Below are 72,089 nucleotides of genomic sequence, written 5' to 3'. Positions count from 1 at the left end.
AAATAAATTCAATATTATATAATTATTCATTTTTACTTATATATAAATCTATTTTTTTAAAAATCAAATTAATCTATTTTATAAAAATAACTAGGCAATTAAACTAATTTTGTAAAATGAATCAGTTAAGATTTTTTTTTTTTAAATGAATCAAACTTTTAGATACAAATCAGATTGATTATGAATCCAGAATTTTTACACACTCCTAACACCGACGACGTGACGGGAAGAGGAAGAAAGAAGCAACGAAAAGGAATGCATGAATAATATGACAAGAACTCTGGAAGAAGGCAACAAATGTTCCAGCTCACACACATCTAAACTACTCTTCTTTTCTTCTCCCATTCCCTTTCCCTTACCCTCTTTTTCAACAATAATCTCACCATCAATCGTCAATTGTTCCTTTTAACATCATATGATTTACAACACGTTTCAATAAAGTCTAGAAAGGTTTTTTTTTTTTTTTTTTAATGTTATCTATTTAAAAAAATTGTTTTCGGTAAAACAAATAACTTTGTATATGATTATTAAGAATTTTATCCAACTCTAATAAGATTGAATAAAAATAAATAAATGTAATTGAAGAAGAAAATCAAATCAAATCATGTGATTTCCTTTAGTAAAATATGATTTACTTGACTATTATTTTTCTTTAACCAAATTTTATGATGTTAAATGGAAGTTTTATAGACCAGTTTAATTTATATATTTGAGGGAAAAAATCAAATTAATCAAATTTAATTAGTGTAGTCTGGTTCGAATTTATCAATTTTTTTAATTTAAACTAAACTAAATTGACTAAAATTAGTTGGTTTAGTTCAAATTAATTAATTCCTTTTAAGAAAAAATGATAGATTTCAATTATTTCAACTAATTACAATTTAATTTATTTGATTTGGATCAAATTTTTTATAAAAAAAAACTTATCAATTTAATTAATTTAATTAATAACATTAATTTTATCTAATTATTGAAATTAATGACACCCTTAAATAAACTTTGGGTAGGATGGTGGTTGTTGGAATAGAAAAGGGGATCATGGTGCTGTTTGCAGACTACCTAATTTGGAGGATTTTTCTTTTATATATACATATATATATATATATATATATATATATATATATATATATATATATATATATATTCCACGAAAAGTAATACTACTATTCAAGTATTTAATATTATATGCTCATAATTAAACCTCGAGATTATGAATTAAGTTCATTTAATCACATTAATTAATTCGCGATTCACTAATGTACGGAGTTAAACCGGTTAAAAAGTCATTGTAATTTGATAATTTCACTATGATTAACGGCTTTATTTTAACGCCTAATTAATTAACATATACGTCAATAGTAATAAACAAATGCATTAATTTAGATTTTAATCCTCATTTTAAATATAAAATAAATATGTCAAGAAAAATATATTTATCTTTTATGTATTTATAGTTTTCAACAGAGATTAATATTATAATAATAACAATTTTGTATTAAAAAAATCTTTAATTCATTTTTTATAAAAATAAAACAGGGAGAATTTCGTGGTCACAGGTAATATATAATTCTTCATCTAGAAAAAGAGGGAAATCAGTGATCATAGCCACCGTCAAACTATAATTTATATTTTTCCTATTCTTCATCTTATTGGTAACAAAATAGTTGCGCACATGCTTCAAACAAGTTGAATATAATATATAGTAGTAAAGGAGCATATATAATTATATATGCTAAAGTGTATATAATAACCTGGTAACAAGGTAGTCGACTCGTGGGAATCTATATCACTTGAGAGTTAAGAATCTTCAGATTTATTTATGTAACATGTTAGAATAGTGGATTAAACCTAACTTAACCTTATAAAATTGGCTTATAAGGTGAGGGTTGCTTTCCACTTATATACTATTCAATTGTCTAATCTCTAGTTGACGTGGGACTTGAGTTTTTCTCAATAACTTTTACGTCGGAGGTTAGCACCTTTTAAAGGAATATATAATACGAACTTTCTTTTTTCTTCCCAAGAAATAAATATCTCTTTGATAGCAATTTCTTACACTGACTGGTACAGCAGAAACGTCGAAGAAATAATTTGGAGAGGTGTGAAATAAGTAAGAAACAAAAATTAAAACTTGTTTGGAAGGTAAAAACTTTGTCAGAAAAAGATAACAATAAAAAAGTGTCACAAATCAGCATGAAAATGAATATACTCTTCAAAATTTATTCATATTTTAATAAATCATTACTGATTTATAATTATTTTATTAATTAATTGAACAAACATATTATTCGATTACGTTTTCTTTCGAAAATGTTTATTTGAATTTTTCAATTGAATAAAAATTATTTTATTCAATTGAAAGTTGAAAATTTTATATACTATTATTTTTTAATTTTTATATTACTTTAAGTTTATTTACTTAATTTAAATGTATTATTTTAATTACTTTTTAATCTAATAAATATTAATTTAAAACGAAATTGTTCTACTTTCTACTCAAGGGTCAGAACAGGGCTTGAGACAAGAAAAAAGGCCTAGTCGATCTAGGCCCACCCAAGTAAAAGACCGCCATAACCCTAGACCTAAAGGGAATGTACAACTACATGTAGGGTTGTTAACGGTTGAAGTTGACCCACAAATCTAACACAACTTAATTATATTCCAGCGGAAAACTGAATCATCCAATTAAGTTGGAAATTTTTTATTTGTTCAATTACAATCGGGTTGAATATCACATCAAGAAGTTTGTAATCTAAATAATTTGACCTAAATTTAATCTTAAAGTATTAATTATCTAACATATATGAAACAAAACACATAGAATCGAAGACATATATAATACATTAATTAAAATTAACATTAATAATTTAATAATCAAATAAGAATAATTAGATATTTCATAATTATCTCTTTAATTTTAGTTTATTAAATTTTATTTTGTGATTCAAATAATTGTTAGTGAATTAGTATTGCATGTTTGAAACTTTATGGTGTTTTTTCTGTTAATGTTGTGTGAGACATGTATTATGTTATATGTCATAATTGCTATTGTTGTTTAAGACATAAAAAAATATGCATTTCTTTGTCTTATTTTTTATTTTTAAAATTTTAGAACGTATTAATATTTTAATCGATCATAATTATGGACCAAACCTTGAGAAATAACTCATAATTAAGAACATTTTTATTAAAATAAATAAATAAAAAGCACTGAAAATTAATTTTCGTAAAAAAGACTTTAATAAAATCTCTAATTTGGCTATTACTAAAAGGAGAAAGGGTACGTAGACTTAGTGACAGAAAGTACTACATGTTTGTCTCAATTCTTGGAATGCAGATGCAGGTGATTTACATAAACAACTTCATTTAACGTGAATTAGTTTTATGGAATCTAGTTTGATATCAAAGCTTATACAACACCTATTGGCAGTATCCAATCTATTGGGCAACATAAATCAAAGGATTCATTTATGAAGGCAACACCACTACACATAACATTAACACAGCAGTGGATTGTTTAGCTCTCTTACCTGGAAAAGAATGCTATAAATAATGAGTAGACATACTTAAAGGCAAATCAACAGAGTAATTAAGCAGCCAAGTCATGCATAGATGCATAGACTTGGTGGAAACAGTTAAAAGCAGATGAACAGAACCCTCTATTGAAAAGTTACATAAGGTACTCTGTTGATTGTAGGAATCTATCCATTATGACCTGCCAAGATAAGGCCAACACTTAGGAAGGAGATGGACCTTTCCAAAGTGCTTAAAAACATTTTCAGAAATGTGACATGTCAGAGGAGATTCCTACCAGTTTTCTACTATTCATAACCAGACTTACGAGCCAGAACTATCACGGGTCCAAATCCACTCGATCCAAGGAAAAATTAAAGAAACTCCTTAGGTCTTACCCTTCAGTAGACCAAATAATTGTAAAAAAACGTGTGTTACATTTATGAGGATTTAACATATATTGTTTTTATACAGGAAACAGCATTCCAATTTCCAAAAGTATGATAAGCTTTTTTTGTAAAAGTTTTTATTTCTTTTAAAATATAAAACTGAATTTCATTAAAGTGAAGGATCAAAATTACTGCACAAGATGTGCCAGTAAAATGACCTCACAATAGGTACATAAAATCTGCTGTAAATCATCATAAAACAATAGATACAATTCAAATAGCATTAACTCTCCCTAAACTTTCACTAAAATTATGAAATAACATAACAGTACAAAAATCACATACGCGTCCTGCATCCAATTGGAGATCATCTTGTGCCTTAATGCATGGACAAGGATTATTGAACAAGTTTTGAAGCTTCACATCCAAAATTGTCTAACATAATACAACTGGTCTCAGTAGATTGTGAAACTGTTCTGGACAAGAAGAACTGAAAAGCTACAGCTAGTTGGTACAAAATTTCTTGGTCACGTTCATGAGGCTCTTCTTCAGGGATAGTTGCTAAGCGAGGAGGATATGAAACCCTTTTGTGTGGAATGACAGGGGCAGGGGCACTCTCAACAAAGGGTACCACGAACTTGTTGCCTTTTGCCATGGCACTGACTGATTTTTCTTTCACCTTGCGTCTACCGCTTCCTATTTCTCAGCTCCAATAAGCGCAAGTTGAGTTCCTATATTAACTTGAGTATAGAAAAATTGTTTGATGATATAAGTGCGTGTGTTTGAAACTGGAGTAGAAGTTGCCTTTTATAGGAGGATTGAAGTATGGTTGCATTGTTAGTTTATGTTGCCTTTTATAGGAGGACACATGAAAAATATTATTTGTTGTTTGTATTTGCTTTGCCAGACGTACGTGCATTGCAATTCAGCAATACCTAATTTCACAACCCCATTACTTCATGCGTATTAAGTCCACATCACCACCCACCGACATGGCAACACCACAAGAAATTATGTATAATTTTTTAAAGGATAAAAAATATATGCTATCTTCATTATTTCGTTATACATTTTTTAACTTGCAAGTTTTACATGTTTAAGAGGTGTGTATGCTTTTAAAGGAAAAAAATTAAAGTATACTTGCACGTCCTTAGTTTTTACGGCTAAAGAGATAAAAAAAAAAAAAATATATATATATATATATATATATATATATATATATATATATAATTAATAACGTGATATGACAAAAAAAAAAAAGACATGAGAAGTAATAATAATGAAATGTTTACACTTATTATGTGTTAAAAAGTCATCGCTCTTTTTAAATTTGATTTTGTTAATATTAATTTTTAGAATTGTCTTGATTTTATAATTCCTTCAAAATAAAATTACGTAGTATTTGATGTAATAATTTTTATTTATATAAACAAATAATAATATTATTTGTTACAGTAAATATTTTCTTGGATTAGAAACGAAAAGAGAATAAATAAAAAGTAAAGAAATAGGAATGATAGAAATAACAAAGAAATAGAATGAAAACGATATATTGTTTAACGAATAGAAATATAAAGTAAAGAATATAATGGAGAAAATTTTCCTTGCTTGTTTGGATGAAAGAAAAATAAAGTGAAAATAGATAAAAGAAATATAAAATAGTTTTATAAAAATGGAACTGAAAATAGTAATTGATGTTATTTTAAATTAAAAATTTTAAATAAAATATATTTTCTCTTCAAGTAACGAACAGGAAAAAAAAACATGAATTAAAATAAATTTTGATTATTAACAGATGCAAAGCGTGTCTGTAAGAGGAGGGCCAAATCGGTAGAGCAATGATTTCGGTCGAAATCATTGAATTTTCTGGTTCATGTGATTTTCTGCTTAATCCACTCACCCACGTGGCAAATCACAAAATAAGCCAAATGGCCATCTGATCAGCGACACAGAGAGAAGATGATATCAGGAACAACCAAGCAACGCCAACTGGAGGAACAGCAGGTTCTGTTCAATAAATATCTTTTCTATTTATTCTATTATTATACTTTTCAAAAAAATAATATATATTTTTAATTATGTATGATATATCTATTTCAACCAAACACGTATCCTTTTAGGCTTCAACAATAATTAGATGCAACAAACTCCCTTCTTCGATTCTACCCTTTAATCACCAACCTTTACACACAGTTTGAGTAAATGGAATTAACACTTATATCATATCCAAGAACTGTTGTCTATAAACCACAATGAATACGGCCTCAATGTCAAACTCATAAAACAACTTAATTATGATTAATATGTACCTTGATTAACTTTTAATAATCGTTCCAAATTTTTTCTCTCGAAAAGATTTTCCAACTTCAAAATCATATAAGTGTAGAATAAGGATTATCTACATTGAATAACAATTGTATATAATTTGAGCTTTAAATCTGTTTAACTGGTCTACTGTGAATAGTTAAGCTTTGAAATTTTATTTTGCTTATGTCTCGAGTAGGTTTTTTTTATTTTATTTTATTTTATTTTATTTTTACAGGATGTTTTGATTGGTTAAGAATATGTTTTTAACTTTTTTTATTACCTCTACATTATTATGATGATTAAATTCTTATCATTGATTAAATTCTTATCTACATGCATGTTTTCTTATTAGTGATTAGGTTTTAAATATTAATTGTGGTTTTTGCTTAATATTAAACTTTTTTACTTCAAATGATTTAAATTAGTCATTATTTTGTCTATATTGTATATATTTATGACAATTTTCATTATGTATTACTTTAATTTAATGTACAGTTCCATTTTATCTCAAACTAAGCGTTGTGATGACCTTCAACCCTATCTATCCAAGTCAAGAGGTTTTGATGAGTAAGTCTTCCACAAAAGTTGAAAACCACACAATACTGACCAGAAATTACTTTGGCTTCAACAATTATTGAAGGAACTTTAGATTCAGCCTGATTCTTCTCCAACGATGCGCTTTGATAACGTGGGTGCAACATATATCTATGAGCAAATCTAGTCTTACACTTGTGTATGATGATTAACTATCACTTTGTGCGTGATCTAGCGGTAAGCAAATATATATATAACTTTGTGCTTCACATGATCGCTTAAATATTCCTCATCAACTGGTTCATCTTCTTCCCATTGCTTATGCTCTTTTCGTCAGGGCCCACTCTCAATTTTTAAGGCGTACTAAAATATATGGTGCTCTTAAACTCAATTATTTAAATATTATTCTTATATTTTTTTATTACAAAATTCTTAAAATATCAAAATTATTTTTAGGATATATCTAATTTAATACTAATTTATTTTATAAATTATTTTTAAGATTATTTCATATTATTAGATTATAAATATTTAATGAGTTATATTGACTAAATTGTCTAACGTGAATATATTAATTTTTATCATTAAAATATTAAGTTTTATCATGATAATCATCTTTATTTTTACTATTTTTAATTAAATTTTCAAGTTCTTCATTTTCAAAACTTTTAGCTTTAAAGTCTAAATTATCAATATTTCCATCATTTTAAAGGAAAAACATAAAATGTTTAAAAAAAATTTATCAAAAGTGCTCTTTTGAGAATCAATATCAATTTTAAATTTTTTTTTTCATTTTAGATGATCAATTTTCATTTTAAAGGAAAAACATAGAATGTTGTTTCTATGTAACATGTTCAAAACTTAAACAATTAGACAAGACAAAAAACTAAATTATAATCTATAATTCAATTAAAAATCTTTAATGAGTAAATGACAATGAAATAAAATAATATTAATAATTTCTTACTTTTAATCTTTTACTTTAAACTCTAAATTTGTTGTAATGGAAGGAAAAAAAAATTAACAGTCATGCCATCAAGAAAGTTGCAGTGGTCATCAAGAAAGTTGCAGTGACTAATAAATAGAAGTTTTTAATTTTATTTTAAGATTCTAATAAAGCATGAAAGTTAAAAATTAAGAAAATAAAATATAATCAATAATATATATATATATATATTATAATATAACACCTTTCTCTTTATATTTATCCTTATCAATTTATTTTTCTAAAACTACAAGTAACTTTTTTACTGACAAATAAAAATATTACATATAATTGATTCATTACGTTTGATTAATTTATTTTTTATAATAATATTATTTATGTAATTTAATTATGTTTATATTTATATAAATTTTATATAAAAAAAATTGATGTCTTCTAAAAATAGAGCTCTAGACGGTTGCCCACCTTAAACGCACTCAGCAGCCATTGCTTCATTCATCATAAATTTTTGATTAAGAAAATTGGGGTTGTATCCACCATCTTGTAGAGGTGTATTCCACTGTGACTAGTTATATCTTTTAGTTATTTTATTTTATTTTTTATGTAAGTTTAATTTACATTTTAGACAGTATTTCACATGTTGTCTAATAGCTGAATAATACATATTCCATACAGTTTTCTTCATTATGCAGAAATACTATTGTTAATATATTTATTTTAAAAATATTTATAAAAGAAATTTATTTAAAAAATTCCTAAGCCAAGGTTGTGTGAATTAAAGAGCGACATTTAAAAATTAAAATATACCCGCGAAGAAAAGAATAATAAAAAAAATTGCACAGAAAACTATATTAGAAAAACTATAGATATATTATATATATATATATATATATATATATATATTGTGAGAAATAAAGTGCATAATAATATTTACAAATGTACAAAGTTGTTGCGAACTCGTGATGAAGCCCACAACTAGATTCTCTTCATAAAACTAGAGCCTTCAGTAGATATTGTTTGGCTTGAACATGTTTAGAGACAAAATCTTGCCACATTAATTAATTTATTAAGAACTTCAGGCATTCCTGCAAACACAAAATCCCCGAGCGGTTGGACGCCAGATGCGGGTACCACCGACGAAGTACATCCATGGCACGTACGTGTCTTCATGATGGATACCCGATCCACGTCACAAACCCTAAACAACTTAATTACATTAAAGAGAATGTGGCTTATTATAGCTGATGATGATCATCATCATTTTCCTCAGCAACATCTTCGGTGATTGTTTCCAACGCGGGTATATTAGAAGGTTTCGTAGGGAATATTATAGGTGCCGGGGCAACCTCAATCCAGGAACTTAGGTTTCTGATTCCCTTAGCCATTGGCATGTTTTGATGACAACACTTGATATATAATATTGCTCTTCTACCTCATCCAGTCAAGGCAAAATCAAAATACTTTCTCTCCTCCTCCTATGTATAGAAAGAAGAGAGATAGATATTTGTTTCCTTTGTTTATGAGAGAGAATCAAAATAAGAATATTCAGTATTTTTATTTTCGTTGCTGTTGCCTATTGTTAAAGCCCTTACGTGGGCATATATATAGTAGTGGAACTTACGAATATAAGGAGCTCATATCATTAGACGAAGTTAGCGTTGGAGATATTTGGAGAGGACATTAATAGGAGGCATGTATACCTGGACGGTTTTAAGGATATACACGTGGAGGAATATAACACTATTTGGAAGCTTCGTTTATGGCACCATTAAATTAAAAATCTACGAGAATAAAATATCCATGAATAGCGGGGTGAATATTCTAACCACAAACGTGTCCTAAAATTATTTCATTGTCGGTTGCTAAAGCCCTACTACTCCCAAACGAATTGCCTGTTTGAGAGGCAAAAGAAAATGTCAGCAACTCCTCATTTTTCTCTCCTCCGTTGAATATTCGTCTTTTCTTAGCTCATTTGTTGGGCATGGCTTCTGGAATAAACTGGAATAACAAAGAAACAGAGAGGATTTAATGGAATTAAAATTAACATTTCCTTCAGATAATGAGAAGCGATTGCAACATTTTACCAATATTATTTTGGTCCATCCACCGTGTATGGGCAAACTCACATAGTCAACGTAACGTTGTCCACAAAGCCATTAAAAAATAAAAATCCTAGGCCACTTGAGATTGGATCAAGGCCTTTGGTTTTCTTGTGGTCTCCTCTTGGGCTCTGTCAAATTATTTGTGCCTAGGCCCGATTATATGAGTCCATAAATTTGTTTGAGAAAAAACTATTTTTGACTGATGACTATATCCTAATTACTAACTAGCGAGTCTATTTTCCAATACTCTACAGTCTACAAGCACCATATACAATTCAGTTGACCCAAGACAAAAAAAGAAGTTCTATTCATATTAATTCACCAACCCATAATACCCCTCCTTAAAAAAAAGTAATTCAGCTAACTAAATTGATTTTATAAGAATATATTTATTAAGAGAAATATTATATCTTGTTATCACACGAGTATGATATTGTCTATTTTAATTCTAAATTTGTATAAATTTATTTGTAGTTATTGTCTAAAAAAAAATTATATTAATAGAATATATACGTGCTTTATAAAATATTATTTGTTCTCTTGTTATAATGATGTGGAAACCTTTTTTTATATCCGATCACTAAAATCTATCTTTTAGATACTTTCTACCTGTGACCGAAAGTGAAGAGCGAAAGGAAAAAAAAAAAAAAAAAAAGTCACAAGTTTGGTTGGAATTAGTTTTTTCAAACTAGAATAATTTGTCTGTGATAATTTATGAGTAAAAAAGAAGTGGTAATTAAGGCACCATGTTCAAGAAGTGAAATAAACAGTAGCAACTGTTGAGTTCACCAATCATATCAAATTCGTTAACCAATTGAGTTACTACTGTTGCAAACATCTTTAATTAGTGAAGGTGCATTTTCAAATGATTTAAGATCCAAAGAATCTCATCCTTATCCACACAACAATAAAAGAAAATCGTACGATAATGATAATCTTTTGATAGAACACTGTTTGCGTATCAAATTCTAACCTAACGAAATTGACAAGACCGTAGGGTGTCTAGGAGATGTGCGCATGCGAACAGCAACTTGTTTTTTTTATCTTATAAGTCGCCTCATAATGTTGCATTATATAAGAACCTTATGACAGGTTGGAACGTGTTAATTAGTCGGGTAGAGGAGATATAACTTGCTCTCAAACACATGATGCAGGTGATTAATATATATACATCAGTGAAGGGGACAATATATATATAGGCATTCATTACTAGGCCTGGTTCACTTTTCTAAGCTCTTTCGTTCATGGATTAATGATTTGAAATTAACAAATAATGATCTATTGAGGAAGGTTGTGTTTAGGGAAAGAGATTAGATAAAATATAGTTCAAATTAATATCTAATATTTGAGACTACATGAAATAATATTGCCTCCAAAGAAAGATATCATATTATATGGGAAAAAACGTATATTATCTTCATAATTTCCAAGCAACTTTTTTTTCTTGCTTTTCTAATGAGGAACTAGGAGTGGACCACAGTTTTACCTCCCTCAAGTAAGTGCAATCAATTTTTTTCTTTAAAAAAAAAGGATATTGATGAAGGAAATGTGGACGAAGATTAACATTTTACATTGACTGAATAATTAACACCCAATATTTGAGAATTTTGTTGTAGGGATCAATACGTTAATGTTGTTTATTAAGACCTCGAGGTAGAGGCATATTCCAAAAATGCTTCTTAAATCCGGAGAAATAAATAACATTAATTTTTGGTTCCATGCTTTGAAAAATTTTGTCGTAGGGATCAATATTGCTTCTTAAATCAAAAAAGCCGGTCCTTAAACTGCAATAAATTTATTTGGAGAGAAATGTCTACCAAACAAAATTGTGAATAACCTCCAAAGAATTCAAAGCTGTAACTTGAGAAGGTCAAAGTTTTCATCTGGATTTTTAACTATTGTGTCAAACCACGTTTCCATTGATGCAAAACCTAACAATTCGACTGCATGGTGAGTCATTTTGAGCTTAATTAATTTGGCCCCTCGATTTTGATTTTTTTGTTTCCTATTGCACTTAAAGCAACTTATTTTGCGTATCAAAACCCTTCTTCACGAATCACGCCTTGAGGATATGAATGGGCACTTCTTAACTAATTATTTGAGTTCACAACGTTATTTATAATCATATTGTTTATTACTTTTTGAGACACCTATAAAAGCAATACAAATCACCATTATCCTTTTCGCATCTTTCATTATTACAATAATACTATAATTTTGGGAATAGCTTAGTTCACATCATACTATTTCAAAGCAAATGTGTTAAATTTAACAGAATGCTAGCTCTTTTTAAAATTAATATAAATCTTCTGTTGTAAACCTTATCTTTGAACAGTTAAATGGACACCTAAACCGGTGAATGTGGTTGGGGTCCTTTGCATGAACAAAATTGATGTAGTCACGTCCAATGGGATATCAAATTTTCCTTTTTACGTACAACTAAGTAATAGTAGTGACTGCGTCGTGACAAAAGTCTATGATAACGTGTCAAGATATCGACATCTTCATCATCATTGAACGGTCATGAGGGGAATCCATACCTTTAACTCACACAAATCATTTTTTTTAAATAAATTTATCCGATCAACTCTTATATATTAATATGAATAATTATTTTTATATAAAACATTTTTTAAAAAATCTGTAGAATTTTTTTTTACCTTCATATAAAAGTTTATTTTATTTATTATAATTATTTATAAATTGAATATTATTATTTTAAAATAAATTATCAATAAATAAACAAAAAAAATTTATCATATTAATTATTTACCATAAGTTTAAATATAATTTATATATTTAAACATAATATATGTATATGCATTGTATTTACAAATTACCATATATATATATACTTTATTATAAATTTTATTTATATATAATAAATATATACATTGCACAGTTCAAAATATTAATTTTTATAATAAAAGAGGGATAAAAGGTTTAAAATCAGATGAAATGAATAATTTATAAGAAAAATAAAAAATATTAGAAAAGTATTAAAAAAAATAGTAAAATAATGTTTAATCAATAAAAATCATATCTAACAAGTATAATTAGTCTTTAATTATCAGCTTTACGATATTATATGTGAATCATGCTCATAAATTTTTTTTTTCAATATTAATTGGTAATAGGGCGATTATTCTTTTGGTTTCATAAATAAGTAATGGACTTATATTGTTTATTTTTTATAGATAATCATTTTTTAATGCTGCATCATTTATTTATAATAATAATAATAATAATAATAATAATATTATTATTATTATTATTATTATTATGATATTCATAAATAGATAATGGAATAATAATAATAATAATATTATTATTACTTTATTTAATTGTTTAAATTCTTCGTAACTAAACGGATCCTTGTAGTTTGTATTATTATAATTGTATAATGATATGAATTTTGAATGAAATAAATGTAAATTTTTGAATTATATTGATAAATAGTCGTGGTTCTGGTTGATCCTCGTCGCACCTCTGTTATTTTCTTAAAAGAAAAAAAATAATAACCGTGGTTCTTTGGGTAAGAAAAATACATTAGACAGAGCAGGTAGGAAGAGAAAACGTGTGGTTTCCTCTTAACCTTTATTAAAGGGCATCACAAATGTTTTATTATTTTATAATTTCATTCAGCCGAACAAATATCCCATTGGTTCAAGTGTCTGACTCATGGAAATCGGATAACTCTCTCTGCCCCTCTCTGTCTCTATGTTTTCTCCAATCCAGACTTTTATAAATAATATATAAAAAATAAGAATAGGTAACGAGAGGAGAAACTTCTAGGATATTTTTATGCTGTCTCAATATATCACGTGAATGGGAAAATTATTTTAAAAAGAAGAAATTAAGTAAATCATTTTTTCATTTCTAAATTTAATGAGGAAAAAGATTAGGATATATTCTTTAAGTTAAAATGTTCAGGCATGAGAATGCTTCAGTTTTGAATGTTACATTGCATAGCGATTTTTGTAACTCCATCTCATGTCATGTGTAGAATGTGAATTTTCTTTTATGTGCATGTATCACACTCCCTATTGTCTAACGTGTAGGGAGGAAATTAAATTTCTTGATGTGCAAGGAATTTTAGATTGAATGGGAAGCTGCATGCCTTCACGAGGTAAATATTGAATCCGAATCATGACCAACGGTGCATCCCCATAATCCTTAACATACGTGACCAAATTAAGGAGGCTTCATGGTAAAGCACGTGAGGCCCCCTTGGATTCAACCCTTACAAATAATTATTATAGTTATTATTAATTAATTGTAACGCGTATAGTGAGTATAGAAAAAGCAGATTGGCTTTATCCACAACAACCAAAAACCAATTATATAAGCAGTGACAAGAAGAAGAAGGAATAGTCAAGAGTGGGAAAATCTCCAACATAGACACATCAATTAGTGAGATCATCTCAAAGCTTCGTTCAATGGCATCTAGGAAGAGCTTCCTTTCGAAAGTGAGTTCCATCTTTGCATCATCAAGCACCGATTTGGAGCCGAAATTCTCAGAGGGTGACTTGGAATTGGATGAAGCTGAAGTCTTGTGGAACTTGTCCAACAGCAACAACAACACAGGGATAGAGGCCAAGAAGGGGTTACGATCTGGTAAGAAGAAAGGTAAAAAATTGGAGGGTGGTGGTGGGAGAGTGAACCCTTTGGGGTCCTCATCATTGCCAGTGAATATTCCTGATTGGTCCAAGATTTTGAAGGAGGATTATAACAAGAAGAAAGAAAGTGATGAAAGGGTTGTTAGTGATGATGATGATGAGAACAACGATCGAGTACCTCCTCATGAGTATCTTGCTAGGACAAGAGGGGCTTCTCACTCTGTGCATGAAGGGAGAGGAAGGACCCTCAAAGGTAGGGACTTGCGCAGTGTCAGAAATGCAATTTGGAAGAAAATGGGGATTGAAGATTAACTAGTATAGACTATAGAGTTGCTACTGTCACAAAGATTTATGATCTGATTCCTTAACCTTTTAATTTTTGGAAATTTTGGTTTAGGTGATTCAGTCAATGAGCTACCTAGATATGTTACGTTAGGAAAGGTTTATGTAATCATATCTCATATATATGCTCTGCCTCTGCTCTTTATGGACCTTTTAGAATGAGTGGATCATGACTCTTGATTGTTGAGTTATAAGGATATGATAAGGCTCCTTCATTTGGGAAAGGATCACTCTTGCTTGTAAGTTGTAATTAACCGTTTTCAACTGCTTAAATTTATGTATATTTGTAGTTTCATGGCTATCTTATCTATACTCCTTGTTTTTTAGCGTGACATTGTTTTTTTTCCATTTATTAAAAACAAGCTTTTGGGTTTGAATGATGAAAAAGGAGTATGGTGTTGAAGAGATAAAAAGGCAAGGCACGTAATGAATGGTGCGAAGTTTTGATGGTATAATTGGGAGGTTGGGAAAGAAACGAAGTATTTGTAACGGATAATACGATGTCAGAAATGGAAGACATACGCGGGTACTAGGATGTTTGTTGCTTGTTGGTGATGCTTAACGCACCAGTTGGTGAAAAATTTATGTCTAGCAACGGTTCATAAAGAAGAAACGTTATTTACAAGTTACTTTTCTAATGAAATAAAAATGACATTTTCTATATCTTTTATATGTTTGTTATTGAAATAAAAAGTGTATCAAAATTTTAAATATTAGTTTTTGCGTATATCGATCCCTTTGTTTAAATTTTAAAAAAAAATTAAGTAAATTCTTTTAAAAAATGTATAATTCTTTTAAAAAAATAGATAAGAATTGTTTCTTTAAAAAATTTAAAAAAAAACTTATTTTAAGAAAGAAATTTAGACAAATGTATAAAAAAAATTAACAAGACCTTAACTCGGTTCTTATTGACACATGCTCCTTGTCAGATTATAACATAAATAGTGATATGCACACAATATTTTTATCATACTTCAATAATAATAATAATAATAATAATAATAAAACAAAGTGTATTAAAATGTGTGTGTACGTATGAGAATGATGAATCCTCTAACGACTTTATCAATGGCTGAGATTTTAGACTTTCAATAAGTTTTATTAATATAACGTTTTTATTATAAAGTGGGGTTTAAAAGAATGAGCGATAAAATTATTATTCTTGACCATTTCAATAGATAAAAAATTAACAGGATAGGATCTATGTGTATGTATATATTCTAAGATGTAAACAAAAATCTCTTTCTTTAGCTTTTTTATCAAATAAAAAATGTATAAGATTATACATTTAGAGCATTCTATTAGAAAATTAATAAAAGTAAGAGTTTTATAACTTAATTTCAAAAGAAATAATTATTTATTTTTATCATTCTAATAATTTTACTGTAAAAAAATGATGAATTTTCTGAAAACAAATGATTCCCAAAATTGTATTGACGTAGGGCGTAAAAATATGTTCAAAAGTAATTATAAGATTTGTCATAGAATAGTTAACAGCAGGGAGTGTTCTTAACAGAATCAATCCAAAAGAAAACTTGTAAATCGATTTAAATAAATTGAAAATTAATGAAAAATCATGTGGTTGGATTTGTTTTTTAAATTTCTTAAATTTCATGATTCAATTTGATTTTTCAATTAAAATGTCAAATCGTTCTAAATTGAATCAAATCATATATATATATATATATATATATATATATATATATATATATATATATATATATATATATCGGCATATAATATAAAAGGTGTTTTATAAATTATAAATTACTTAAAAAGTGTTATTCTCTTTAAATATATGTAATACTATTTAACAGATATCTTATAAAATTGTAAATTATTAAGTTAAATTTTAGAATAAAAAATTATAAATTATTTAAAATGTTCAAAAAATATATATAATATGATAACTAAAATTGTATTAAAAAAATATTTTACTAGAATAATAAGATAAGAATTAATGTTAAATATATTAAGTGATTAAAATATTTTAATATTTGTATATTTTTAAATTTATTTTGATGTAAGATTTTAAACAACTAACATAATTTTACATATTTTTAATTGATTTTCAAATGACAAATTTTAAAAACTAAAAAATTGAAGCAAATTAAACCGTTAAAAGATTGATTTGGTTTGGTTTTATTTTATAATTCATTCAAACTAAATCAAACTAAATTGTATTTAATTTTGTTTTTGTTTGATTTGAATTATTTTTAAAATAAAAACTAAACTATATTCATCATGAACACCTCTAATTAAGAGTAATGATAAATATTTATTTAATTTTAAGAAGAAAAAAAAAAATATATATATATATATATATATATATATAGAGAGAGAGAGAAAGAGAGAGAGGGTGAAAAACAAGTAAATGAATGCATTATTTTTTCTACGGATGACCTGTTGATGAGTATGATCTAAATTTTTGTATACTGGAAAAAGTCATATAAGGATCAATATAACATTTTCCATGCAGTCATTCCTACGTCACTTGTTTTCCGTATTTCTAAGTGACACTGTTTTTAATTGTACTATTTCATAGTTTTTTAATATAATAAAATCGCAAAAAAAAATAAAAAATAAACACGCATTCTGTCTCCTTTAAAATAAAGAAAATGTGAAAGGAAAAACTGAAAAGGTAGTGTGGAAGAAATGATTTTTATTCGCAAAGGACACAACTTTTACCTTTGCTTGTTGAAGTAGCTCATCGCACACAAGTCATGAGCGACTCGATATCACAAGAAATTTGTCAGTGTCGGAGGGAATAATTTAAACGCGTTTTTGTGGAGAAAATGGCACAACTGAGTACGTGTTTCTGTTCACGTCCAAAATGTGAAAAATTAGGTTTAACGTGACACGTTGTAGCTTCTACGTTAAACATAGATTTTCATGTTTCGGACATGAATGCAAACACGCATGCAAACACGCTCTGAATCCCAAATATTCACAAGATGAATATTATCCAACTTTAATTAATTTTATATCACTTTCACAAATTACTTAAATCCATTCTTCATTTAACAATATTAACGATCGGAGATATCATATATATGGAGACCAAACGAAAGTAAAATATATGAACAAAATCAATACTCATCTTCCGAATTAATTTTGTAAAGTTTAATTATATACTTAAATTCACATTTTATAATTATATCTTTATTATCAAATCACTTACACATATTCAAAAATTTATATCGACTACTAATTAATATTTCCAAAATATAATATATGTGAAAGACAACTTTATATTTGTTAAAGATTCTATATTGATTAGTAATAAGGTCTTAATATTGGATATAAGAAAAGGGTTATTACAATCTTTCAAACTAATTTTATAAAGTTGAGTTAAACTTATAATTCACTTTCTTAAAATAATATTAGAATCTATCATAATAATTATTATTGTAAGACTTATAAGTTCACCTACTATTAAGCCATTATTAAACTACTTACAAGTTTTAGTCCTACAAATTTTAAGAAATTTAGTTCTCAACGTGAATGGAAGCGTTCAAATCTCACATCATTTAATAATAAGACCTTAATAGTATTTATAAATAAAGAACAATTATCATTTTACAAGTCACTTAGACTTATAATCCACTTTTTTTTAGCATTTAAACTCAAACTCACATTTTAATACACTTAAAATAATTGAATGAAAAAAAAAATACTAGCAAAATATGTTCAAAAAGTATTGTTAATATTTTTATATTAAAATTAATAAAGAGAAAAAAATAATATTCATTTTCATGTTAAATTTAAAAACAAAATTTCTTGATCTAATGATCGTAAGATACGTCTTAAGATATGAAGTTAACTTGATGCTTTTATGATTGATTTCCATCAACATTAAAATAATATTTGATTAGAAGAAGTGACATCTTATAAATTTGTATTAGTTTTTAATTGTCAATTTTAAATATTATATTGTCTATAAAATAAATATATTAAAATTTAATCCGATAAAAAAAAATCAGTAGAATTCTTTTAGGCCGATAACAGAGCACTTTTTAATTTGCTCCTACATTTAAGTCATTTTAAAAGTGATTGATGATGTTTCAATGTAAGTCCGATATTGATGACGTTTAAAAAGGAATTACTAATAAAAAGTGTTGAAAAATGTTTTTAGCATATTTACATTAAGGATGATCGGAGGGAAAATTCATTATTCATTAACATATTTAAGTTAAATCGGAGAAGAAATCGATCATAGATTTATGGTTGGTAATAGATCACTTTTTAATTTGCTCCTACATTTAAGTCTTTTAAAAGTGATTGATGATGTATCAATGTAAGTTCGATATTGATTTTGCAGTCAAGTGGTAGAATAGCTTGTAAATATCAAAGTCTAACATATATAGTTTGGAAGATTATCGTGTTTCTAAATTAGAATCTAATTCCTCATTGCATGTGCAAAAAAACAACTCATTTTCGGAGGCATTATTATTCCCAAGTAAACCAAAAAAGAAAGACATCTAAAGTCTGATAATCAATACGAATTAATTATATCCCTTAACAAACAATAAATCGATCAAAGTCAAGTTTTTATTAAATGTTGACATGATCCTGGTGCCAAATAGATAAATAATTCTTGACTTGTTCATAAATGTTTGCTAAGTGGAATACTAAATCAATTTAATACTTTTAAAATAATTTTTCCCATGATTATCACATGTCTTCAAACTCTAGTTTCACACTCATCATCGTTTGCTTGGTGCTTTCCCATGTTATTACAACTATGCTAATGAGTCTCTTTCATTTTCCACTAGCGTTGGGAAGATGTAAGTTATCATATATGTGACCTAGCTAGTTTATTATCACTTTCGTAGGTAGTTTGGACCCAAACGTTCGAGTGCATATATAAGTGGCGGGTTCAGTAAGTATAGTGGCTAAGGTGGAAAAGTGGCTTAGATGATGACCAGTTTTGATAGTGAAATATGAAATGAGTATGAGAACGTGAATTTGAACATAATATAATACTATAAAATCAATTTTTAAGATGAAAATTATTTCTCATTCATATGTTTTATTTATCTTATTTTTAGTTAATATAGAATTTCATTTATTTTTAATACATACATATTTTTATGTTTTATATTATTAGAATCGATATTTAGATAATTGGCGAGTGACAATTTTTTGATAAATTTATAAAATTTATTTTTCAAATAAAGATTATTTTTTACTAATATGTTTTATTTCTTCTACTTTATCTCTAACTAATGTGCAATTAATTTTTTTTTCTAATAACGGGCTATTTTTTTTTTTCTTGGATGGTGCAGTAGGGATTTTAATTTATTAAGAAGATTTAACAAATGATGGGTTGATTGCTCCTTTTGCCCTAGTTGTTAATGTAAGAGTGGTGAGAGTTAGCCGTTCAAATTTGAATAAGTTATATGTAGACCTAATTTCTGTTATTGTATTGAATTAATTTTTTTAAGTGAAGTATTGTAATTCCAACAATTGCTCAAATAGATTCTTACGAGGAATTGTGATAGATAAAGTTCTCAGTTGCCTATATTTAGGACTTGCAAATTACATTTTCTCAAAAAAATCAAACAAGTTCAGGATAAGTTCTGAGATGACTTTAAGCAATGTTAAAACTATTAAACTGCCCACAAAGACAAACTTTCAGTCGATAAAATATGAAGAACATTGGATTTATCAACAACTCAATACAACACAAATGGTATTTAGTAATATTTAAAAAATATTACTTAATTATGTATAAATGTTGTTAATTTGTTTTAGCAAATTATTATCAAATGTTGTATATAGTTTATGTCACTAAAGACTTCTAATAATATTTTTGCATAATTAGGTAACATTTTTTAAATGTTATCAAAGTAGTATTTTTGTAACATTTTAATAATTTTTTGGTAACATTTTAATGATGTTGCCAATATTTTGTTGACTTTATAAAATAATAATTAATTTTAATTTAAATATTACTATCAATTATTATATTTTTATGTCTCCTAAACTTATAGGAATTCCTTAATTAGTTTTTAGGGAAAGACATTTTTAGTTAGTCACTACTAGTTATATATAGAATATCAAATTTTATGTATCTTAAATATAACTATATGAGTATATATACTCTTTATGAGTCGTTAATCTATTTGATGTGAGACTTTAATTATGAGTTACAATTAGATATAAGAGAAATATACTTTTTTTGACTCGATATGGGACTTTGATTTTAAAAGTGATTATAGTAACATTTTTAAAAAAAATGTTGCAAAATAGCTTATGTAATTTTTTTTTACTCGATATGAGACTTTGATTTTGAAAACAATTAGAAAGAATAATATTGAAATAAAAAATGTTACTCTATCTATAATGACATTTTTCAAAAAAGTATTACAAAATAACATATTTATGAATATATAGTAATATTTTAACAAATGTAAACAATAAAATGTTGCTGAAGGACTAGAATCTAGTAGTGACTACTATAACATATTAATGAATAATGTAAACCAAATAATGCTTCTTAAGACATTTATAAATCAAAAGATTATAGAAAATATCAAGATTTTAATGCCTTACAAGTTTAGAGCAAAGATTTAAGTATTTGAAAAGTCTTATGACTCGAAAAATATCACAATTGTTCGTAGAATTAAGAGTAAATTATATAAAATTTTATGGCATTATACATGTTAGAGTTTAAGTGTGAAGTGAGTTTTATATTGATTAAAGTTGAACATGTTGAGTTATATATGAAAAAGACTCGCATACCTAATATCTTAAGGTTTTAGATTATGTTGTGATATCAAACTCATTTATGTGATTTACTCATTATCCATTTGTGCATATAATGCCCCATTGTAAAACTCTTCAATAGTAATGGTTTGACCAAGCGACTAATGATCGACTCAAACAAGTATTGGTTAATAAAATTAGTGATGGATCCAAGAGTGAGATCCTAGATAATGAATTTGGCAGGAGATCCAAAAGTAAAATCATCTCTTGTATCGAAGTCTCTCTAGAGGTGTGGAGGAAATATCATATGTTATTGTATAACAATAGTGTAAATAGGCCATCATTAAATATTTATGGATGAAAATACTTCCGCTTAAGGAGAGAGCATGACCATATGAAAGAGATTCACACTTGAAGAGAAGTGTTGAAGTTTAAATATAAAGTGAATCTTACATCTATTAGAGTTTGACATGTTACAATAATTCATACACTTCTATTTTTTTTTATCCAACCTCTCAATTATTTGCAAAATATTATCATGTCATTTTATAAACATTACATTGACCTCCTTAATTGTTTAAAAACATTTCAATGTGACCCTCTTTTAAGGAAAATTATTATAAACATTAAAAAAAATAAAGAAGTGTGTGCACGATTTCATGAAACCTTAAAAGAATCTTATACTCTAAAGTTAATTAGTAAAATGCATGCATGAATTATACTCTTGACTTTTAAAATCCTTACTTTTCGTCATACATTCTGTAAATAATCAAACTTTCCTCCCAACTTTGCGTATTACAGATGAAATTTTGGGTATTTAAAAAATATAAGGATGAAAAACGAAGGGTTTAAAGGTTAATTAAGGACAAAAACCAAATATTGCCAACATTAATAAAAAATAAAAATAAAAAACAGTATCAACCTTACTAAAAGGGTACGATTAATTGTTTTGATAAAAATAATAATAATTTATGAAGAGTTAGTTACTTGTAGAGGAAGTAGTTAGATGTTTTAAAAAAGAAATAACATAAACAAAACAAAAGGACAAAATTTTAAATTAAAAGATAGAATTATATATAATTAGATAAAAAAATAATGCATATTATGATTTCATTAAATACCTTCCAAATTGAAAAGAATACAATGTGAACTTTAAATGAAATGGGATGAAATTTATTCCATCTTTTTTCCCATTTAATTATAATTTAAATAAAAAATTAATTCATTTACTCCCCCAAAAAAATAATCGATATTAATTTGTTTCTTTTCCAAATTCTTAGTTTTGCGTCATATTTAATCAAAATCGTTAATGGAGTAGTTAGTATATATGCAAAGCCAAAGGTATGGTCATCAAATGTTTGAAATTTGGAAAACTATGAGTGCAAAATTGATAATAAAAAAATAGCTTAATAGATAAAAATATCAACTAATAATTTATGATGAGTTATTTACTAGTAGAGCAATTAGGTGGATTTTTTTATATAAAATAATACATAATATTAGACTAAGCAAATGTATAATCAACAAGATCGGCATAGGAGTAAGGATTAAGATAGTATACAAGATATTAAATTTGAATTTTGTTGTTATTCTTATAATTTCTACTGATAAAAAACTAAACAAATGTATGAAAATTTAAATTAAAAGAGATAAAACTGGTATTAAATAGCAGTAAAAAAAATTTTGTTATGATTCCAGAAAATTCTTCCCAAATAGGAAAAAAAAATAGAAATAAGAGTTTTAAATGAAATACAATGAAATCCATTCCATCAATATGATTCAATTTCACTGTAATATAAATAATTCAGATAACTAAATTACATCAAATTTTATTGTACTCGTCCCATTTCAACATATTCCATTGTGTGATGATTCTCGAGAATGTTTTAACTGCTTAATTTGTCAACAAACGTTTGTCATAAATTTTTATGAAATTCAAATTTGAATGTTGAGATATTTATTTGTTTCGCACATATGATTGATTCACGTTGGGAAATTCATAACTTTTATTTTATTATATTTTTGTCCCCAATGGTGAAGTGCAAATTAATTGCGCTTACCCAATACAAGCAAACTTGTAAATTGCTGCAAGCCATTCAACAATGAAGGAATTTTCGTTTTTCTGGATTATCGCTAATTTGGGCCGGCTCGGCCTACTCAGAAGTTAGGGTGGCCTGATCCAGTAACAACAGCAAGCTGGGCCGTACGGTAATCGCAACACATGGTTAGTGTTAACCATACTCCCTTTTGCTTCTTCTTCTTATAGGTATCTCTTTTACAACTTTAAAGATATTAGAAGTCGAACAAATTTTTTTTTTTGCCAAAACTGGATGTGGATTGATTGATAATTGTAAAAAATGTTTGTTATTGTTGTTGTTGGTTAAAGGTCTATAACTTTTGTTCAATCATTTCCATTTTAGGGTTTTAGCCATTCGCTGTTCATTCTCCTTGTATTTGTGCATTTTTCCTTGTAATTAGAGGATTTTTCGCACTCCTCTATATATCTTTTTTTTTTTTTTTATATATAGAAAACATTCTAAATTTAATAAATTATTACTTTCATTTGAATAAAATAATAAAGAAAAAAATCATGCAGAAATGTCATTAATTTAACAAGAAAATAACGTTAAAAAGTAAACTGTCATTAATTTAATAAAAAATAATGTTAAAAAGTGAAGTATCACATTAGTCAAAATGATGTTTATAAAGCCAAAATATTATATTAATAATATATATATATATATATATATATATATATATATATATATATGAGGTATTTAATTCATATTTTTTTATTAAATTTTAATAATTTAATCATTTAATTAAAAAAAATTAATATATATATTAAGTTTGTAAATTTTTTAAAAATTTACATATATAATTTATATATTAAATTTTTCTAATTTAATAGTTAAATCGTTAAAATTTGATGTAAAATATGAATTATTAAGTAAAATAAGTTTAAATAGACTTGTTCTTGAAATAAATATAAAAAGTCTTTTCGGATCAAGTTGGATTGGTGATACAAGACAAGTCATAAACATTCCTATTTAATGATATAAAATTTAATACCATTTAAATTAGCAATTTGTTAATATTAAATTTGATATATATATATTATTCAATTTGATTGTTAATATATATTAGGAGAGATTTTTTTTTAAAACACTTATAATTTGTTTGGTTTAAGAAGGAAAGTGAAAAAAAACAGAAAAAAAAAGATATGAATAAAAAGTGAAATAAATTTTAGTCGTTTAGTTGAAGGTTTTTTTCTCTCGACAATCTATATGTAAATAAATGATTTAAGGATTAATGTTTAAATTTTTTTTGCCTTAATTGCGTTTATGATCCCTCGAGTATTGTAATTGTGCAGTTTTGATCTCCAAAGTTTTAATTGGGTAATTTTAGTCCTTAAAGGATTGCAATTGTGCGATTTTGGTCTTTTAATTTTTATTTAAACAATTTTAGTCCTTCAAATATCATAATTGTGCGATTTTAGTCTCTCTCGTTAAAAATTTAATAATTTTAATATATATATATATATATATATATAATGTTTTAAAATTATACAATTATTTGTCTCTTCAAGTTAACGCATATTAATATATCAAATGATATATATTTATTTTTAATAAATAAATAAATTTATATATTATTATTTTCATAATATTACTCGTAAATTAATATCAATAATATTATTAGTATATTTATAGATAAACTAATAATTTGATAAATATAATTTATTATATATTAATATACTTTTACAAAAATATAAATATATTAATTATAAATATACATATCTTTTCTTATATATTTATATTTTTTTGTAAAAATATATTAATATATACTAAGTCATATTTATCAAATTATTAGTTTATCTATAAATATACTAAAAATATTATTGATATTAATTTATCAATAATATTAAAATACTAATAATATATAAAATTTATTTATTTATTAATAAATATATATATATATAATATTTTAAAATTATATAATTATTTACTTATTTAAGTTATATATATATATAAATTCTAAAATTACTAAATTTTTAATAAAAAAGACTAAAATCGCACAATTATAATAGTTGGGAACTAAAAATGTTCAATTAAAAATTAAGGGACTAAAATTACACAATTACAATTTTTTAAAGATTAAAAGTATTTCATTAAAATCTTGACGATCAAAATTGCACAATTACAACACTTGAAGATAAAAACACAATTAAGCCAATTCCTTTTCATTCTTTGTTTGTGATTCCTTCATCTTTTCATTGTTCCAAACACATTGTTAGTAATTGTAAAAAAATAAAATTATAAATCTGAGTCATGCAATCTCATATTGATAGTCAACAACCTAATATTATAAGATACTTAGGGGCTTATATATAATTTTTTTTATTAACGATCATTGAAGTATAATTTAATATCCGTATTTACAATTTTTATTTTTTTTACAGTAATCAAATCTTACAATTTTTGTACGTTCAGTGGATATATATAATTTAAAAAATAAAATTTGTTTACTTATCTTGAGAAATAGTCACATAATGCGAAAAAAACAAAAGCATGGTAAATATTTATTTTAACGAGGAATAATAGAGAAGTCGTGGTAATGGGAGGCGGTTATAGGTTATAGAGCGTGTGGGGGCCACCGCACGAGGCTGTGCCTGTAACTGTAACTGTACCGAATCTCTGTCCTTTTGGATCACATTTTCCTTTTAAATAATAAATAAATAAACACGGACTTCATGATACCATATTCAGAAACTATTTTAGATTTTTAATTCATCGTTTTTGGATTTTTTGTGTTGCATAAGATTTTAGAAATCTTTTTATTTTTATTCTAATAAAAATATTTAACTTTGAATTCTTAATTCATCTTATATAAATTACTCTTGCACAATAAATTTTATATTTTTATTATTTTAAAAAGTAGTCTTTACTTTTTCTTTTTTTTAATATAAAAACGATTCTTATGTCTTAACTTTTTTGGATTTCACTGCTATAAAGGTCAACCTTTAAAACCAACTTGCCTTCACTGCTATAAGGGTACAAATCTCGCTATGATTAATATTTTCAACAAAAACCATAAAAGACAATTTTACATAATTATAATTTGAAGCTTTTTCAACCAGAATCCTTGGTATACATTATAGAACACCCCAAAGTCCAAACAAGTAAAAAAATGTGTGTTTGGAAGCTGACATTTTCGTGATGTCAGCCATGCATATATAGGTTTGAATTTAACTAGGCAAGATATTAGAGGGCCATGCATTCTACATATCCCGTGAGGTGTCCTTTATTTGTAGATAGAAAGTAGAAAGCATGCCATATTTGTTGGAAACTGCGTCCTCAAAGCATAGTAATTTTCATTTGAGGTCAATTTAAAACGGAACAATTCAAATTGAAGACAGCTTTGGAAACCGTTATTGTCACCTCTGTGCTCTCACTTCCTACTTTCATCATTCAATGTTCTTTTATATTATTGTTTTTATCATTTGTTTTTTTCTTTTTAATTTAAATCGAGGTATAGGTATAGGATTTTGGTGGAAACTCAACACTAATTTATTAACTACGTAAAAGCTAATAGAAAGACTAGGTATTCTCTCATTAACTCTCCTGTTAATCCTCTTAACACAGAACTCTTTAAATATATGTGTAAGAAAAAAATTCTTAATTTTTTTAAATATAAGTAAATTTTAACTAGTTTAAATGTATTCAATAATCTAAAGACTTTCTACAACAATAAATATAATCTAAAGACTTTCTACAACAATAAATAAGAATATTATCTGTGTTCAATGATATTTTAATAAATATACTGAATATTTTTTATAAAATTATAAAATTAAGTTCTAGCATTAAATACATAATAGACTTTGAAAAAAAAAATATTTATCTTATGTATATTCACTTTTTTTAAAAAAATTAATCATTATTTTTGATAGTGTATAATATATATATATATATATATATACACATTAAATTATGAGTTAATCACCTATACATTGTTAATGTAAAAATTTTTTATACTAGCAACCAATTATATTTTTTAATTGTACCATGTCACTTTAAAAGTAAATATTTTTATAATAACATGACACAATTAATAGATATAATTAATTATTAATATAAAAAAATTTTATACCGATAGTATATAGGTGATTAAGTCTTAAAATATTTATTTGAAATATATAAGATTCACATTTACGTGTTAACACTTTGCGTTGGCAGACGAGTCAAAACGGAACATGTTCTCCTTTTTACCATCTCCCACTTGTTACTGTGTTGTACTGTGTTTGTTGCTTTGTTTTTGGTACTAACAACAGACAACAGTAACATATTATGAGGGTCACACTCCCAATCTAACCCATTATTGACTTTGTGTTTGACAACTGTGTTTCGCAATCCCGATAACTCCATCATCATTAATTAATTTCATTAACCAAACTGTTTAGTTTCCCCCACAGTTGACGGTATCATGATGGCAACTGCTTTTGGTTGAATTCTGGTTTCGATTAGAGGGAGGAAGTTGATGTCTGGAAGCCATAATAAGTTTGAATATTATTATATATTATTTCTTCCACTATGATACTTGTGATTATCTTACATGTGGCACCTTATCACTTGCTCGCAGTTCTGGTTCGCCATCTGTGAAATCTGTTGCCGTGTGTGAAACATCTGATATGATATGACTATACTGCTGATCATGTCAACTCTACCCATGTTTCTATCTGCTGATTAGACTTTCAACAATATTAATCTTCTTGTCTTTTTAATTTACGACCAAAATTTGCGTCCAACTACTTCTAGAAAAACATAACATGTCTCTGCTACTAGTTCACACTTGTTTCTGTTGGCTCATTGTTAATGTCCCCTTGCTAATGTCACATTACATTTGGAAGTGAATTTCAAGTCCGAGTCCATCCAAAGAATGATGCAACTACCAACCTATTTCTTGCCCACCAAAATAGAAACGGAAATCCCATTGAATTTTTTTGGGACATGAGCCAATTTCATAAGTGACTCCAAATAAAATATGAGCCTTAGAATTTCCATTTATTCAAATAAATAGTGATTGCAAATAAATGGTCAGTCAATGCGTATGATCTAACTGATCTGTATACGAAAGCCACAAGAAAACAAAGGTACAAACGCAGAAGAAAAAAAAGGTAATTACTAACTACAAACTGCTGCCTACAAGTCGCTTACACGTTACACCTAATTTCTCTCAATAACCATTAAGCCTAGGTACCTTTTTTTTTACTACAAAGCCATTGTCGAAGAGTTTAAGTACACAAAAGCCTCCTATAAAGCAATCGTATTTATTAAACAAAAGCCTCAGGTAAACCATGTTATAATTCAAAAAGAGAAGGAAAAGCACGAGATATAGTCACTAGAAGAAAAAATCAAATCCAAACATGCCCTTCAAGAGAAACATTTATCCAGAGAGCTTAAAGTTAATATCCAAAAATTAGATCAGACTGTCTCCTTCCATTGCTTCAGGAAGGGTAAAGGGTCTGAATGGCAATAGGAGGAATTGATCAACGAACTGTACAATTGAAATCATGATGGTTTACTTCTTTCTCTATATTCCTCTATTGTCTCTGCTGGAATCCATTATAATTGTCAACCTCCTAGCGGATTTGGTGAAGTCACTACAAGAACATCAAAGAGATAATTAACATGTCAAGATCTAAGATGGACTTGTATTTCCAATACAAAAGGATAGTGACATTGATTTTACCTGAATGCCTCATCTCCAATATGCTTGACTGCCCCAGTTATATCACAGTAAAGCACATGACTTAGCACCACAGATTTTTCTATGCCAAACATATCAGCCATTTTTCTATACAATTCATCATAAGACCCAAGCAATGAGAGGTCCATAGTCCGACCAACATCTTCTGATTCCATAAAAACTTTACAGTGACCTGTCTCCAAACTAGCTACGGTTTCTTTGTGGTGGTGATCCTTGTACCAATGGAACACCTCACAAGAGGAGCGTTGTTTGTGAAGATCAAAACCGGAACCATCTGAAAAATTGGTCATTTTATCAACATTTCCATCAGGCGAGCTTTTTCCTGGGGAAACTGTGTCAGCAGAGGTGCTCAGAGAGATTTGCTGCTCAGTGAGAATTGTTTGGCCAAAAAGAACCAAGTGGGGTGCCTTCACATCATTTACTTTCTTTGAAGATTGAGAAGAAGTTGACATAGATAATAGGCAAGAGACGTTGTCACTTGTGTTGGCCTTTTGCAATGGTGGGGTGTTGGAGACCCTCAATGTTGGTGAAGCAGCGTGATCAAGTGGTGGGAAACCAGATTGAAATAGACCTGAGTGCAGTTTATTATTGAGGTGGAAATTTGGTAAGGATATACCATAGTTATCATGCCTGGCTCCCTGCATGCCAGCAGGAGTAGTACTTTCAGGTGGATAACCAAAGGGATTGGTGGGACCTAGAAAGTTGCTGGGAAATGTTGGAAATGGAATCTGGCCTTCAAAGGCAAACTCTGGGTGTTGAGGCAATCTCAGCTTCTTCCTTGGTGGTGAGAAAGGGGAAAGATGGATGGCAGGCATGTTTGATACTATTTCAACCAGCCACGGGCTCACCCTTTTCACATTTTGAAGCAACTCTGGCTCATCCCATGTAACCTAAAAACATGACTTAGCAAGATTATTTAGAGTTCTAAATGTGATAACACGCAAATTGCCATTCGAAATGAGATGTTGCTCATTGTTAAGTAATGTACAAACTAACACCATGAAGTTCGTTAATAATATAATTCTCCAGTAGCAAATTTATCTGCAACAGCAATGTTCCATTGTTTCCTCTTTCCATTACTTATTTTATTTAGTGCAAACAGATTTTCACATCAACTCGCTAATGCATCCGAAGTGAAACATGAGAAAGTCTTGAATGATGCAAAATGAATGATATTCAGGTGTAAGATTTCTACCAAATTCCCTTAATGCACATTATTGATGATAAGTCTAAACAAATTGACACTTCGACAGAAATACCAATAATACAAGTTGTGCAGGAAAAAAACTCTTGGGACCACTAGATTAAAAGCACACCATTTATCAATACTACATAATTAATTATGATATTAAATTGAATTAGAAGTTTATATATACACCTGGAGAAGTCTCCAAGGAGAGTCTGGCCATCTTGGATCAGCAAAGTTAACAGAAGATATGGTTCCCAAAAACCAACTTATCCGCGAGGAGTCCTCCGTTTCAAAGGGCATTTTAAACCTCATTCCAGGACACCACCTAATCTGAAATGCCGCTCTAACCAAAGACGCCTTCACACAAAACTCAGGAGTACTTGCCCGAGGGTAGTAAACAACCTCAAAATCTTGCAAATTGGCAGCAAGAGTAGCAGCCTCAATAACTGCTTCAGGCCTCACTTTCCCCTTTGCCCCTGGACTCAAACTCAACCCATTTCCATTACTATTACCATTTCTCATGAGTTGGTTATCTTCCTCTCTCAAAAAAGCAGAAAACCCTCCAAAAGGCATAGGACGAATCCCCCTAGCTGAATTCCACACTGATGGAGTCTCAAATCCTCCACCAATCCCCCTCTTGGCTCTTCTAATTCCCACACACAGATCACCATTTTCAGCCCTCAAAAAGACAATTGAATCCCCTGCCACAAGCTTCTTCTGATTCACAAAAGTACTCCACCCTGTGGTCAACAAATGCCGCCTTGGCGTGCCTCGATAAATGTGCCTGAATTTCCACGTTTCTCCATGAACATCCCTGGCAAAAATGTTCTGATAAGGAGGCTCCGCAGAATAGTCCAATCGAGGGAAAATTGTCTCAGCACAATATCTTGGAACGGAAAATCCCCCACCATTGTTGGCATCAGATTGAGTCAAGGTTTTGGCAAAAGAAGGAGGTTTATCCCTATCCTTGGTTTGAGATCCATTGATTCCTCCTCCAACACCACCATCATCATCAAAATCAACCTCCTTGCTGCTCAAAGGAACAAGCCTCATTTTGGCATACACCTCATCTGTCTCAGGATCAGCCATGTATTTGATAGCTCCCACTCGGCATTGAATGAAAGGTGGAATTTTGGGGTAAGCCCTGAAGTCCACGGGTCCACATGCATGTTCGGCATGCCCCTGAGGGAAATAGAACACCTTAGCATTCACCACTGGCATTTGCACCATCCCTCCCGCACACGCGTGCCATAGCTCATGATCCAAACACATGTCCACCTCTTTCAGTTTCTCCTTTGACTCCAGCATGTAGTTAATTACCTTTTCCCCGTGCCAATTCCTGCAGCTACATCAATTTAACTACTTTTTAATAAAAATTAAATTCCATCACCGTTTAATTATCATTTACCAATAAATTGCATTTTCTGAATTTCTTACCTGAAATAGCATATATCACGAAAAAGTGATTGCAATTTCAGAATTTCGGTGACAGAGCAATTCTGACTTGAGAAGCTTCTCTCAGGGGTTTGTTTGCAAAATTGAAGAATCTCAGAGGAGCCTGCAAGTGAAACACGCCACGGTTTGAATTTGAACTGAAGCTAAGAAGATAAGTGGAGAGTGAAGGAAGAAGGGAGTGTTGGGGAGACAGTGAAAAAGGTTGTAACTGAATCATTACGAAAATCACAACATGTTTCAGAAAACACAGTTGGAGGCCACAACAACAACAACAACAGTTTCAGAATTCAGACTCAGTCGCTGTCCTGTCTGCGCCACAGGATAAGAGAGAAAGATGATAAAACAAGAAAACATAAAAGAAAAAATATATAAAATAAATAAAAAAAATCCCTAACTGATTACACGATAATATCTGCAACAATATCTCCTCCTACCTCCAGAATTATAGTTCAAAATCCTGAAACCCGAAGAGCCAGCAGCGATTGAACCCGAAAGTTACAATGTTTGAAAATAGAATTGAAGCTTTAACGTTGATTATTGGAAATGATGAGATGATGAATTGTATGACCGACACGAATGCGCGAATAAAAAGGAAGAGGCATAGACCCACAGTCTTACAGAGCAACGCAGAGCAGAGGAGCCTTTTCTTTTCTTTTCGAGTTTCAGCTCATGCAATGCAAGTGTCCAAACAACACACAACCCTTTCTTTAAACACACTGCTAGTGGTCATAGTAATAATAACGTGGGACACCCTACCTGTTACCTTTTTCATTTCTCTTTTTCTTTTTTCTTTTTTTTTTTCCCTTCTATTTGTTCTCGAAAAAAGAGAAAAACAAGCATTTCTTTTTCCTTGGATCTATAAAACCTGTTTCTTCTGAAGCCGGCAAACTATTTTCAAGCATTTAACATATAATATGTTATGGTAGATTACTCATCAAAGTTGTGATGATTTATTTAAAATTTAAGATAACATTAATTGTTTGAACGTAAAAAATAAAGCATAGTTAAGATTAATTGTTGTTTTATAGTTAAAAAATAAAAATAAAAATAAAAAAAATGAAAGAAAGAGTAGCGAGTTGACGGGGGAGTGTAGTAGTTGGATATGTTGCGGCTAAAACAGTGGGAGTGAAGTCGTTATAATTAAACCATGGTTAAGTTGAGTGAATCATGGTTAACTTTATTTGGGGCAGGGTAGGTTGAGGCTACGGGTTAAGCGGGCATTGTTCGTTTTACCATTTGCGGCACACTCTCAGTGGTTGTTAGCTTCACGCTCCTTTTAGGCGCGTCATAAGTAGACGCTTTGCAAGTCAATGTCGACAATGGGCATAATGGTCCATGGGTTTGAGTGAGTCACGTGTGAACAGGGACAACGTTAAACCAACTGTAACATCATAAACTGTGCTATATTTATTATGGACCATCCACGCCTCATTTATTTTATTTTAAACGCAGTTTCATGGTTATCAAAAAACTGCTTTTTCTATATTTAAATTTAAGCTTTTGTTTCGCACACGTCAAATTTTGGTTTCATTGAACAAAATTATAAAAAAAATATATAAAAAAAGTCTTTCCTTCTCTTTTTTTCTTTTCTTAATAAAATTTGCTTACTTAATTTATTAGGACTAAAAAATTGATTAATTTATTCAATAATATTAAATTCATCCTATGCTTATTTTTTAAATTATTGTTAATATTAATGACTCTTGCTGCATTATCTACTTATCAAATTAAGAAAAATAATTATAATTAAAAATTTAGAAATGTATTTTTCATATTTGTGAATATAGCACAAATACTCTATTAATAGCATTTTATTTTATCATATATTAAATTAAATTAAAATTTATAAAAAAAATATTAAATTACACTTTAGATTTCTCTATTTTTGTTGATGCATAATTTTGGTCCCTTAATTTTAAAATAAAAACATTTTGTCCTTCTATTTTTAGAAATACAAAATTTTTGTTCTATAGTCAATTTAATGTTTATTAATTATTAAATTTTGATATTTGATTACTTGTCATTACTTAAATGACATTATATTTAGTGACGTAATATATAAGAATATAAATTAAAAAATAATATATAAAATATCTTTGTTTATATCTATTTTAACTAATAATTAATATTTATCTTATTAATAAAATTTATATGCATATATATATATATATTTTATTTATTTATTTATTTATTTATTTATTTCATCCTCAAATGTCATATTATTAAATATCTTATCATTTAAATAGAAATAAATGTAAAAATTAATGATTAATATATGTTAATTTAATGGAATAACTAAAACTTATATTTTTAAAATTAAAGGAACTAAATGTCTTTAATAAAAGTATATTTTTTTTCTTAAAAAAATCCTATAACAATTGTATTTTTTTTTTATAAAAATACTATAACAATTAAATTTTCTCCATTTTTTTCTTCTTCTTTCTTTTGGTTTTTATGAGTATTAGATGCCTTAGACTCCAAGGTCAATTTTTGGTTTATTAATCTTTACCTTTTTTTCAATCTTGATCTTAATTTCCACCGTATGATCCATTGGTTCATATTTGAACGAGGTTGGAAATGTTGCATTTCCCGAATATTTAATTAGAGTTTAACTCCTAGAAATTAAAAGTGTATGTATTTTATATTTAATGTGAGTTGAGTTTACGAAATATTTTAACTTAAATAAACAATAAATAATTTTTTATTTTTAAATAATTTTACACAATGTTTCGATATATAGAAATTTGTTAATATTTATTCTCCTTCCTCCGATTTATGGATTCAACTCTCAGGGGAGGATAGAACAGGCCTTGGCCCACCTCCGTCAAGGACTTTACATATTCTTGTATATAAAATGGCTCAACACATTACATGTATATACGGGATTCGTGGGAATAGCAGGAAGTTGCTATCACAAGCTTGGTAAGATTTAGTAATCATTGTTAATTGTAAAAAAAATAAAAATAAATTGGAGTTGCTTTGTGCAAGCAAGAACATTTGCCAAGTATAATATATCTACAGGTCCAATCGATTAAAAACTCGAGATATAGGTTTACTCTTAAACCAACGAACGATGGAGAGTATTATTTTTGTTCTACAAAAAGAAATACAAGTTTATTTTTAAATATATTAATTAATAAAAAGCTATACCCAAGTTTTACTTTAAAAAATTTATATTCTTAAATTATTATGAATTTATTAATGAATCATTCACTCATTTTTATATGCATATTATTAAACTACTAATATATATATATATTTCATTTTATTTCTTTGTAGTTGCATTTATTGTATCCGATAAAAAAAAATTGTTAAGAATTTGAATATGGATCCAATGTTAAAAGAATTAGAAGAAGAAAACTTGATATTCAAGAATTTAAATATTATCGTACTCTCGTTATATAAATACAATGAAATAGTATATAAATAGTGTTATATTTAAACTTTATTGTGTTTTTAATGGATAAAAAAATCACTTATTAATATAGAAAAACAAAGTGTACGTTATATGAAACATGCATGTACACCGCACAAGGTGGGATATATTTATTAAGTAGCACTGCTTTCCAGCACAACTTTGGTCCAATCCCATCCCCTTGAAGATAAAAGCCAGAGCTGTTACCAAATGTAGCGGTGCTAAATTTTGCCTCTCATTGCAACTACAAAGAATGAGATAGATATCATCCCCCAGCAATACAATTACGTTTTCAATCTCTACCCGCTAGGTCTCCAACTCAAGACTTTGTCACTTCTTGGCCTCGGAAAGACATCTCAACATGACTTAAGTAGTGTTGATCCATATCAAACAGTGATCATTCTGATCCAGAAGTACTCGATTTAATCAAACACTTCCCTTCATAATTAAACATGACAAAAAGTAATGTCTATCATTACATAATAATAAAATGTCTTTAATGTATTTAAAAAATCAAATTTTTAACGATACCATTCTTTTATTTATATATACTTACATTTTATTTTCATAAAATATATAATTTATAACACTCAAATATTCTGTTACTTATTGATTTTAACATTAAAATCCATTTTACAAGTATAATCACCACTCACAATTTCAAAGATAAAAAATTGAGGACCAAGGATTGAAATTTTTTGAATCGAAGATTTTTCACTAGCAAGAACACAATCTAATAATATATCCATTTTTCTATTCTATTTGTATAACCTAATATTTGATACTGGTATAATTTTCAAGCCAAAATAAGTAAAATAAGAATAAGTGCATAGTTATAATAGAATAGAACTCGATATCTATTTAAACCAATTTTTCTGTTTGTAGATTAAACAAAGACGTGATAGTAAGAAAAAGACTGTCACTAAAGATGAAAAATAAAGTTGGGAAACTTGTTACGAGAGTTAATAAGGCCCTGTCCTACCTTGTACCATGGACAAAGAGAAATCCATTTAAGTGGTGGGGATTGGATCGAAGAGAGAGAGAGGGAGGTTTAGTTAGGTCATTTATTTGATGGAAACTCCACTACATATATACGTGACGCTGGGGCATGCATGATTGAAGTTGAACACAGGCATTTGTCGTTCCCCTTAGGCTTCGAACTTTCGTGACCTATGCATTGTGCAGTTGTACCCAATATTACAGGCACCAAGCCCACCAACACTAAATACAGGATTCATGAATTTGTCTGCATTTTGATGTTAACACCTCATTTTCTTCATTCAACTTTCAACCTCCCTCGCGGAATTCCCAAGATTTAATTGATTGCCAAAGCTACATTTTCTTTGAGGACGTGTCCTCTTGTCATTCATTTAGGAATGTCAAAAAATTTCATAATGCAACATTTGAAGATAAAATTTACAACAAGTAGAAAGTAAATACCGTAAATGGATATCTATGAGTCACTTATTTATGAATGTCAAAAAAAATTCGTACCACAAATAAAAAATAAGTATTTTAAATAAATACCTATGAGTATTTTTTACGCTCATAAAAGGATATAAACATTATAATATTTATATCTATGAATATCCACTAATATTTAATTATATAATTATATATTAAATTTATTTAAAACTTATAAAAATGAACTACTTTAATAATTAAACTTAATTTTTAAATTAAAAAATCTTGATGAATAAAATTATATATAATATTTAAATAATTTAAATTTTGACTTTTAAATTATAATTTTTAAAATAAATACTAAAATAAATAAAAATTATGATTAAAATATTTTTAAAAAATTATTTATTTTTAAAAATAAATATCTTTAAATATTCACAAATACCCATAAATATTTAAAAAAAAATACACAAATATTCACTTTATAAATACTTGCATAAATTAAAAATAAATACATATAGAATATTTATTGGAGGGAACACATAACAAAAAAAACTGTTACTTGTATGTAGCCTGACTCCCTTGACATCCCTGCACACTCATCAAAACAAATTGTAAAATGTTATTTTTTGGTTTACTTGATACTTTTATTTCACCATAGTACGTAAAGTTTTAACTAGCTTAATCAATAAATTAAATTTTAAACATTTATTATATAGCGAAACAAAACTTATCAAAGAAGATGGCCCAGTTGTGCTTTGACTGCTATCATTACAATTGAGAATGAGAATGGGAATGGCTACACATTTAAATCAGTAAAATTTCTAGAAGAGTTACAATATGGGTAAAAAAATAACAATTTCTAGAAGAGTTACAATATGGGTAAAAAAATAACTTATTTATGTGTGATCCATTCGGTTCATTAATGTAAAACACAATTTTTTTAATAATTTATAATAACAAGTTAGTTTATATTTTTTAATAATATTTTTTTATTTATTCTTAATATTATTATATTTTATATTTATTATTATTGTCAATTTTTAATTATATAAATAATTAAATATCAAATCTTTCAATTTATCAAAATAGATTGTGCATCTCACGTGCATCGAATCTAATTTACTTAGATTTCTCATATTTTCTCATGTATTGGGGAAGGAAAATCAACAGCAAAATGGGCAAATGACAAAAAATAAAAGTGTATAGTACAATCTACACAATTCTGAACTTGGTTTGCAAGGTATAAGCTAGTGTTTTTTTCTTCAATTTTTTTTTCTTATATAATTACTTATAGTCAACGAAACTCTTTCTCTAAATAATGTAACTATTATATTTAAGATTTGAATTCAAGACTATTGATTAAACTGAGTTCACACAAATTAACTAACATATTTGTAGTTGAATAATATATTTAAATGTTGTATTTATTATGATTTATTTATTATTTTTATTAAATAATACAACTAATCAGTGCATTAGGTTGCTAATAATTAATAAAAACAAATTGAAATTTAGATTAATTTCTACGTTACTCTTGTGCTTGAAACTATTTTACTTGTAATTCTCATTTAAATTTGATGAAATGTTTAACCTAATTTTATATAAGAGAATTTTTTTTATTAAACAAATTAATCAAGTTACATGTATTTTGTGGAATGTGAAATGTGTTGTGAAGCTCGTACAATTTTTTTCTCTAACTTTTAATATTTTTGTAATCAATATTTTTTATTTTTCATTTGGATCTATTATCTTATTGATGTCATTGTTATTAATTTGATTTGAAAGGAGATTTTCTAATGTGTAAAACAAACATAAGTAAAATGAAGGGGAGAATTGAAAAAATTTGCAAAAAGTAACTTGCAAATATTGTTTATTGACTAAGATTTATTTATTACATTTATACATGAATAGTATTTCACCTTTTCATTGTTGAGTCTAAAACCTTGAAATACTATGATAATAGCATGTCAGTATATTATTAGATCAAACTCATAATTGATCTAATATTTTTTTCTTAACAACTTTTTCTTAAACATTTCTTGTGATATATTATTACTTGTTTTGACACTTTTGAAAGTAAGGATTAATTATATGAGCTAGAAGATGACCTGGTTCGTAGTCACGTGCTCTAATTCTCTGAGCTACAGGCTCCATCCTGTCAATTTTACTGGATATCTGTTTTTTTTTATAGTATCTTAAAAAATGAGAATCTTTCCTTTCCGCAGCTTAAGAAGATCGGAAATTGTATCTCTCTACAAGAACGATACGTTCCAAAGTGTGAAGTGGAAGAGAAAGGATTTCATAATTAATTTTAAGTTTTGCACATTACACACACTTTGTCTTCAATCTTAGAGTTATTTTCACACTTTCACTTCCTGTCAAATACCTCACTTTGCCAATGTTTGAGTTCTTATTTATTGATTTTATTAACATTTCATTCGGTCTTATTTAATTCCAATTTTATTTTTTATTGACATTTTTATTTCAATTTTTATTGTGTAAATATATTCACTTTAATAGAATTAAATTCTATATTTGTTAATGGTATATTTATGTTATTGGTACATTTATTTTTTCTATTAAATTTAACTAAAATTTCTTGTTATCAATTTTTATAATATATTTCTTTTATATTGAAATATGTTTAAGACAAAAACTATTGACTCCTTTTTTTTTTAAAAAAAAAAGAAGAAGAAAAAAACTAACAAATTTAGACACTAATGTTATAGATGAATAACTTAGAGGATCAATCATCAAACATTTTGTTCAATCATTAATCAACAAGATGAAATTCGAAGGACTTAAATAAAATTTAGACCATATAAATTTTTGATGGATATTTGTTAGTTAAGAAGAGCATCAATATCGATTTAAAGATTGTTAACTTAAAACTTTTCCTTAGTTAGAGTATTCACTGAAAATATATGTTGTCTTTTGCTTTCAATGTTATTTATTTTTTAAAAAATCAAGTCCATTTACTTCCAAAGGATTTAGATACCAAAAAGAAAAAAAAAATGAAAAAGATTGTGAATTTTTATAGAATCCTAATTCGCCTCGCTCTTAAATGCTCTGGAAAGATTGTTTTTTCATAATCATTTCGGGCTGCATGCCTGACAGAAACAAAGGGGAGACTATAATCATGGTCTAAGTGCTACGATAAAGAGTTTCACTTCCTTTGAGTAAGAGTCTAACTTTAATGTTGTTGCTCATTAGTTATACATATTATATTTACATAGTAATAGTATCTAACAAAGACTTAAAGACTAACATTTGATAGTTTTAGGATCAATTTTCACCTGTATTAAATAATATTTGATAAACAAAACTTATGAATTGAAAGCGAAAATTAATTTTTAGATTAAATACATTTTTAGTTTCTTAAATTTAAAGTAAAATTATTTTTAATTTTTTAAATTTAAAATTTATTTTTTAATCCTTATAAATTTTAAAAAAATTTGTTATACTCAAATTTTATTATAAAATATATCAAATAATATCGTATAAAATTTATTTATTGATGTTTCTAGTAATGAAAATATTATATTAAACATAGTTGATGTTGCATAAATATTTTAATATATTATTTTCAATTATATTATTGGTGATTTGAATAACTAAAATAATATTTTTTAAAATTATAGAAAATAAAAATAATAATTTTAAATTTAAGATACAAAATATAAATTTACTTTAAATTTGATATAAAAAAACATATTTAAACTTTAATTTTTTATTATCAGTTTTTAGAAAATCAAGTGAACAATGTCCCAAGAAAAAGGCAAACACGAAACTAAACCATTAAAATATGTTTGAAAACAGCCTTAACCAGGTAGACAGATGCAAAGTATAATTGAAACATTCAATTAATTTGACAACTACAAGACAACAAAGGTGGGAGAAAGATGAGCATGGTTATTCATCCTCAATAATATCTCATTTCATTTATTATTCTTCTTCTGTACTTAATATTGTGTTTTGTAATTGAAAATGTAATTATATTATTGGATGAGGGATGAGTATTAGGGGTGTGCAAAAAATCCAAATTGATCGGAAGTGATCCATAACCGATCCGATCTATATTGAAAAATCTGATTCATTTTTAAAAAAAATCCGAACCGAACCACTTTATAAAACCGGTTTAGTTATCCGATCCATTTTTACAAAGTGAATCGGTTCGGTTCGGTTTGGTTTTCTAAAAAAACCGATCCACATGAGTAAAAAAGTGGATAACTGCACCGCACCGAACCGATCCAATTTCAAAAAAATCGATCCATATTTTAAAAAAATCAAACCGATCTACTTTATAAAAAATGGATCAGTTAACCGATCCACTTTTATAAAACCGTTCGGTTTGGTTTGGGTAAGTTTTTTTGAAAAAACTGATCCATGAACCCCTAATGAGTATAGAGATTAAATTGAAAAGAATTTTAGACACGTCAGAATGTTGTGAGTTGTTGACGTTGACGGCATCATTGTGGGACTTTTGCAAGTGACATCCACACCTCCCCAAATCTTTGTCCCTATGCTACTTCTGTCATTTTATGCTTTAAAATAGAAATACACACGCACTACTCGTGCCTGTAAAAAAAAATAAAAATCATATTATATGATTAAAAATGTATGGTTAGTATTTCCCTATTATAAAATATGATGTTTGAAACTTATATTTATATAAATAATTTTTTATATTAATTTAAAAGGCTCAAATAAAAATAAGATAATTTTGAATAAACATGTGAATGTTTTAAAAGGTCAATAGCAAGCAAAAAAAAAAATCAATAGAAGATTTTAGTTTACATTATTAATTTTTATTTGCATAATTGTGAAATGATTACTAGAAATAATTAAATTCTTACGTACTAAGACAATTATAATATTTTATTTTTTATTTTTTTTATTTCTATACTAAGCGTCATTCTAGTTTTTTTTATATAAATTAAAAAATTAATAAATAAATGAAAGATAATAATAATCTTATAAAATTAATAATTAACCTTATTATTAATTTTATTCACTAAAAATATGCAACAAAAATTTCTAAGAAAATATTTTAAGTAGAAGAAATATAAAAAAAGAAGAAGATAAATTCGTTAAAAAATTGAATGACATTTATCTTAAAACTTATTTTTTATTCTTACACAACACTTATTTTGGGAAAAAATGTTATAAGATAAGTATCATTCCATCTGCATACATTGATTAATCAGGAGGAGAGCAATTAAGTAAAAAAGAGATGGTTAATTTTAAAATTAACTTAATTTTGAAAAAATTAAATTATTAACGAATTTAGTATTACTATTTAAATTAATCAACATTCTTAAATAGTATAAATTAGTTGAAAACGTCTTATATATAGAGATGATGATAGTATCTTTTAAACATAAAAGGCAAAAGATTCTTTTAATGTACGTCCATAGTATATTAATAACACTTTTTATAATTTTTTTGAACTTACAATTTCTTAACCAACTTTCTGAACACACTCAATTAGTACTTAATAAAGACGTAATATAAGATAGGAATATCTCTTATTTTAAAACTCAAAATTAATATTAATCACTATATTCGTAATTATACCGCGCAAAAAGAGAAAACCAACGAAGTGTGAAATAATTGAAAGATAACATTTTTCTTTAAGCATGTGGTTATGAATTTAACTCTTGATTTGTATACATGAAAAAATATTAAGAAATGTCAGTTCCTTAAATGAATTTTGTACTTCGAGAGATTTTAGTTCTTAACTTTTTGGTTAGGAAATACCTTAGTTCACCAAAAGAAAAAAAGATAAATAATATACGGAATATTAAAGTAAAGAAGAAAGATAAATGATTTATGAATTTAATTCTCACACACTATCATTCAATTAAAAAAATACTTTGAACGTGATTTTTAAAATAAACATTACAAAAGTAAACACTAAACAGTTTTATAAAACATGACAATCTATAATTAGATAACGGCTAAAAGAAATTTATTACCAGTACATACTAAGGTATATCAGAAAATTGTTCTAAAAAAGAAATATTAAAAAATCACAAATAGTTTAAGATATTTTTCAATACGTAGTACAACTTTATACCACACGTATAGAAAGAAAGTAGTAGTTATTTTCACATTTATCAGTGAGCAACTACTTGAAAATGCCATTTGATGGTGTCAAGACACAATAAAATGCACATGTAAATGTTTGGTTGAAATAGTGGCAAGTCTCAATTTGATGCTGCTGACTTTGATTAAAAGGAATACGGCAACATGTGGGACCATGAAAGTCACAAAATGCACAACACCAATTAACTTCAGTAATCCACTACACTACAACTCACAAAACCACTTCTAAAAAGTTCAGCCACTTACTCTACTTTCAGTGCACGGTATCAAAAGATAAAAGGTGGAACAAAATTTTAACAAGTAAATTGGTAGAGTTTAAAACCTTGAGGAATTCACAAAAAGTAAATCCCCATATTAGATTTAGATATTGTCAGTGTCTACCTTTATAACCTTTCAAATTCTTTATTTAATTCCTTGCTTTTATTCCTCGCTATATTTTCTTTCCTTATTTTTTTTTTACAAATATATATAAAAAAAAACTAAAATAAATAACCTTTTTATGAAACTAGGGACTGTAATGAGTATAAAAAAACCTGACCAGCATTTAACACCTCAAACTAACTAACCTAAGGTTTGTTTGAATGAGAAACTTTAAAAATTTAAATAATTTAAAATTTTTGAAATTTAATTTACTTAAATTTTAATTTTTATTATTTATTAAATATTTTATTTGAATAAATCAATTTAATTTTTTTTTAATTTTAAATTCTTAATTTGGATAAAATATTTTGATGTCCACCATAAGTAAAATTGATTTTGAATATATATATATATATATATTAAATTTTATTTTAAAAAAATTAGCCAAATTTTCAATATTTAATATTTTAAAAAATTATTAGATAATATTTAATAATTTCAAATATTCAATAATTATATAAAAAATATTAATATTTTTTTGTCAACTTTAAAAAGAGAGGAGAGGGAAGTAGGAGAAAAGAGAGATGGGGAGAAAAGAGAAAGGAGAAGGAATAGAGATATGATAAAAATAAAAAAAATTAATAGTAATAAAAAATAATTTAAAAAAAAAACATAACAGTTAGAGACAAGAAAGAGGAAGAAGAAAGAGAAAGAGAGAAAGGGAGAGAGAGAGAGAGAGAGAGAGGGAGGGGGAGAAGGGACAGAGTAGGAGGGACGAAGAGAGAAAATGGAAAATAGGTAGGAGAGAAAAAGAAAAAACAGAAACAAAAGATAAAAATTCTAAAAATCTTAAATTCTTACCTTTTTTATAAATTGTTGAAATTCTAGTGTTTAAAAAGAATTCACAAATCCATGTTTAAAAAGAATTCACAAATACTTAAATTTTTAAATTTTATATAAATTCTCCATCCAAACAAAACATTTTACCCTAAAACATTTGAAATTCTTCAAATAAATAAATTACTCTTTTAAAACTTTCATCCAAACACATTACAAGAATTTATTCACTTGAATGAAAATTTAGACCATTAAATTAAGTTTTCTTTTATTGTGAGCCACTATGTAGTACAAAGTATAGCAATAAATATGCACCAATAAATGTGTCCTGAATTAGCATTCAAGCAATAATGTAGATACAGGAAAGAGCCTACATGAATCTAAAAGGTCGATTGATCAAATAGGAAGCGATTAATACAACACACAGTGAGACTCAAAAATATAAACAATCATCATACATAAGCTCCACATTTCAATTGATAGATGTAAGCACTTCGCACTCGATTAACTTGATATAGGAAGGAGGCAATTAAATGCCTTTTAAATCTAACTGAAATCAGTTTTATTCTCTTTAACTATCAAGTGTGTCAACATTCAAATAGAAGCATAGAAACATAACTAAAAGTTTCGTGCATTCATTGACTAAGAAAGATACAAACTCCAAATACACAACAATTCCTCAGCCTCATTTTCAAAGGCCCTCAAAAAACCGAACGTGGTCTTCAAAAGTCTCTCCATGTCTTATTTTGCTCACTGATCCATCATCTTCAACCTAAAATATTTAACAAAACAAAAAATAGTATGGATTACAAAAAATCAAGATGTAGTTAAAATTGTTTTTCATGCAAAGTTCTCGATTAGGATTGTGTCTAAAACTATCGTGGGATTTTGTACAATAGGAATAAATCTAATAACACCATTGCCAACAAGAAATGAGATATCAAATAGACTTAAATATATTTTTAATCCCTCAAATTTAAAATAAATTTGTTTTTTGTCCCTTAATTTAAAATTATTATTTTAAATCTTTATAATTTTCAAAAATCTTATTTTAGTTCTTATAATACATTTAAAAATGACAGATTGAGATAATTATACATCATCAACTGAGTTTAATATGATGTTTTCACTTACAAGAACACTAATAAGTAAATTTTATGTCACAATATTTGACTGATTCTTTAGCAAAATTTAAGTAAAAGGACTAAACCAAATTTTTTTGAAATTATAGAGATTAAAAAGACCTATTTTAAATTTGAAGCACTAAAAACATATTTAAGTCTTTCAAATATTATAAGCTAACTTTCAATCATTAATTGTAACAAGGAATATTCTTAGTTTTTCTAATTTAATTTTTCAATACTCATGTTAAACCTCAAATGACTTTACTAAAGACCTTAAAATCAAAAAGAAAAATCATAATAAAAAAAAATCTTACTAAAAAGGATTTCACTAATAATGCATTTTTTTTTTCCATTAATGGTTATCAAAATGCTTTCTCACTCAAAACGACTCTACCATAAAGAAGGCAGAACAACAAAACACGATTAGCAAGTGGAAAAAGGCAAGTCATACCCAATACTCAGGAGGCCGCATCTTTAAATTATAAGTTGATGCCATGCTCATGCAATAAGCGCCAGCATCATGAACAACCAAACCAGTACCCTGCATATGAAATTCAGATGAGATATTAAACAAGTTGGCATTGTTGTCACCATCATAGTTTCACATAAATTATGCAAGTATGTTTTTTAGGCAACTTTTTAAATATAAGATAAATATATTATGTTACCTTTGCTGGAGTAGGCAGTTCTCTTCCTTTTCCTAAGAAATCTGCAGACTCACAGACAGGGCCGACCACATCAAAGGTTGCTGTCTCAGCATTTGATGGAGCAGGGGAAACCAGCTCTATATGCTGCAACCGATGAGATGTCATTAAACATTCATTTAAATGAAAATGACAAAACCCAGATGCATTAGGGTAGCATCAGGTAGCCGAAATGACCTTATGCTCTGTCAACATCCAAGCTCTTTAGAAGGCATTTTTATTCTTTAGAATTTAGATGACAGCTTTAAATGCTATGTAAAATCAAGCTGAATTCATTTGTCATCTGCTTTCCCATCAACAGTGTCAAGATTCAATCAGCATTGGAGAAATGCAACTAAAAATGTAACTGCATTCTTTGCGAGGAGAGTTACAAACCCCCAAAACACAAGATTTTTTGTTCTTTAAATTAGATTTGGCACACACAAGGATGATGGAGGTCATGGCGTCCCATCCCAGCCAAAGCATAATATTAATATATTGAGCAAGTTTTCAGATGGCATTATATGTTACTACCTCCTTCCCATATCTTTAGATAATTTAGCCTTTTTTTTATCCCAAAACAATTGATGTTTTAGAATTTCAAAATTTAATTGATGCTTTTTTCTCAAATATACCCTTATTTAATATCCATTATTTTTGGTACAGGTATAAGAATCAATGTATTAAATAAGGAATTTTTAGTCCAACTAGAATAATATTTTACTTTCATTAAATATTTATTAAAATATGTGCATTAACCTTAAACATCTAAGATATGGGAAAAAGGTAGTATTTGAAAGAACATGCATTCAAAGGGTCTAGATCCTTCATTAGTTTCCAATGCAATACTTAGCAGAAAGCAGCCATCAGTTGCAAATTTCTGATAAGAAAAACTGTTTCTGTTATACATGCACATCAACATTGCTGTATTGTATGATAAGCCATAACAAACTTAGGGTGCTTATAAAAATTACCTGGTAAGCATCATAAAGACTAGGGCGGATAAGTTCAGCCATACTTCCATCAATTACAATGAAGTTTTTAGATCCGTTAGTTTTAACACCTGTCACCCGGTTAACTAAGCAACATGTATTAGCAATGAGCGATCTCCCTGGTTCAATGATGAGATTCAGACCACGTGAAAGAACAAGCTCTCGTACCTACTCCAACCAAGAAAAAAAATGGAATTAGCAAGGATACCAAGTGCACAGTAAAAACAGTGCAATTTAATTATTCTGTGATAAAAGGGTACTATAACAGGTTCAAGTTTATGACATAAATTGGCAGCTGAGAAAAAACAGATTCTCTTCTAAATTCTAATTTATAACCCACACAAACATAAATGTAAGGAATCATTCATAGAATCATAGTATATGCTATTTCTAGAACTTGAATAAATAGTAAATACTACATGTAGTCATATACTCAAATACTCTAGAAATATATTGGTTCATAGAGCGAGGACACAAAATGAGTGCCCAGGTTCAAATCTGGCAATTTACATTGCCTCCGTCCCCTTTCCCCCCTCTCCTCAAGTAAATGCATAATATTATCAAATCAATACGATTCCTATGAGCTGCTTATGTATCAGTTATTACGCATAACCTGTGCTCACATAGGACATCCTGTACCCAGCCATTTGCCACAAGCAAAAGGTCCAATAGTTTTATAGAATTTGATGAGCACGAAAACTTCCATACAAATAAAAGAAGATAAGTTCTAAGAACTTAAAAACACAATTGGCAATTGAAATCTAGTAATTTATATGAGATGTTTCAGTCCTTTGCACAATTGCATCTTGCATCAACTATAATCAGCAAACATACATCTCAATAGATGATGACATTGATCTAGTTCCTCAAGAACTGTAGCAAAACTTAAATTTGTGTAATTTAGAAAAATGTAATAGTTCTCAAAGGACTTATTTACCACATTATTGAGCATGTCACAATTACAAAATGGTAAATGCTAGATTTTTTTATTGTATAATGTTGCAATATTAAGAACACCCATTTATCAGTCATCAGTACTCGTACTCATTAGTGATGTTCATTATGCTTTTAAGAAATTGCAAACTAATAGCTTAAAATGTAAAGATGAAGTGAGATGTGTATAGGCAGAAGTCCTCACAGTGTCAATGAGATCTCTAGGTGTAGGAAGGATGGCACCAGAATGATAATAATCTATCCCAAGTCCTCCACCAATATTTAAATAATCAACTTCAAAGCCCTGAGCTCGGATTTCGTCAATGTAGTTGATCATAATAGTAGCTGCATCTCTGAAAATGTCTACCTGAGAAGAGAAAAAAGAGAGCAACAATAATTTCAACATTTCTATTTAGATAAAGATTATGAATCATTGAATCAACATACAGTAGTGCAAAACTACAAATTGAACTAAGAATGCAGGAACGCATAATAAAGCAAGAAAACATACATACAATAAAACTATACCGCAGAGTAGAAGAAAAAAGCAGTAGAAAAAATAAAGGATCTTCATCTAACCTTGGTAATTGTTGAACCAAGATGACAGTGGGCCCCCACAAGTTTGAGCTCGTTAGGATGCTCCTTTACTGCATCTAAAAACCACTGCAGCTTCTCATTTCTAATGCCAAATTTAGAGTTCTTATTCCCAGTGGCAACATAAGGATGGACCTATGGATAACAATGATAAAAATTTATGTATTTTCAAATAATAATAAAATAATATTAACAAAGCAGATGAGAGCTATAAATCTGGAGGTCTCAAGTTTGGCCAATGGTGAGTTGAGCCTTACCATCAATCCCAACCAGTAAGGAAAAGTAATGGAGGACTTTATAATGTTAGTTTAAGGAAGATATCATAGAATTTGCTTGTGAACGTTGCTAATTGTTGAAATTATGGAAAGTTGTTTGCTATCAAATGCCCTGAGCAATGCATCAAACAGAACTTAGTCGCAGGTGTTAGTCATGAACAATTTTCAGTTTCTTCTAGACTTGAAAACTAATTTTAGCCCCATTAATCCTAGTAGCAAAAATATATTCTCTTAAACAGTTAAAACATTTTTTTTGCTCATTGGAAGCCTCTTGGAATCCGTCCACACCTCAGTTACTCATTAGTTACCCACATGTTGAAAGACAACAACACCATGTCTGCAAAACATAACGAATGCCTCTAGCCTCTAAGTATTACAAGAAGCACGAGTCAAACATCCCTACTCATGTAACAAACTTGTGCAACAACATACCTGTGGATCCACATCAGGATTAATCCGAAGTAAAACATTGACCCTCTTTCCAGCCCTTCTTGCAGCCTCTACAATGTTTTCCAAGTCAAATTCACTATCAATGTTGACAAATACACCTGCCTGAGCAGCCAAGGTCAAATCCTCCAAGATTTTCCCATTCCCATTAAAGATGCACCTATTCATCAACCCATAAAGAAACTAAGAACCAGATAAAATTCTTAACAACAACACACACATAAACACAAAGAGAACAACCAATGCAATAATGAGAAACAACGAGAAATGTGAGTGGAAAAGAACATAACACAATGATGGATTGAGAGTAAATGAACCTTGTGGGATCAAAACCAGCACGAAGAGCCAATTTAAGCTCATTCCCACTAACAAGCACAGCACCACAACCCAAGTGCCTCAAATGTTCCAAAATCTTCAAGTTATTGTTGGCCTTAATGGCATAACCAATTATAGAGTTCAACCCTTCCAATGCATCCTTATAGGCTTCAACATTCCTAGTTATTTGGGGCTTGCTGTACAAATAGAAAGGTCTTCTCTCAACAGATTCCATGATGTCATGCACCCTGAGCCCCTCACAGTACAGATACCCATCTTCGGATTTGGTGAAACAGTGCTGAAAATGAAGGTTCTTTGAGTCCTCCACCGCGGTTTTAGCAGCGTTCTGGGAGAGAACCGCTCTAAGAGCACGCGGTTTTAGGGTGGATTTGATTCTGAAGGGAAGAAGTAGTTTTTGGGAGAAATGGTTTTGGTTCAAAGAGTGGTTGAAGGTTTTGGGAAGGGAAGGAGAGTGAGAAAGAAGGTGTGAGCCTGCCATGGCAGTGTTTGGAGGAAGAATGAGTTGCAAGAGAAAATCACAAGTCAAAACCCTCGTCTAAGATCTAACTTGTTTTTTTATTTTTTATTTTTAGCATGTGTTCTAAAGTTAAACTATAATAATCATTTGTGCTTAAGAGGGTTCTCTTATGTTGGTTTGGCCCATTGGAAAGCCCAAACTAGTGTTCAACTCATGCCCAAAAAATAAGCGGCCCAAATATTTACAGAGTACATGCATGAGCATCTTTATTTTGGTTTTTGTACGATAATAATTGAATAGGTCAATTTTTTGTCAGCCCATTGTCATGTTAACAAGGGAACAAGGGAAAGAAAAATGAAATTCAAGAAAGTTAAAGAAGTTAATTTATTTTGAATTAAAGAGGAAATTTTAACTTTACTCTTCTACTAATTGGATGAAGTAAATCAAGTAATCATGTTTAGAGATGAAAATACATATGGTACTATGTGTAATATGTTTAGGGTTTAAAAAACTCTAAACTCTAATATGTTCCTATACCAGCATTTAAAAAACTCGTATATGTGTGGATATTAAATTTTTTGATAACACCTTTATTTGTTGAGTATTTAAGTATCCGTATTCATTATCTGTATTTTAATTAATTATAAAAATTAATATAAAAGATAATGATTAAATATATAACTGCAATTTACAAAAATTATTATTTAAAGATTTTTTTTCATAATTATTATAGATATAATTATAAAACATTGGTATAATAAAATTTGGTAATGAGAAATTGACTAGTCCACTGCATCAGTGCACCTTCGACATGAAATTTTGTAAAGTTCACAAATCTAGTAATTAATGTCTCTTGCAATTATAAAAATGGTTAATTTTTTTATTTTATTTTATGCATAAGAATTGTACTCGATGTTAAAAAGTTTACCTTAACTCATATACATTATTCAACTAACTTAAGTAGATCTCTTCAGTAGAAATTTGAGATTTGAGTCCGATAGAGATAAAGTTTATTAAGGTTGCTATAAATCTTTCTTTTTTTTTTTTATTTATAAATTTGAGTGTGATACATGATCTTACTTTCCAGTTTTCGTTTTAGATAATAATCGTTGTTTGTTGATTGTAGAAGTAAATGAACCATTTTCTTTTAAACTCTTTATCAAGTAATTTACGTTAAAGTTGTTCTGACATTATTTTATGTATTGGCCTTTAACGAAGATTTAAAAAAATAAAATAAACCTCAATCATAGGTTCATCATGATTTTAAAAACTTTATATGCAATTTTAAAATCAAAAGTGCCAAGGCATATGGGCTAATTAATGTCATTAAACTTGGTCTTCACATTGGGGACAAATTTTGGGTACAAAAATTATGAAGAGCGCAATGGCCATGATTAAGACACCCTAAATAGCATAACATTTTTTTAATTGGAAATAAAGAAAATAAAAAGAGGCCATTGTCGGTTAAAAGAAAAGGACTGGCGAAAAGAAGAGATAATTGTCGTCATAATTTAGACTAATGCATTTGCACAAAGGTAAATTTCTGCATATGGTGAAACATGATAAATGATAATAAAATAACTTGGTACCGAAATTTCCTTATCCAACAGACACGGTTTAAGAAATTGTTGTCCAATCCATCGTTACAACGGAAATTTGGCAATTATACAATGCTTGAGAAAACAAAAGTTGAACCGTAATATACAAACCATGTTACCTAACATAACAATAAAATATTCCTTGAAAGGTGCTTTCACAAGGTAGTGGTCCTAGACGTAGATGTTTGCCAAAGCTAGCACTACATAATGCACAGTCAACTGTGTATATTATAGTCAATAGCCAATACTAGCTCTTTAATTTAAACAAGTTGACTGATACAAAGAAAGGAGCTTTTCCCACGACCCTATCCTCCTTCCTTTTTTACTCTTTGGTTAAAGATGAAGAGCTTTCCAAGTCCTCATGTACTACCATGTTACTTTTTCATCCATCTATTATTACTTTGTTTTCTTCCTTCATTTTCAAACATTTTGGATTTGAATGTTCAAAGGGGTGGAGAGATCTTATAGTGGAAATTTGTTCAATACATTATTTTGTCAACGCCTCCCCTATCTTTTATGTTTCTTAAAGTTTACTAATAAAACAATTTCTAAATCATTAGACACATAAATATTATTTTAATTTGGTCAATAATTTTGAATTTAAGTCATAAATACGTATATGTGATAAATATTTGGAGGAAAAGTGAAAGATATATATTGTCTATACCAAAAAAAAAAAAAAAAATAATAATAATAATAATAAAACTTTTTGAAGGAATCAAAGGTGTTACATCTGACCTTGATGTGAGCTGTTACCTTGAATTCCTGTTTGCAATGCCAAGTAAAATGTTGCAACTTTTAACATCATATCAAAGGGAACTACATACATCAGAACTCATGACTACAACTATACAAGGATTCAAAGCTTCGAGAGATATCTCGGAACTTATAGCCCCAAATGTAGAAAGCAGTTCTTTCAACCACTGGCAATTGTTAGATGAGACCGGGGACCAAAGATGGCCATCATATTGTCTTGAGATGCATGTGCCACATGACCCCTTTAACTTTTTTTCTTTGAAACCCTTGGCAGCATGGCACTGTCCCATTTGCTGAGGGATAAAGGCCTAAAGGGTCCTACAAACTTCACTCTCTTGACCTGAGGAATGTAACCCTTGCTTTCCATTGCACTTCCACCCAAGAATTGGCCCCGGGCATTTAGTACTGGTTGCTGGTCTAGTGTGTGAGTCTTTTGTTTGTTGTCTTTAGTTCTGTCACTCTCCTCGACCTCTTGAACTCAAAAATCTAGTTATTTGAAGACAGGCCAGCAACATTTCTGTCTCGTTTTTGGATCCATTATTAATTATTAGCACTAGCCAACATTTAAGTCGGACCATTCTTCTCTACACTACCCACATCATGTACTGTGTTCTTTGTTTATTTCTTAATTAATTGGTTCTATCATCTCTGGAAAATATTTTCAAAACTTCTGGAGTATGTAGTTTGATCTCCTTTCATTCATATTAGAACAAAATTTCTAATTAAGAATAATAACCGGCAAAGGAGTAAGTACCGTATATGAAACATTTGCTTGTGATAGTCTGAGAGCGTGTTTGAATTCACATCAATTTTGATTGGACATGAATCGGTAGAAGCAATAATTAATTATTTTTGTATAATTTTGATGTAATTTTTGTCTAAACATGAATCATAGATGTGAAACTAAACATGCAAAGTCACTTCTTCGAAGGCTAGTTCAACGTAAAAATTAATTGGCATTCAATAGTAATAAGTTCAGAAGCGGGTACTTACAACTTCAACAAAATCGAAGTTTCACAAGGTAATAACTAATAAAGTAGTCTCACATATTAAGGTCGATCCTGGTAATTTACACAAGAAATTAAAAGGATAAAAACAGAATAGATAGGTGAAAATAATTAACTTCTTCCAGTTTCAAAATTCTATATGGCCTCATCTTCCGTGCATGTGAAGAAACCCAACTACCTTGAAATGTCATAATCTTGAGGGTAAGCAAGCTGCTGTTCCATCTGCCAGCTCAACTTGGAAGCAACACTCTCATGACAAGGAACATAATCCTGTGAATTAAACACAAATTTTCACTTTCTTGCCTCATATTACAGAAGTGCATTGTATTGCACAAGAAGAGTTGATTACGTATACAATTGAGTTGATAAGGTTGATGACATAAATGTGCATATTTTTGGACATCCGGAAAAGTTTTATTTTGTGCATCAATAAATCTTTCAATTACCTAGTTACATATGCAGTACGAAATCAGAGAAGCTTTTGTTTTGATGTGACTTTTCTAATGGAATCGGAGAAAGTGGTTTCATATAAGACAGTTGCTTCAAATTGTGAGAATCAAAATGAAAAGGAGTTGTAAAGTGCCCACAAAACCTCATTAAACTTTTCAAAATGCCTATAAGACTGATCAAAAGGGTAAAAGTCGGCATCTGTTTATTTAAATAAAGTTTTATTAAGGACATATTTTACCTCCAATTTCTTCACCAACTCTTTTGCTGTTGGTGCTGATACAATTATGTGGCGAGCATTTGGACTGATAAATCCCTCTTCCACAGCTTTGTCAATAAATGACAGCAAAGAATTGAAGTATCCATCAACATTTACTAGTCCCACCTACAATTTTTGGAATGTCAAGGATGATTAGGCTGCAAGCACAAAACAACTCCCGGGACATGAATTGAAGAATACTAATATAATTTCTCATAATTACCGGTTTGTCATGAATCCCAAGTTGTGCCCATGTTATGACTTCAAGAAGCTCTTCTAGAGTCCCATATCCACCTGCATGCAACTTGCATGAGTTTTTACAAAAATTGAATGCACAAACATAGGAAAAACATAGGACGAGAATGAGAAAAGGTGAAAAACAGTCAAATTGAACAGTTTTACATATAATGGCTCACCCTGATAGTAGAAAAGGGAAATAGAAATATTTAATTGAATAATTTGAAAACTATATTTCACTTCTTTATTGTTTTTTGGTTAGACTATGGATTCCATGAATCGCATGTATAATATTAACTACCCCATGTTGGGTGCCTGTAGTATTTAGTACTACCAACCTCTTGCTCAAATGCAATCATGGATTTGGCAGTGTCAAGGGAGAGTTCATTAGAGATCAGATCATGTATTGACCCTTCTGTGGAATCCATCCACTTTCGTACGAGGGATCCCAAGATAGAGTGAATGACAACTTTGTCTTTGCGTGCATCCCCACTCTCTCTCTCTCTCTCTATCTATGTCACCAATTTTCAGCATTCAATTATTCACAGAAGATGATTACAACGACCAGTTAAAAAAAGTCTTTGAAAAGGGTCAAGCATTATTCCGTGTCAGGTGCAGGTGCTAGTTGGAAACGTTATCTCGTGAAAGTTCTCTTGCTTCACTTCCCCTCTTTATCAAAGAAAGGAAGTTTGGTTGAATCACGTCACTGTTCAAACCAAAGTTGAGGGAGAAAATGGTATTCAACCTGAACCATAACCACAGTGGCTCAGAGTTCTAATTTTAGTCCGAGATATATATTAAGGTCTCATGTAAGGTCAACATCATTTTCAGCTAGCTTTACTCTAATCATAGCATTGGGATGTATGAAAGAAAGCCATGAAAGTTGTTTTTTGCAGAAGTGTCAAATAAATTGAATAAAAGAGGCACCTAAAATGGTTTGAGATTCTTTTTTAAAATGACTAAATTCCTGTCCTATCCTCCGTGGACAACTAATCAACATTATCCATTACGTGTCGTGCCTTCCAAATCATCACACAAGTCTTTAACGCCTTGTCAAGTAGCATCCATAATTAGGCATGGTAAAAAACACTTTAAAATTGTTTAGCAAAGAAAAACACCAAAGCCTGTGTCAGTTTAAAAAGTTTGGAAACTTTTGTAGACAACCATTTTGCTGAAAAGCAACACAAGTAGTAGTAACACCGAGAAATCAACGGGAAACATGTCGGTTAACCAGTCTCGAAAGAATCAAACAGAGATATGGTCATTGCTGCACACTAAAACCAGAAAAATTAATTTTAAATTCACTTGCAACATATATTTTTATCAAATATCTTATTTACTGTATAATAAGTTATATATATATATATATATATATATATATATATATATATATTTATCAAACATATTTTTTCATTTAAATCTTATTTTATAAAACATTGACAAGATGTAACAACACCACAAAGAATGAAGCACCTCATGACTACAAACTTGTACTTTTTTGGTAGTGTGTCTCTGATTCTAAGGCGCAAAGAAGTATTTGCAAGCTAACCTGGTAAGGCAATAAAAGCATCTGAATGCTTCGCCATCTCTGCCTTCCTTTGGTGCATATCAGCAACAGCTTTTACTTCTCCCACTGTTTCACCAGTTAGCTGCAAAAGGGTATCAAAGAAAGAGCACTTAGTAATGATGAAAGTTGCAGGAACCATAATCTGATTCATTTAACCTATTTCTATAACATATAAACAGGAGATACTGAAGCAGTAGTGGCAGATATTGCAGTGGAATATTCGTGTACAAGATAAAAGAAACAAAGTATTAATAACAAAACTGTAAAATAGTTAAGTTTTGAAATAGAAAACGTGCTTATGAAGTTTGGAAAAGTTGGAATAGAATACATGAATAGAAGAATCCTTGATGAAGATGAGAACAAATTATAAAATAAGAAACACAAGTAGGAATAGTTTATTGCAAGAGAAGAGAAAAGGGGTTAAGCTTTTTCTAATGGATGAAGCAGACATACATACCTCTCGAGGCATGAGCGTCTTGGGAATAACTCTGCAAGAGACAATAACATGACAAATTTAGCATCAATGGTGAAAGAGAGCAACAAAAGCACTGTGGTTACTCATTGACTATGAGTTCATGTTATTTCCTTTTACCCAACATCTTTGGGGGAAAAAAGAGAAAGGGGAATTAAAAAGTAGAAGTGTGAGAAAAAGAGTGTTATGTTACCCAATGACATGGCGACCACCATCATGAACAGCTTGTGAAACCAATCCCATTAGACCAATGCTTCCCCCTCCATACACCAGATCGATGTTCCTTGAGACCTTCCAATACACCATTCAAAATAATATTAATCAGCCTAGAAATAGTAACAATAGTGGTGGCTATCATTGTGTATGAGTACAAAAAAACATTAAGAGTAATGAATGACACTTTAGAAAACAATCCCATGAGAGAGCATTATTTACTGTTTGAAAATGTAAGACCGAGTAAAAGGGAAAATGATTCCTCGACTCTCACTCAGCAGAGGGCACTTGTGAAGTCCGTACACCTTTTTCAGCTCAGAGCGACTGAGCCAAAAGCTCAAGAAGTAAAAACAATGGCTTCAAGCTCTGAGAACCGAAAGGTAACATATATCTAAACACGCAAAGAGAAAAACTATGCAAAACTTTACAGTTTGAGAATGTTTGAGGTTGTTATTGTTAACCAAGACACAAGTCATTGTTTCGAGGTAAGCAGCATGAAACTTGATTTTGCCTAAGACCATGAACCCAAATGAAGTTCACATTCAGAATGGAAGCAAACTACTAAGACCCCATCAGAAATTTTTTTATTTTTTGGAGATTTTAAGGAAAAGAAAAGAAAAAGTAAAATGTGGATGAAAAAGGAAGAGATGAATAGCGTACCAATTCGTTGCCAAGTTGAATGGCAGCATCTTGATAACTAGTTTTCTTGCCGGGGCTACTACCACAGAAGACACAAATCCTCTTGAACTTTGAATGCATTATCTCACTTCGTGTGTCCATTTGTTAGTTGTAAGGTGGATAGTTAGTTATATTAACTTACACACACACACACAGATTTTGTAACGTGTTTGAGTCTGCCTCCAAATTCTTTTTTCTAACACTAACTTCCCCTGTTTAGAAATACAAGTGTGAGTGTAAAGGAAGCAGCAAACACAGCACAAACACAAAATTACAGTCCTACTACACAAGACTCTATGCTTGCTTCGCTACTACTCTTCAGAGTCTCATCATGCCTTTATATAAAAAAGAAACCACGTAGGTCTTCGCACGTGACCGCCTTAGAAGTTGGCACGCGCGGACTCTACTCTCGTGCTCCCATCCCATTTGTGCCCCTATGTATATATACGCAAATTAGTGTTGATGAAATACTACTAATAACTTCAACCAATATTGAGTTTAAAACTTTAAAATCATGTCTTCAACACAATTCCAAACAAAATTTATCACTTACATGTATATATATATATAGAGATAAAGAGAAAGAGAAATATATTTACTCAATAATAAGTCTACTTAAATTTATTTTGTTTAATAATACATGTTTTATATTAAATTTTAATGATTCGACTATTAAATTAGAGGTTCTTAATGCATAGAATAAGGTTATAAAATTTTTAAAAATTTAAAAAATATTTTATACTTCATTTTATTAATTCAAATCAACGTATAAAATATTTTTATGATTATTTGTTAATTTGAATTAATGTCAAATCAAAATATAAAATATTTTTGTAATTATTTATTAATTTGAGTTAATAAAATGAAGTATTAAATAATTTTAAATTTTTTAAAACATTTCAAACTTGGTTTATGCATTTAGTACTTTTAATTTAACGACTGAATCATTGAAATTTGATATAAAACATATTGGGTGAAGTAAGTTTATGTAAACTTATTTTAAGAGAGTTCAAACGTAACTTTTATTAATTATTATACCGCTCGATAACTTTCAGTTAAATGAGAATTTTTCAAATTTACCGATAGATTAAAAGTTTTCTACACCTAAATTACATTTAAACTATTTCATATTAATCCAAAATTATTTAATACCTCATTTTGTTGAATAAAATTGGCGTAATATATACATTTCAAAATATACTAAAATATGAACACATTAATTATCTTTAAATTATTGTTCAATTTTGACAAAATCGGATATAAACATATAAGGTGATATAAATTTATAATTCAATGATTAGATAAAAAAAATTCACATTTAATTAAAAATTATTGAATAATGTAATAGTAGATAAAAGTTACATCAGTATCTTTTGATTACTTATTCCAAGAATAAGTTTATCTAGACTTATTTCAGTCAATAACTCATATTCTAAATTAAATTAAATTTTAACAATTCAATCGTTAAATAAGATTTTTTTAATACATACAATAAATTTGAAAGGATTAAAGATGATTCCTCCTTTTAAAAGGGATTAATATCTCTATGCAAGACAATTATGCATACTAAAAAGTTAATTATAAATAACGCAAATGATTAAAAAAACAAAATTTATTGCCATTCTTCTAACTTCAATGTTTTGTTTGATTTGATGGGGGAGAAAAATGGAAAAAGTTGGACAATGGTTTAAAATTTTACTAGTTATTTAAGGACAAATGGAAGGGAAGAAGGAAAATAACTTCTTTCACAAATTTGAATGAAATAAAAGGGATTTTATGTCTGTTTTAGTTTCTCAAAAAGTAAATATTTTTATAACAAAAATTTATTAATTTTATGTTTTGAAAAATGGAGTAAAAAGCTTTTGATGAGGTTAAATTTAATTTTTTTTACTTAATATAAAAAAATTATTTTTTTTACTTTATCTTTCATTTACTTAGATTAATCGAGAAAAGTTTCTTCATTTTTTTTTTCTGTTTTTATCTATTCAAATAATGTTTTTTTTTTCTATTTTACTTTTTGGATCAGTTTGTATATAATAAAAAATAATGTTTCTAAAAAAAGTATTTTCTTAAAAAAGCTATTTTGTAAGAAATAAATAGGATTTTTTCTCAAAAAAAAATTAAGAAAAAGTTAAACAAACACAATAAAAAAAAAGTAAAAATCTACTTATTTTATTAATTTTTTAAGCAAAAAAATTAAACAAACAGGAACTTTATCTTCCTTTTTTTTTTCCTTTCTATTTTACTTCTAATCCAATTAGTATAGCACAAGAAATTGAGTATATATTTTCATTATGCTTATGCAGAAACAAAACGCTATATGGAATTATTCTTTTCTTCGAAATCAATGTCTACTCATTTTTACGAAACGCAACATGAATACTTACGTAATTAAAAAAAAAAATCATTCAAAATATGCTTTAGACGTTTAGCGACAGTCATTAACTAGCACTAGCATAATATTTTAGTGTTTAACTTACATAAATGGAATAATAGTGGATCGTTCGTTCTTCAGAAATGACATGTGTTCGATTTTTATGTCAGTTTCTATGAGGAGGACCATACTATGTGGTTCCAACTCTAATTCACCCAGGACACGACTCCATGTTGCCCTTATCTCTTTCTAAAATGTTTTTTCTTTTTCTCCTTTTCTTTCGATTCATGAGAATCATTGAATTCAACCACCTGGAAATTTGATCATGGGTGTGGTGTGAGCCTTTAGACCTGTGATGTGAACATTGAGAATCGAGGCTTATCCAACAAAATAAGGTCACGAGACGAGTCATAGTAGTGAAATCAATTATGACTATGATCAGCAACACTGCCATTTTGCTTCCCTTTACACTTGTTATGTTTCGTATTCGTTTAGTCCTTAGCCAAAAGTGTTCAAATCATTTATCCAAAAGAGGACTAATAACTTTTCAACTAACCAAAATAACAATCCTTGCTTAACTAATGAGAACACACAAACCCTCTTCCTAACCACCATATAAGACTTAAAAACAATTAATAATTCTTCTATGGAAAAGAAAAACATAGTGGGGAACTCATTGTCTTTGCTTTATCCCTACAACCACAACTACAAAGAAAACATACAAATCTTATTACCCTTTGTATCTTTGATTAGGTTCAACTCCTAAAATGGATAAAGGCTCACCGTCACAATTAAGCTGGGAGAAAAACAATTTATATGGAAAAAGAAAATGAGATTGTTTCAAAAGAAAATGTGAGGAATGAGGATGCCACAATAAATTAATGTCACGAATGGGCACCCCTGACAGATTTTCTCATTTGGTTTGTGTAGCAAATTAGTTTTTTTTTTATACTGAGCAAAGTTATGGGTAATAGCAGAAGTTACTTCAGATTGTGCATTGATGATTGAGAAAAACAAAAACATAAGTGGGTAGTGCTAGTAGTGTCTAATATCACCTTGTGCCCTCATCCACCTTCCCTTACTCGACACTCTTGTTCTACGCATAGGAAACATTTTATTTTTTTTCACACGCTCCTTTCCATTCCCCATATCCTTTCTCCCTCAACTCCTCAAGCATATTGTCCCCAACCCCATTATTTGTCTCTCCCACTCATTCCATGCTTAATCTACTACTGCTTCTAATCAACTTAGTTTCAATCGAATCTAGTTTCTGTTATATATTTTGTACAATAGTTAATATATTTGTTAAATTCAGATTTAGTTTTTATTATATAAATATTTTAATTTATTTATTTTTGTTGACTTAGCTTTTAGACCAAATTTCATCTTATTTTATCTTATATTTTGATTTTATCATCTAAAATTAGTTTCTAGTTTATCCTCTTTTGAATTGATCACAAAAGATTTTGAGAAATAATTTTTCTTTACTTATAAATATAATTATTTTTTGTCTCTCTACACATTTTTCTTATCGTTCTTGGACTATTCTCATTTATAAAACTTATTGGTTTTGTTATTTTAAATATTCTTGAAAAGAACTTATTATATCTTGGGAGGCTAAAATATTAGGTAGATAAGTTCTTAAAAATATTGTTATCATACATCTTAAATTATTAACATTTATAATTATATAAGTCAGATTTCTATTTTTGATTGATCGTAAGATAAGTAATGATGTACAATAGTTTCTAGTTAGATTCTTAATACATAACAAACTATATTATTAGTATTGTAAGTATTATTATTAAATTATAATTAATATTTTCTTACATGTTAACATTTAGTAGTATCATTTATATGCATGTTATAATTATGATCGAATAACAAAAACTCTAATAATACTTATGGTAGTATCCGAGGTTTGTTGTTTTGGAATAAAGATGTGACATGTGTTGGCTCAGTTAACACAATTTCTCAACTGAAGGACTATTTGATTGATTGCTGACATTTTGTTTACATCTGATTAGCCAGATTATTAGAACTGAAACCGTGCCTTTAAGCAAATGGTTATTATATTAGTTTGGGTTTTCAATCCCCAAATAGCCTTTTTGGCTGTTATGGTTTAGCTTTATTGACACCACTGTTTGTCTACTTCATTGGCTTCCCCCATGTTTAGATATTATAAACTCATAATCACTCTCTTAATGGGGGATTGAGCTTGTGTATAAAATTTTATGTGAAACTCCTGCATGCTCGCACGCGCGTTTACACCATGTTTTTGCGTGTTAGTGAGTTTACTAGCTACTACTACTTGTCTTACTATCATCATATAGTGATGTGTTTAACTTGAAGACAAAAAGAAAATGAAAACTAATTGAGACTGCAACTGTCAACCTGGACTTAATTTCATTCTGGCAATATAAACTGCGGACAGGAATTCAACGAATATACCTTCAAATGGATTTTTTTTTTCTGAAACCCTTCCATGTCTATGCAAGTTTTCAGGTTTTTGTGGGGGACTAAATGTTTACCAATTAGGGAAATAATTATTAGAGAGGTAAAAAATTGTGGCAAGAAAAGATAGAATATGTAATGATATAGTGTATCAGTGGGTATTCTGTTTTAATTAATCCCTTAAATTGTAAGGCAAAAAAAAAATATATACTCTTTAACTGTGATAAAAAATTATTTGTTTTTTCTATGTTAAATATTTTGAAGAGGAATTTATATTCTCACTATAATATTTCTATCCGACTTTAATAAAATTGTTTCGTAGTAGAGAGAATATATAAAAGAAAATTGTTAATAAAAAATAATTTGTCATTTGAATTTGTTAGTGTTTTTTAAACTTATTTCTTTTTTTTTTTTACTTTATTTTCTATATATTTTAAATTGATTCTACCATTACATATAACTAATTTCTTTTTTTTTTTTACTATTTAAGTAATTCTTCTTTTTAAATCTAGCGGAGTAAAAAAAAAATACTAAATAATCCCACATTCTTACATTTTATCTGCATCAAATTTCTATTAATTGTTTTTCTTAATGTTATTATTTTGGGGATAAGATATGATGCTTAAATAAACACCTACTTGACCAGAAGACTCTTATTATACATTTGAACTTAAAAAGAAAAACAACCCGAATACCTCTCTTAGATTTGACATTATGCTTTAATTAATTGTTTCTAAAAACACGAATTAAATCCATACCTACACAAGCATATATGAATAATTTTATCATTTTAAGTCCATGTTTTATATGTTCGCCTTTTTTGAGTTTTTATCTTTTAAATCTTCTTAGTCCTTGGGTTTGTTTACACGAAGGGTTTGATATGTGCATATTTACCTAGTTAAATAAAAATAATGGTTCTCAATCATACATGTCCAAGAGAGAATAATGATGAGTATACATGCAAATTAAAGATACTATAATGCTTAAGTTAATCTTTGGCCTTAGATAAGTTAAACATAATAAATTTAATATTAAAGTACTTTTTTTTCTATTTTTTAATGGTGTTTCTATACCACTTATAGGATTTTTTATTACACAAATTATCGAAGGTCATTATTACAAGTGATTTGACATTTATACTCTTTAATATAAAAATAAAAATAAAGGTTTGATATCTAGTTGGAACATAAAGCCATGACTGAAATGGCCATGTTATTCTTATAGAAACCAACTTAGTGTGAAAGAGTTATACTTTTGTATTAAATAAAATGTTTAAATATATTTTTAGTCCCTTAAATTTAAGATAATTTTATTTTTAGTTTTTTAAATTTAAAATTATTATTTTAGTCTTTTTAATTTTTAAAAATTTTATTTTAATCCCTTGGATTATTAATAATACATTTGAAAGTAATAAATTGGGACAGTTATGCAGTATCAATTTGTTTAATGTGATGTTTTCATTAATAAAGATACTAAATATAGATTTTATGCAACAATATTTAACAAATTCTCTAAAAAAAAATTGAGTATTATAAAGATCAAAATAATATTTTTTGAAATTATAAGGACTAAAAAATCAATTTTAAATTTGAGACACTAAAAACAGGTTTACCTTAAATTTAAAGGACAAAAACATAGTTAAGCCTTAAAAAAACATAAATTAAATGTGTTGTATTATTATGTATAATCCCATAATATTCTTTTATAAATTAAATGTATTGTGCTCACATTTATGGGAAAAAAAATTTATTTTACACATTAAGAAATCAATTAATTGTATTAGATCATAATGATCTCATAATATTTTTAGTAAATTTCTCTTACTACACAAAAAAAACTAGTGCAATCAAAGAGTCGTACTTTAAATGAAGAATATTTTAGAAAGAGTGTCATTGAATACATTAAAAATAATTAAAATTTGCATATGCATTGTCATCCCCTCTTATGTTAAAATATATAATATATTTCATTTAACTTAATGTTATTAATGTAAATTACACTTCCCTCCTTTTAGAGATGTAAGTATTATACTTAAGGATGACAATAGGGCATGTACAAGTTTCAATATCCTTGTCCGCGTTATCATCCTCATCATCATAATTGGTGGGTATAAAATTTGTGTCATCATCTCCACCTTTATTATATATCGAGTATACATGTGCTCATTATGTACTTAGCGAGAAGTTAATTATTTTTTTTATTTAAAAAATATGTATAAAAAAACAAAAATTTCAATAGAAAGTAGCAATTACAAAATTATACTAGTTAAGTTTTATTTGACATAAATTTAAAATAAAGTAAAAATTACATAAATGTCAAGTAATTTTTTTCTAAAACAAATTTTATTTCTAAAAATTTAAAGCAAATACACGTATGTAAATGATAAGTATATATTCAACTCCATCCCCGTACCTAATTTAATAAATCAGATATTACTTATATTCATACTTGTATCCACTCAAATCGAGTATTCCTCATCAAACTCGAGGTTGGTTTGTGTATTACTCATGAATACAAATTTATTTGTCATCCATAAATTTATACTATCCATCTCCATATGTTAAAATATTAAAGGCTAAAAACCTATTTTGATCCCTTATAATAATTGTTTGTTTCAATTTAGTCCCACTTTTATTTTTGATTTCAATTTGGTCCCAAATTAATTAATTGGTTTTAATTTGGTCCCAAATAAATTAATTGGTTTCAATTTGGGACTTCCGTCCAAATTATTTAAACGGAGTTAACTATTGGCCACGTAGATGCATGCGTGGTTACCACGTGAACGCCAAATTTTGTGAAAATACATGGAACCAGAACGGTCCGTTCTGAAACCAGAACGGTCCGTTCTGAAACCAGAACGGGCCGTTCTGAAACCAGAACGGGCCGTTCTGAAACCAGAACGGGCCGTTCTGGTTTCAGAACGGGCCATTTTGGATTCAGAACGGCCCGTTCCAAAACTGAGAATAAAATATTCTTTATTAATTTTATTAAAAAATATAATAATTTTTGAAAAATATTTTTTTATTGTAAAAATTTTAAAATTACTTATTTTTATAAAATACAATTGTCTTATAAATAAAGTAATAACTTTTTTTTTCTCTTTCTGTCTGAATAAATATTTAAGTGTCACTTTATAATTTTTACAACTTATTTAAAATTAGAGAAATAAAATGATAAAAATTAATAGGACAAACATAATAAAATTATTAATTTATTTTCTTTTAGTGTCCTCTAAATTTTTACATTCATTTAAAACAAAAATATTTTATGTTAATTTGAATTAATTTAACGAAATATCATATGATGTTTAATTTTTTAAAAACTTTTATAAATTTGATATATACATGAAAAAAAAATTTAATTTAACAATTAAATTCTTAAAAATTTGATATAGAACATTAATTATTAAATAGAATAAATCTATCAAGACTTACTCTTGAAGTAAGTAAATTTTTTCTTCATTAAAAATGAAGATAATTTTACCACAAAATAAAAAACAATTAAATAATAAAAAAATATAAAAAAATATTAATATATTTATTATATTAGATATAACAACATAATTAAAATATAATTAATAATATATATTTTATAAATTTATTAATATTTTATATAAAAAAAAATTATGGAACCAGAACGGGCCGTTCTGGTTCCAAGTGTTTTAAAAAAAAAATTGGCATCCACGTGGCATCCACCTATGCATCTATGTGGCATCCACGTGACCAACAGTTAACTCCGTTTAAATAATTTGGACGGAAGTCCCAAATTGAAACCAATTAATTTATTTGGGACTAAATTGAAACCAATTAATTAATTTGGGATCAAATTGAAACAAAAAATAAAAGTGGGACTAAATTGAAACAAACAATTATTATAAGGGACCAAAATAGGTTTTTAGCCAATATTAAATAAATTACACCTTTATCCCTTCGAGATACAAATATTATACTATCATTCTTCAATTATATTAACCTAACATCGTAAAAAATAACCATTATAAAAATTTTAAAAAAAATTTAAATTTAATTATTAATCATAAAAATGAAATTTTAAGTAAATATATTTTAAAAATATTTTTAGTTCATTTTCATTCATTTACTTGAATGTAAAATCGTAAAATATATAATTAAATTTAAAATTAATATATTAAAATATTAAATACAATATAAATTATTATATAAATTATATATGACATCAATATATATATATATATATATATATATATATATATTAACACATATATAAGTATTAAATTCTGAAATAACTATAATTTATTTAAAAATTATATATTTAATATACATATGTTAGCATTAATTAAATATAATAAATAATACTTCAGCATAAAAATACTAGTTTATTTAGATATTATTAAAATACTACATTAGTAACATTAGTTAAATAATATATTAATATTTGTATATTATTTTTAATATAATTAACTTATACTTATATGTAAAGACAATTCTTTATTTATGTGTATATGTTAATTTTAGACAATTTTAATCCTTTAGATAATTGTACAATAATAATTAATAAATTGTCAAAAAAAATTATTTCCTTAAATATCTTAATAACCATACACTACTTCTACTAATGTATGTATATTTAAAGGAAAATACATAGTGTCATTTACCCACTAATACTATATAATGAAAACACTATTTTATTTAAATATTTATAAAATATTATATTAATTAAATAATATTTTAATACTTATATTTGATTTTATTATACTTATAATATATATATATATATATATATATCTTTTAAAATATTTATATATATAGTTAACAAAATTCATAATAATTTTTAAATTAATAATTAAATATGTAAATCAAGAGACAAATGGTTAAAATGTAACGTGTTTAAATTAATTAAGGAAGGAGAATTTTTATTTTAACACAAGAACAGAGGGCGATATAATATTTACATCTATGAGCAAATGTTAACCTAAAAGATGTTTATGTAAAACATTTTTTTAACGAAAGTTAGTGGAATTTTAACCCAGAAAAAAGTTAAAAAAATGGTAAAGTGTTAAATATTGTAATTTGTTGATAGACGGGACTCTAATTTTTAACATAAGAGAAAAATGTAGTGTAATATTCGTATTTTTTAGTGGAGAAGAGTGTAACTTATTCAAAAATTTCTTATGAAAGAAGAACAAATTAAGTATATATTAGAGACATAATATAAAAATATATTATTTACGAACTAGTGTGTTCTAGTTCGTGATTTCTATGAAAACAAATTCACTTTCTTAAAATTTGAATTATCATAATGAAATTTTTGACCTAATTCGTAAAGTTCATAGACTTAATATGTGAAATTCAACACTAAAATTTAATAGTGTTTATTTCTAAGATATTAAAATTTTGATAATTAATTGAAATATTTTGACTTTTCAAATAAGACATTAAAAATTTAAGTTTTTGGTGTTTAGTTAGTGTATTTTAACTTTTAAAATTTAAAAACATTATGTTTTTGTTTGAATATGCAAATATTGATATGTTAAGATTTTGAATTTTTATTTAAAATATTTGGTATTATTTACAGATGTATTTATATACTTTTTAAAATTATTATTTTTCTTTTTTATGTTTCAATAGCTTAAAATTATTGTTTTTTGAAGAAAAAAAATCCAAATTCATTAAACTTACAAACAGACTGGATTATTTGCGAATTTCGCACGACAGACGTGACCCAAACTTTTTGAAACTGTTTATTTCACAGATCGACCTTTTCGGTCCATTAAAAATGTGAAATTTGCAGACTGTGCAATAAAAAATAAAGAAAAGAAAATTTATTAAAGAAACTAAAAAAAAGTAAACCTAATGAAAAAATAATAATTTTAGAAAAAAAAATTAACATAAATAAACTTAATATAATTTTTTATATTTTCTTAATAAAATCTTTACAATGAAAATTGAACTAATGTGAAAAAAAAATTAAGAAACTCGTTTTCCACTTATATATTATTTAATTATTTAATCTCTAGTCGATGTGGGACTTAAGTTTTTCTCAATACACTCTCTCATGTCTAGCACGTGAATAAATTGTGGGTGTCTCTTTTTAATGATCTAGGATTAACAAGACTTGAGTTTTCTTTTTCAATACACTCTCTCATGCTTATGGCACATGTATTAATGATGGGTAGCCTAATTTTAAAAATCTAGGATAGATCTAATACCATTTTAAAATAATAGATTAAACCTAACTAAACTCTACAAAATTAACTTGTAAAATGAAAATTACTTTCTATTTATATACTATTTAATTACTTAATCATATACTATTTAATTACTTAATCTTTAATTGAGTTGAAACTTGAATTTTTCCCGGAAACATCTAACATGTGGCCAAGTAAACTACGACCCCTTTGATTAGAGACTATCTCCATTGTTTCTCGTTTAAAGAAAGAAAAGAAAAGAAAAAGCATAATTTCGTAAAGCTTGTAATGATGCATAATGATGAGCGTTGAATGAGACAGGGAGCACCAGGGAAGTTAATGGTCGTCAGATTCAGAAAATCATTCATTAATGTCTGTAACATAACATAACATAACATAACATTGTGCCACCAGCTGCCATCAAAAACTCTGTCCATTCACACGCATACGAATACCATACCATAATCACTACTTCCTGACACTTAGGACCCAAACTCAGGGAAGGGACTCTTTTTTCATCTAAATTATTTTATAATTTCATAGTTACAAATTCATTTCTTCAACATTATTTTATTTTATCTTTCTTAATATATATTTTTCTTCATATTCTCTTCTCCATAACACGATTAGAAAACTCAGTTCATGTAAACATGTTTTAAATAAATTAACATGTTTTTACTAGTTATTCTTGTGAGTAATAAATTTATTATTATCAACAAACAAAATGCAATTACGTGTAGGGTCTTTTGTTTAATTTGGTCACCACAAACAAGATGCGACGTTTCCTGGTTCCACCCAACTGACCCAAGTCATCATATCATATCTATTATAGCATTTTCACAATTTTCCTTCTTTTTAACAAATTAGGCAATGTTTTTCATAAATTGAATAATAATAATATGATGAGTAATAAATATGGTGGTTAAAATGTTTATTGACAGCCATTAATTTTGTTATACTGTTGAGGTCCATTATGAGCAATGTGTGATGATATTTTGTTTGGCTGGTCACGTAAAGGTGGAACTGATGAAGCTGAGGGAAGGTCCCTCTGTTGTGCCCTGTCCCAATATAAAGCAAGCATTTAGGCTGAAAAGTGGTCTTTATTGAAATTAGTCACAAAAATGATGGGGCTTGTTTAATAGGGTGCTTTTTGACCTTGTTCGTGGCCAATAAGCAGGAGCGTTAAGTTTCAAAGTGAGGCAAAAACTGATGGGATGTGGGCAATGTTTTCCCTTTTGAAGCGTAATTACTGAAATTCTCCATTGTTGTGAAAACTGAAAAGGGGTTCATGTGGGTGAATGATAGAAGGGGTAGTTAAGGTTACATATCAAGCTTTATTTTGTCTACTTCATCGACCAAAAGGACAATTTGCCTTTTATTCTATGTACCCCTTTTCACTTTCACTTTCCCGCCTCAGGTGTGCTTGCCTAATTGCATTTGCATGCCTATGTATCTATAACTTCAAACCTATATACTATGTTGGACAATTTCAATTTTACCCTACCTTTTACTCTTGTTAACCTTTTTTTTTCTTAAATTTAATTTTAGTCTCGCTAATAATAACGTGATTATGATGCTCAACATCTTTAAATTATTTCTTAAGTTAATTTAATCTCTCAACTATTCCTTATTTGTATTCTCTCGTAGCAAAGTCGGCCCAAGTATAAGACTGTTCAAGTCCTAGCTTTAGACATCAAAATATTTTTTTTACTTATAGAACTTAATAAATCAATTGTATTAGTTCTAACTTTGGTTTGTTAGTTATTGTCTAAGCCTAACATTGTAAGGATTGGGTTCGATCCTAGTATTGTTATTTTTTTGAAATTTTTTTTTTATGGATGACAGTTGATTTTTTTGTCACTCTTTCTTATCTTTAAAAAGACTTAACTTTAAAACTCTCTTTAGGTCTCAAAATATGTTGGGTTGACCCCGTCTCATAATTAAGTTTTTTCATCACTTTTCTTTAACTTAAAATTCTTAATTATTTTTACCCAAATATTTACAAATTAAATAGATTAAATTATTTTAAATTGTCTTTTAATCTAAATTCACTAACCAAAATTTCAAATTATATTTTACTCAAATGTATTATATGTATGAAAATCTTTCAAGTTTGCCAATCACAGTACCGTTAAAGAGATTAATGTTCTGTCTTGATGGACAAAGAGATATTCCCAAGACAAAATAAAATCTTTTAATAAAATTTTAGCGAATGAAAAGTTTCATTATTTCAAGACGTACATGAAGAAAGTCGACTAGTTATTCCATTAAGATTTAAATAATAAAAAAATCTACTGTTTGATTATTGATTCAAGTGATACCCGCTCAATTTCTTTAAAATAAATTGTCTTAAATTTAAATATTGTGTCGGGGAAAAAATATAAGAGTTAGTTTCATAATACTATAATTCTATAAATGCTTTCTATTTGAATAAGATTTCCTCCGTTGATAGTATATTTGTAGTCTGGATAAGGGGGGAAAAATCATGATTATAACCCACTGTTAGACTACTTGTCATGTTGAAAGGCACTTTTACGCATTCAAGAATTACAACAATGAAAAGTGTTTTGTTTTTGGACTTTCAGGAAAATGTCGTTAAATTATGAATAGATGTTTTTTAATATACTTTTATGATATTTTTATTAAATATATGTAAAATAAAGTTTATGTTGTTAAATTTTTTTACCAATATTTTATATATTAATAATAAAAATAAAAAAATATTATCAAAGTAGTATTTTATAATATTTATGATTATATATACTATTTATGTAGTATTTACTTTATGATTATATATACTATTTATGTATCATTCTTTTAATTAAGGTGAGATTTTAATTTTAAGAAATAATTAAAAATAGGAAAAATATACTTTATATATATATATATATTTGATGTGACACTTAATTTTAAAAAATAACTATTAAGATAAAAAAATATTACAATTATAATAATATTTTAATAAATGTAAGCAAATATGTGACAGAGAATACTACTCCATCTATTACTGAATAAATATTATTTTAAAGCATTATTTAAAGGTTAAGAAAATTATATAGTTTAGAAGAAGAAAAAATGACCTTAGGAATAAATGTTATTGATATTTTATTTCTTAAAAAGAATATTGAACACGTACATTATAGCTTATTGAGAAAGGCCATGTTGGAAAAAGATAATAGATTTCCTTGACATTGTAAAACTAACCGAATTTAAATAAAAATATTAAAGTAAAACTTAAACCGTTTTTTATATTTGAAGAAAAAAAAACATTTTTTTTATATTTTTATTTATCCCTTTATTTCTTTTCATCACATTAATAAATCATTTTATTCAATACTTATGCTTTTTGTTATATATATATATAAATGTTGTGTACAAGTACATTATCGCTGTCAGTGTAATTAGGAGCAATTGCATTTGTAGCTGTCCCGACTATTATGTTATGATAGCCATACTTGGTGCAATAATCCAAAAATAATACAACAAACATGAAAATGATATAATTAACTACCAAAACTATCATATTCTAACTAAAATTGTGGCCAGAGAAACCTCTCCCTCATATCATAGACTGATAGACATTCTAATTTTCAAACACATGTCGTAGAACAAAGATAACGCGTTATTTGTTGGAAGTGACATATTAAGCGACAACAATAGAATGATTCTGTATAGTATAATATAAGCTGTTTCTTACACGGTAAGGAAGACACTCCTGGACAAACTTATATGAAACTTCACCTTTAGACTTTATGGATATGAATATGAATATTGTTTTTTAATGTGAATTTTCTTTGCCCTGCCCTAAATGCATGCTTAACGACAGGATTAACTTGTCAAGCAACGTCTACTTTCCTAAAATATAAGGTGAAAAACTTGGTCCAGAAACGACCGGTTTCGTTCTACACAAGTACACATGCTTTATCCTTAAACTGCTGCGGCAATTTGAAAAAATAGCTGCCGAAAGTTTATGAAAATTTAAAGAAATAAAAAGTCAATTCCATCTTTTTTAGAGA

General features: G+C 27.9%; 4 protein-coding genes across 11 annotated transcripts; 1 reads left to right on the top strand and 3 right to left on the bottom strand.

The window, feature by feature from the left end:
* Window positions 1-14,068: 14,068 nt before the first annotated feature.
* Window positions 14,069-15,053, top strand: LOC109797301 (protein S40-4). Its single transcript, XM_020357294.3, has one exon. The coding sequence runs from the start codon at window positions 14,231-14,233 to the stop codon at window positions 14,720-14,722; it is 492 nt and encodes a 163-aa protein (XP_020212883.1). The 5' UTR covers window positions 14,069-14,230; the 3' UTR covers window positions 14,723-15,053.
* A 13,726-nt stretch (window positions 15,054-28,779) lies between these two features.
* Window positions 28,780-32,578, bottom strand: LOC109796957 (auxin response factor 18). Of its 8 annotated transcripts, none has more exons than XM_029271010.2 (6): window positions 32,312-32,578; window positions 32,087-32,186; window positions 31,860-31,980; window positions 30,612-31,767; window positions 29,216-30,123; window positions 28,780-29,126 (listed from the first exon to the last, which is right to left on the bottom strand). In XM_029271010.2, the coding sequence occupies exons 4-6, from the start codon at window positions 31,728-31,730 to the stop codon at window positions 29,057-29,059; spliced, it is 2,097 nt and encodes a 698-aa protein (XP_029126843.1). In that variant the 5' UTR covers window positions 31,731-31,767; window positions 31,860-31,980; window positions 32,087-32,186; window positions 32,312-32,578; the 3' UTR covers window positions 28,780-29,056. The 8 variants fall into 8 exon arrangements, with proteins under 8 accessions (XP_029126843.1, XP_029126845.1, XP_082915354.1 ...); XM_029271012.2 differs by having other exon boundaries at window positions 32,098-32,186; XM_083059228.1 differs by having other exon boundaries at window positions 30,612-31,781; window positions 32,087-32,578.
* An 11,797-nt stretch (window positions 32,579-44,375) lies between these two features.
* On the bottom strand, window positions 44,376-49,920 carry LOC109797590 (diaminopimelate decarboxylase 1, chloroplastic). Its single transcript, XM_020357676.3, has 8 exons — window positions 49,370-49,920; window positions 49,038-49,212; window positions 48,316-48,465; window positions 47,942-48,103; window positions 46,786-46,971; window positions 45,797-45,919; window positions 45,580-45,669; window positions 44,376-44,776 (listed from the first exon to the last, which is right to left on the bottom strand). The coding sequence occupies exons 1-8, from the start codon at window positions 49,864-49,866 to the stop codon at window positions 44,696-44,698; spliced, it is 1,464 nt and encodes a 487-aa protein (XP_020213265.1). The 5' UTR covers window positions 49,867-49,920; the 3' UTR covers window positions 44,376-44,695.
* Window positions 49,921-53,135: 3,215 nt separating this feature from the next.
* LOC109797072 (cytokinin riboside 5'-monophosphate phosphoribohydrolase LOG3) lies at window positions 53,136-57,404 on the bottom strand. Its single transcript, XM_020356977.3, has 7 exons — window positions 57,062-57,404; window positions 56,382-56,479; window positions 56,174-56,204; window positions 55,699-55,798; window positions 54,136-54,206; window positions 53,895-54,038; window positions 53,136-53,476 (listed from the first exon to the last, which is right to left on the bottom strand). The coding sequence occupies exons 1-7, from the start codon at window positions 57,179-57,181 to the stop codon at window positions 53,381-53,383; spliced, it is 660 nt and encodes a 219-aa protein (XP_020212566.1). The 5' UTR covers window positions 57,182-57,404; the 3' UTR covers window positions 53,136-53,380.
* Between the last annotated feature and the right edge of the window lie 14,685 nt (window positions 57,405-72,089).

The sequence above is a fragment of the Cajanus cajan genome, chromosome 6 (genome assembly GCF_000230855.2).
Source record: "Cajanus cajan strain Asha chromosome 6, NIPB_CcT2T_4, whole genome shotgun sequence".
NCBI classification, from domain to species: Eukaryota; Viridiplantae; Streptophyta; class Magnoliopsida; order Fabales; family Fabaceae; genus Cajanus; species Cajanus cajan.
This window is presented reverse-complemented; position numbering and strand designations above follow the sequence as displayed.

Excerpts from the sequence above, each read along its gene's own strand:
- LOC109797590 (XM_020357676.3), bottom strand. The coding sequence starts at position 49,866 with ATGGCAGGCTCACACCTTCTTTCTCACTCTCCTTCCCTTCCCAAAACC. Across the intron at positions 49,213-49,369 it reads GCTGGTTTTGATCCCACAAG|GTGCATCTTTAATGGGAATG; the intron begins GTTCATTTACTC and ends GTTGATGAATAG. Across the intron at positions 48,466-49,037 it reads ATCCTGATGTGGATCCACAG|GTCCATCCTTATGTTGCCAC; the intron begins GTATGTTGTTGC and ends TGTTATCCATAG.
- LOC109796957 (XM_020356825.3), bottom strand. The coding sequence starts at position 31,730 with ATGCTGGAGTCAAAGGAGAAACTGAAAGAGGTGGACATGTGTTTGGAT. Across the intron at positions 30,124-30,611 it reads CTCCTTGGAGACTTCTCCAG|GTTACATGGGATGAGCCAGA; the intron begins GTGTATATATAA and ends TCATGTTTTTAG. Across the intron at positions 29,127-29,215 it reads ATTGGAGATGAGGCATTCAG|TGACTTCACCAAATCCGCTA; the intron begins GTAAAATCAATG and ends ATGTTCTTGTAG.
- LOC109797072 (XM_020356977.3), bottom strand. The coding sequence starts at position 57,181 with ATGGACACACGAAGTGAGATAATGCATTCAAAGTTCAAGAGGATTTGT. Across the intron at positions 54,207-55,698 it reads TGCTTTTATTGCCTTACCAG|GTGGATATGGGACTCTAGAA; the intron begins GTTAGCTTGCAA and ends AGTTGCATGCAG. Across the intron at positions 54,039-54,135 it reads TTGGGATTCATGACAAACCG|GTGGGACTAGTAAATGTTGA; the intron begins GTAATTATGAGA and ends CAAAAATTGTAG.
- LOC109797301 (XM_020357294.3), top strand. The coding sequence starts at position 14,231 with ATGGCATCTAGGAAGAGCTTCCTTTCGAAAGTGAGTTCCATCTTTGCA.